This window comes from Sminthopsis crassicaudata, chromosome 2 (assembly GCF_048593235.1).
Source record: "Sminthopsis crassicaudata isolate SCR6 chromosome 2, ASM4859323v1, whole genome shotgun sequence".
In the NCBI taxonomy this organism is placed as follows: Eukaryota; Metazoa; Chordata; class Mammalia; order Dasyuromorphia; family Dasyuridae; genus Sminthopsis; species Sminthopsis crassicaudata.
In genome coordinates, this window is record NC_133618.1 from 151,159,549 (window position 1) to 151,220,496 (window position 60,948).

General features: G+C 34.2%; 1 protein-coding gene across 2 annotated transcripts; it reads left to right on the forward strand.

Annotated features, from left to right (window-relative positions):
• The first annotated feature begins 16,780 nt into the window (after positions 1-16,780).
• TMEM87B (transmembrane protein 87B) lies at positions 16,781-60,693 on the forward strand. 2 transcript variants are annotated; one of them, XM_074287690.1, is made up of 19 exons: positions 16,781-17,021; positions 21,461-21,521; positions 22,239-22,330; positions 26,056-26,190; positions 27,888-27,944; positions 28,767-28,860; positions 32,521-32,582; positions 32,881-33,064; positions 33,770-33,869; positions 36,405-36,498; positions 41,540-41,610; positions 45,481-45,590; positions 45,685-45,743; positions 48,430-48,533; positions 51,465-51,538; positions 53,473-53,546; positions 58,598-58,650; positions 60,068-60,098; positions 60,532-60,693. In XM_074287690.1, the coding sequence occupies exons 1-19, from the start codon at positions 16,806-16,808 to the stop codon at positions 60,592-60,594; spliced, it is 1,734 nt and encodes a 577-aa protein (XP_074143791.1). In that variant the 5' UTR covers positions 16,781-16,805; the 3' UTR covers positions 60,595-60,693. The 2 variants fall into 2 exon arrangements, with proteins under 2 accessions (XP_074143791.1, XP_074143789.1); XM_074287688.1 differs by lacking the exon at positions 41,540-41,610 and adding an exon at positions 44,459-44,530 and having other exon boundaries at positions 45,482-45,590.
• Positions 60,694-60,948: the final 255 nt, after the last annotated feature.

The window sequence follows — 60,948 nt, forward strand, 5'->3', positions numbered from 1 at the left end:
TAAATCAATTTGCATTAATGTACAACATATTTTAAAGTAACATCTAAATGGGTTTTGCTTTGTTGATATAGTGTTCTTTGTTAATATATTTCCATGAAGTAAATATGTACACATTTACATTTATATATCATGATAAAGTTTACAAAGTATTTTCTTGGAAACAGCCCTATGAAGCAATTACTACAAATATGGCCACTCCCATTTTACAGACAAGAAAAGTAAGGCTTGGAAAAGTGAGAGTATGGCCATGGTCATCCTGCTAATAAATGCTGGAAGTGGGATAAGAACTTAGGTTTTCTAACTGCATGTTATTAAATGAAAGAATAACATATTTGAAGCTGGAAGATATTCTCCTTTCATTGAGACTTAGCCCAGTGCTAGGCTAGTTAGATGTAGCTGACAAAAGCAACTCCATTGTTTGACCACTGATTTACCTGCCTTGTACTGGGAAGCTTCTATGTACCCAATATTACGTTATTCAGCTATGTTTAGGCTATGAATGCAAGGCTCTACTGCTAGTTAAGCCAACTTCCAAAGTGCACAAAATTTGCAAGCTTTCCTCAGAATGCATTGGTTGATAAGGGGAGGGATTGAAGTCCAGACAACCAGGGGATTCACTGCCCCAACGTCCCCTTCCCACTCAGTCTTTATGAATCTTCCCAGCAACAACAATCAGATTAAAACAACAACAACAACAACAACAACAACAACAACAACAACAACAACAACAACAACAACAACAACAACAACAACAATAACAACAACAACAACAACAACAACAACAACAACAGACACATAAAGGTCTGGATTCTTGATGGAATACTTATCCCATCATATTTGCAAACCTATCTGTTTTAACACTGGGATTAGGTCTTGAGGGAGTCAGACTTGCAAGCTTGGGGGTAATAAACTATTTTGAGTGCTCCTATTCTTTCTCAGTGTCTCATTTACAATTTTTTAATATTTACAGATTCTAAAAACATCTGAAGGCAGAGAATTTAAATGATTGATTCAATTCAAGTAGGAAAGAAATGAGCATTTATTACACAATGTCAAGCATTTTATGCATATTATCTCATTTGATCATCCCAACTTGTGAGGTAGGTGTTATAATCCCTATTTTATAATTAAGGTAAGTGAGACAGACAGAAGGGAAATGCCCAGGGTCATATAGCTGATAATTGTCTGAGTTCAAATTTAAACTCCCATCTCCTTGCCTCCAGGCCCAGCATTCAGTCTACTGTTCCACCTTGCTGCATCTAATCTCATACACAGTAAGATAGGGCTGCAGAGTCAATATTATACTTGGATTAGCTTGCTTCACCAAGTTTTAATTGTCTTCAGGTATTCTGGAGGATAATTTATCATTTATGATTCCAAGGTAATTGATAGCTCTAAAGCTTTGCTTTGGGATTTTTGCTCCATTATCACCAGCTAGAACAAAGACTTCATCAATAGGGTAATGAGAACTTTATGGCTACCTCAGTGTCTCAGTAGGGAGATACCATCAGTGTTGGAGCAATGGGCCACATCATCTCCTTAACAAGGCTTAAAACTGCCTCGACAAAAACCTCTCTTTGACTGTTTTATCTCTTTGATGCTTAATGAGGATTCTGGCTAGTTCAGCCCCTGACCTGTGCTTTGGTACTTCATCTTTAAAAGAAGATGAAAAAGACAGAAAGCTGGAGACTGGAGAATAACTTTGTTTTTCAAGACCCTGAGAAGCAGCTAAGCAAGCTACCTTCTTATTTCTCTGGGGAGAAAAAAAACCTTCTCTTTCTATGAGGTGTTAGTACCATCAAATCACATGGCTCTTATGCAAAAGAACCTCAGACTTACATCACAGAACCATAAAATGGTTGTTTTGGTATTGTGTGTCAACTTGGTTCCTCAAATGTCTTCTTAATTTAGCAATATTTTGTTTTCAAAACCTTGTTTAGATCTGCAGACACTACTTAAACATTATAGGTACTACCACTCTTGTGGACTTCTACCCATAGTTCATTGTAAGGGGCCTTTAAATGGGTGCCACAGCAAATCGGGAGATTGAGGCCCGGAAGTAATTTCTGTGGATATTAGGACTGCCCTTGGGCGGGATCCTCGCCATATTGAGATAGCTTCGTAATGGGTGACTCTCTCGCTGATTGGCTGTGTGTGTGACCTCACAGGCCCTATGTAAGCCCACTGCAGGCAGCAGGTGCTCTCTTTAACCTGGCATTCTTCACCCTGGCTTCCCAGCCTGGGTGGCCAAGCCAAGATGGATAGCCAAAAGAGGTAAGGGTTTTGGTAATGAACACGTGGGTCTTCTGACCAGGTGTTCACTCGGGAACCAACAAGTCAGGGCATCAGTCAGGGCATTATGTGAGTAGGTATAATAAAGGCTTCTAAGATTACACTTGTGCTACCGGTTATTAAGCTATAGATTCAAGAGATTGTGGCCAGAGACCTTAGAAGGCCTCAGAGGAGGCGAGCCGGGTAGAGTTCACACTGCAAAGGACAGTGGTCAAAGGTACTCTGGTGGATCTAGGACAGCCACGTGTAATCTTAAAAGCCTTTATTATACCTACTCACATAATGCCCTAACTGATGCCCGGACTTGTTGGTTTCCGAGTGAACACCTGGTCAGAAGACCCACGTGTTCACTACCAAAACCCTTACCTCTTTTGGCTATCCATCTTGGCTTGGCCACCCAGGCTGGGAAGCCAGGGTGAAGAATGCCAGATTAAAGAGAGCACCTGCTGCCTGCAGTGGGCTTACATAGGGCCTGTGAGGTCACACACACAGCCAATCAGCGAGAGAGTCACCCATTACGAAGCTATCTCAATATGGCCAGGATCCCGCCCAAGGGCAGTCCTAATATCCACAGAAATTACTTCCGGACCTCAATCTCCCGATTTGCTGTGGCACCCATTTAAAGGCCCCTTACAGTTCATTATCTATAATCATATAGTATATCACCGATGGCTAAGGGTTAGGCTTATTACATGGCAGCTTAAATTATTAACATTTTGTCTTGGTAACTTTTATGTGTCTATCTACCCAAGAGAAGTAGTGGGTCCACTTGTATTAAATATCTTCCTTTAGGCAATGGTTGGATGAGCACTTGTTCTGGATATGATAGAGGATTCTTATTCAGTTAGGGGTTAGACATGATGATGTCTGGGGTTCTGTTAGGTCGCCAGTTCTGAAGTTCTCACTTAGGATTGTTTCCTGGAAGGGGGGGGGGGGACAGAAAGATATATGGTCCCATTTCAGCTTCATAGAAACTTGCAGTGTTTTCATTCCATTAGCACAGCCTGCAATTGAGAAGGCATGCCATGGAAGAACACAGTACAGATTTTTAAAGCTTAAAGTGCTAAATACATGGGAATAATTATAATTAAGAAGATATTGAATACATATAAAGAGACTTCCACTTTTTAAAAATCCTCATCAGAATTACAGAGCTGAAATTTACTTCTTACTGTTTATGACATTGGCCAAAGAAGCCAATCTCTTTGAGACTCAGTTTCTCTGGAAAGATTTGATTAGAAGATGTCAAAGGTTCCTTTTCATTTTATTTTTTAAGATTATTGTAGAGCACTTAGTCAATGTATCTTTGTTTTTGTAATTCATTGTTCATTATTAGATTTATTTGCATTCTTAATCAGGATTTCTAACTATTGCTTTGTGCCAAAGGGAAACATTATCTGCTTTCTAATGATTGAGTTTCTAATGAACTAAAACATGATCTACTTTATAACCCAGTGTAACAGAATGAACTATGGAGAAATACAGGGATAATCTATTCATTCCATTTAAATTCTCTATATTTGTTCTAATGGAATTGTATTTGTAAAAGAAGAAAGCAGAACTCTTAATAACTGTTTTCACTTCCCCCTTTGAAGAGGTATGCTCATGAAAAAAGTGGTAATTTAAAATTTTATATATGAATAAATTGTTTTATTAGTAACAGAAAAAAAAAAACTCTAGAAATACCCTATATGTCAAATAAGTGGGAAATGGTTAAATAAATTGGGGTATATAAATATATTATGGCATAGTAAAAATTACAAATATTAAGACTACAAAGACACATGGAAATGAGCTCATAGAGAGGAAATAAAACAAGAAAAAATATATATTTCTCATCAACTACTAAATAACTCATTAACTGTATTCAACAACAAAACTATGCAATGTGATGCAAAAGAAGTCAGGAGAACAATTTATATTAAAAATTAATAAATGACAACAAAAACCTTCTCAAGTCCCATTTGGAAAAAAGAAAAGAAGGGGATGTAGAAAATAATGCTGTCATTATTACAGACACTTCTCAAAGACTGTACATTTCAAAGAAGATGTTGACTTGTATTGGTAGAGGAAGTTACCTCACCCCAAAGTTTTCTATATTAATGAAATCACAGGTCCAGTCCTTTTATCTATCCTTATCTACTTATCTACTTTTATATAGTCAGGTAGGGCATTGGCTGGCTAATGTACACAGTATGGTTACCTGAATAAACACACATTTACCTCTTACTGCTATTGTCTCATTTCCTGAGATAATATCATAACATTATGACCAAAACTAAAGTCAACTGAGGAACAAAGTTCCAAACAAAATCAATTAATTTACAAAGTACAAATCTGCTAACAAACAGGATCTAAGCCCTCTCAGAAAGGTATGTAGTGGGTGAAAGATGAAATGACTGAAATAAAAATGGTTTGAGCTTCCAACTATAACAATTTATTTTTTTTTCCTTTTTTTAAATTAATTTTTATAATTATAACATTTTCTTTGACAGTACATATGCATAGGTAATTTTTTTTTTATAACATTATCCCTTGTACTCCCTTCTGTTCCGAATTTTTCCCCTCCTTCCTTCCACCCCCTCCCCGGATGGTGGGCATTCCCATACATATTAAATATCTTATAGTATATCTTAAGTACAATATATTTGTGCAGAACCGAATTTTGTTGTTGTTGTTGTTGCAAAGGAAGGATTGTATTCACAAGGTAAATATAATCTGGGAGGAGAAACAAAACAAAACAAAACAAAACAAACAAACAAACAAACAAAACAAACCCAATGTTCACAGTTCACATTCATTTCCCAGTGTTTCTTTTCTGGATGTAGCTGATTCTGTCCATCATTGATCAATTGGAATTGGATTAGCTCTTCTCTATGTTGAAGATTTCCACTTACATCAGAATACATCCTCATACAGTATCGTTGTTGAAGTGTATAATGATCCCCTAGTTCTGCTCGTTTCACTCAGCACAAGTATAACAATTTATTAAGCAAAGGATGCCAATTGCCCAACAAATAGGGCTGGACCTTCAATATAGGAAGAGATATACTTTTGAACATTAAAAATAATTAAATGATGTAAATAAAAGGTAACAATATAACATTAGGCAATCTGATTAGGCAATTCTAGGCAATTGGAGGAAAGATTAGGAACTTTCTAAGTTGGGAGGGGGAGAATGAACAAGTGCAATTTCCTGTACTTAGGGGAAAAAAGATGTCTTTCCTCCCTTCCTCCCCCCAAATATCTATAAACAATCAAAGGAACATGGAACAAAAACTGATTGATCACCATGAAGCCAGTTTTCAAATAAGATATAGGGATTACTTGAGATGTAGAATAATGGGAAAATTCTTTGCATCAATCTTTGGATCTGATTGGATTTCTGGTGAACATAATCATAACAGGCAGAGGTAGTTCATATTCCAGACACACAGGGCTGGGTTCAAATGATGTAAAAGAGTCCTTTCACAATCCCCACAATAGAACAAAGTTACAGGACAAAAATTGGACTAGACCCATAACTGAATAAAAAAGGAAATAAGAAAGGAAAGGAAAAGGAAATAAGAAAGAAAAGTCACAAAATGGAATCAGTGTGATTCATTCAATTCTTATCCCCAAACTCTGTTCCAAACCCCTCAATTCCCTTAGCTAAGATACCAAATGAGGGGGACAACTCTCTATTATAGACAAAAGGAGAAGCATACAGAATAGAAGGCAGCATCATAGATGGGAAAAATGGTATGACTGGGAACAAAGCTTGTAGCATCATAGGCAGATGTCCTTCGTACTTGGACATCTTGGAGGATGGTCATCTACCTGAGAGCCAGTGGTTTCAAAAGGGTCTGAGGAACAATCAATGTGGTGTTCACTCCATGACAGCTTCAGGAGCAATGCCAGGAGCAGGACAGGAGTCTATATACAACATTTGTAGATCTGACCAAGGCCTCTGACACTGTTAATTGCAAGGGCTTATGGGAAATATGCCAAAATTTGTTGCCTAGAGAAGTTCATCAGTATAGTGGTCCATTTCAAGAGGCACACTTGCTGGGGTTCTGGGCAATGGACAATGCTCCCGAGCTTTCCCAGTCACCAAAGGAGTAAAAACATGGCTGGGTGCTTGCTCCCATGATGTCAAACACCTCCAATGAGGATGAACATAGCATCGAAGTCAGCTACTCCTTTAACGATAAATTCTTCAACTTGAAAAGGCCACAAGCTAAAATAAAAGTGGAGGGAGAGTGGTGTGTGATTTCTTGTTTGCACATGATTATGCACTCAGTGAAGCCTCCAAAACTGAGATGAAAATATACGGGTGAATTCTCTGCACTACTGTTAATTTTGGCCTAACAATTAACACAAAACATAGGTGAACCAACCATCAGCCAGCACCACACTATCCATGCATGGAACCATTGGTTACAGCAAATGGGGAAGTTTTGAGTGTTGTGCATAAGTTCATTTACCTTGGCAGTATACTTTCCAGAAATGTACACATTGATACGAGGTTGATACATGCATTGCCAGAACTAGCTTAGTGTTTTGGAGGCTCGGAAGGAAAGTGCGGGAGAGGAAAGGTATTAAACTACTGTCACCCAGATTCACAATCTCTGCATCGTTCTTGACTCCTTAATCTCATTCTATAAATCCAATTCTTTTTAAAAAATTTTTTATCTTATTAAAACTTTTTATTTACAAATAATACATGGGTCATTTTTCAACACTGATCCTTGCAAAGCCTTCCATTCCAAATTATCCCCTCCTTCCCCCCAGCCCCTCCCCTAGATGGCAGGTAGTCCAATACATGTTAAGTATGTTAAAATATATGTTAAATCCAATATATGTATACATATTTATACAGTTATCTTGCTGCACAAGAAAAATCAGAATAAAAAGGAAAAAAAAAACAGAGAAAGAAAGCAAAATGCAAGCACACAACAACAGAAAGAATAAAAATGCTGTTGTGGTTCACACTTATTTCCCACAGTCCTCTCTCTGGATATATATGGCTTTCTTCATCACTGAACAATTGGAACTGATTTGGATACTTTCATTGCCAAAGATGGCCACTTCCATCAGAATTGATCATCATATAATCTTGTTGTTGACGTGTACAATGATCTGGTTCTGCTCATTTCATTTCAGCATCAGTTCATCTAAGTCTCTTCAGGCCTTTCTGAAATCATCCTGCTGGTTATTTCTTATAGAACAATAATATTCCATAACTTTCATATATCATAACTTATTCAGCCATTCTCCAGCTGATGGGCATCCACTCATTTTCCAGTTTCTTGTCACTACAAAAAGGGCTGCCACAAACATTTTTGTACATGTGGGTCCTTTTCCCCCATTTAAGATCTCTTTGGGATATAAGCCCAATAGAAACACTGCTGGATCAAAGGCTATGCACAGTATTATAACTTTGTGAGTATAGTTCCAAATTGCTCTCCAGAATGCCTGGATTCTTTCACAACTCCACCGACAATGCATCAGTATCCCAGTTTTCCCACAGCCCCTCCAACATTCATCATTATTTGTTCCTGTCATCTTAGCCAATCTGACAGGTGTATAGTGGTATCTCAGAGTTGTCTTAATTTTCATTTCTCTGATAAATAGCGTAAATCCAATTCTTAATTGCCAGAACTTATGATTTCCCTCTTCACAACAACTCTCATATGTATTTTCTTATCTCATAACTATCATCTGGGTATAGGTCTTTACCTTTTAGCTAAACTATTTCAGTAGCCTCCTAATTGATCTCCTTACCTTACCCCCCTTTTTTTTCTAATTCATCCTCAATGCAGTTGCCAAATTGACATTTCCAAAGTTCATATTTAACTATATAACTCAATAAATTCCACTGGCTCCCTATTATGCTTAGGATCAAATATAAACCCTTCTCATATTTAAAGTCCTTTATAAACCTGCCTCAAATATACTTTTCAAGCCTTCCTACAGATTACTCCCTTTTATATACTCTACCATCAGGTAAAACTGGCCTATTTCTCACACACATTATCACATCTTTTCTAATTTCTTGTTTCTTTGTTTCTTGGAAATATATTCCTTTCTCACTTTCAACTCTTAGAATTCCAAAATTATTTTTAGGCTTACGTAAAATACAATTTGCCTTCTCTCACAACTACTTTCTCACCCACTATTAATGTCTTTTGCTCTAAGGTAACTTTATATTTAATTTTTTTATGTTCTATAAATGCCTATATTCATACATTTGTCTCTTTCAAGAAAATGTAACCTTCTTGAGGGCATAGACTGTTTAATTTTAGGGTTTTTTTTGTAACTTTAGGGCTTAGCATAAAGTTTGGCACAAAAATAAGCACATAATCAATGATTGTTGCTTGATTGAAATTGTAGAGAAGATTTAGGTTTGCCAAAAAGAAAATTTTCCTAACAGTAAGGGTTACAGAAAATTTAGGTTAATTAGTACTGCAAGAGCAGGTTCTCTAACACTAGAGAAAAAACGTTGGCTAATCATTTGTCAGGTATGTTATCAAAGGATTCTTATTCAGATAGGGGTTGTCCCTTCCAATTGTGAGATTCTGTAATTTTACATGGTTATTCAGGGCATATATAAAATGCATTTGTCTAGTGCCACCTTCTGGTGAAGTTTTATAAAATTTTAGAAATAGTTTGAATTGACCATGTCAGTTTTTAAAGACTTTTTTTCCCCATCACCTGAGAAGTTATTAGTATGGAGAATAAACAATTGCTTTCAAGGTTAAAGTAATAATTGAAAATATGCTATCTATAGCAAACTATGAAATTTGAGATTTTTTTTGCAAGTCTAAAAAATACCATCATGGACTTACAGAATACTAACAATGGAAAGAATCTTTAAGATAATCAGCTTATAGACATCTAGAATTCAATGATGGGTTCTGAAGAAAGAATTTTAATAAAACTATAATTACATTGATAGTTTTTATCCTAACTAAATGAAAAAAAAAAGTGTCTTCTGTAAGCTATATGTTCCCTTCCCTAGGTAATGTGGCTTGAGGCTTCCACCCTTAAGCTTACAAAAAGACAACTTATAATTATATCAATTATTCAGGAAGGGTATGGAATATGTGTGTTGCCTACCAGAGAGTTACTCTGATATTTATATGGAATAATTTTCCTTAAAGCTGTAGGATCTCCCACTGGTCACTAGAGGGTGTTCCACCTGAAATTGCCTCAACTAGATTCTCAAACTTTTGTTCTCAGTATCTTTATACAATTAAAAATTAATAATGATTTGTTCAAAGAGTTTTTTTGTTTATGTGGATTATATTTATAGATATTTACTATATTTGTAATAAAAACTAATTTTGAATTTGTAGACCTTTTGAAAGTGTTTCAGAGAATGCCAGGATTCTCTGAATTACATTTTTGAGAACCACTGGGAAATTAGGAAAAAAATGAAAGTTATCAAAGAGAGAGTCAACAGCTTGGAAAAGGAAGGAGAAAAATTGACTAAAAAAACCCAATTCATTAAAAAATACAAATGCTCAAAAACAAAACAAAATTTACCCAAGAAAACAATTTCTACAAAAGTAGAATTAGTCAAACAGAAAAGGAAATACAAAAGCTAACTCATACCTTAAAAATGAGAATTGGGCAAATAGAAGCTAATGATTCTATGAGACATCAAGAATCAATCAAACAAAATCAAAACAATGAAAAAATAGAAGAAAATGGAAAACATTTCACTGGAAAAACAACCAACCTGAAAAATAGATCTGGTAGAAATAATTTAAGAATTATTGGATTATTGGACTACCTGAAAGCTATAATTTAAAAAAAAAGAAAAAGAAAAAAAAGATCAGCCTGGACAGCATCTTTCAAGAAAACATAAAAGTAAACTGCCTTGATAACCTAGAACCAGAGGATAAAATAGTTATTGAAAGAATCACCTTCTGAAAGAAATTCCAAAATAAGAGCCACAAGGAATATTGTAGCCAAATTCCAGAATTATCAGCTCAGAAAGGAAATATTGCAGGCAGTTAGAAAGAAACATTTTAAATACAGAGGAGCCACAGTCAAGATTACTCAGGACTTAGCAGCTTCTACATCAAAGAATCAGAGGGCCTAGAATATGATTTTCCAGAAAGCAAAGGAAAAGATATATATGTGTGTGTGTGTGTGTGTGTGTGTGTGTATTTAATGAAATAAAGGACTTTTAAACACTCTTATGAAAAGACTGGAACTAAACAGAAAATTTGATCTTTGAATACAAAACTCATGAAAAGCATCAAAAGGTAAATAGGACATTTAAAAAGAATGTTGTTTAAAGGTTAAACTGCCTATATTCCTACACAGGAAGGTGATACTTATAACTTTTGAGAACTGTATCTTTATTAGGGCAGTTAGAAGAGGTATACATAGACTGAGGGTGTGGACATAAATTGACTTGGATGTGATGATATATAAAAAAAAAAAAAAGAAATAAAGATATGGTAAAAGTATTATACTGGGAGAAGAGGAAAGGAGAGGCAAAATGGAGTAAATTACATCACATGAAGAGACATAAAAGACTTACAGCAGAGGGAAAAAAGGAGGTGAACCTTAATCTCATTGATTTTGTTTCCAAGGGAGCAACATTGAGTTGGGTACCGAAAGTTGTCTTACCCTATAGGGAAGTAGGAGGAGATAGGAAAACGAAAATGGAGAGGGTGGATAGATGGTAGAGCAGAAATAATAGGGGGAAGAAGAAAGAGAAGGGAGGAGGGAGTGATAGAAAGGAGGGCAGATTGAGGGAGGCAGCGGTCAAAAGCAAAACACTGGTGAAGAGGGACAGGGAGAAAAAAGTATAAATAAGGGAGAAAATAGAATGGAAGGAATAATACAGCTGGTAATCATAAACGTGAATGTAAGTGGCAGAATTCAGACATAAAACAGAAGCAGGAAGTAGAATGAATTAAAAACCAGAATCCTACAATATGTTCTTTACAAGAAAAACATTTGAAACACAGAGATATACACAAAATAAAAGTAAAAGACTGGGGTAATGCTTCAGTTGAAGCAAAAAAAAAAAAAAAATAAGAATAGTAATTCTGATATCAAACAAAGGAAAGCAAAACTAGATCTAATTAAAAGAGATAAGAAAGGAAGCTACAACTTGTTGAAAGATACCATAGACTAAATTAAATAATATTAGTGCGAAACATATGTGCACAAGTGGTACAGCACCCAGATTCTTAGAGGAGAAGTTACAGAAATAGACAGCAAAACTATACTAGTAGGGGATTTCAACTTCCTCCTCTCAGAATTAGATAAATCTAACCACAAAATAAATAAGAAAAAAATTAAGGAGGTGAATAGAATCTTAGAAAACTTAGGATATGATATGAAAGACCTCTGGAGAAAACTGAATGAGGCTAGAAAGGAATATACTTTTGTCTCAGGGATACATGGCACCTACACAAAAATTAAACACATATCAGGACATAAAAACCTCACCATCAAATACAAAAAGACAGAAATAGTAAATGCATCTTTTTTTTTCAGATCATGATGAAATAAAAATTACATGTAATAAAAGGCCATGGAAAAAGAGACTAAAAACTAATTGGAAAGTAAACAATATAATCCTAAAGAACAAGTGTGTCAAACAACAAATCATAGAAACAATAATTCCATCTAAAAGAATGACAATAATGAAACATACCAAAAATTATGGGATGCATCCAAAACAGTTTAGGGAAATTTTATATCTCTAAATGCTTTTACAAATAAATTAGAGAAAGAGAAGATCAATGAAATGGGCTACCACTAAAAAAGCAAGAAAAAGAACAAATTAAAAATCCTTAATTAAATACCAAATTAGAAATTCTGAAAAACAAAGAAGAAATTAATAAACTTGACAGTAGGAAAACTGTTGAACTAATAAATAAAACTAAGAGCTGGTTTTATGAAAAACTACAATAAAATAGATAAACCTTTGGTTAATTTGATTAAAAAAAATAAAGAAGAAAACAAAATCACCAGTATCAAAAATGAAAATGTTGAATGAATTTACCACCAATGAAGAGGAAATTAAAACAATGGGAACCATTTTGCCCAAATCTGTGCCAGTAAAACTGACAATCTAAGTAAAATTTTTGGATACATATTTACAAAAATATATATTGCTCAAATTAATAGAAAAGGAAATAAAATACTTAACCCTATTTTAGTTTTTTTTTTTTAAATTAAAGATTTTTATTTTCAAAACATATTCATGGATAATTTTTCACCATTGACCCTTGCGAAATCTTGTGTTCCAAATTTTCCCTTCTTTCCTCCCATCCCCTCTCCTACATGGCAAGTAATTCAATATATGTTAAACATATTAAAATAGGTTAAGTCCAATATATGTATACATATTTATACAATTATGTTGTGGCACAAGAAAAATCAGACCAAGAAAAAAAAAAAAAAAAAAACCTGAGAAAGAGAACAAAATGCAAGCAAACAACAAAAAAGAGTTAAAATGTTAAAATGCACACTCAGTTCCCACGGGTGTGGGTGTATGGCTCTGTTCATCACAAGATCATTGGAATTGGTCAGAATCATCTCATTGTTGGAAAAAGTCACATCCATCAGAATTGATAATTGTATAATTATTTTTTTCCTGAGACAATTGGGTTTAAGTGACTTGCCCAGGGTCACACAGCTAGGAAGTGTTAAGTGTCTGAGACCAGATTTGAATTCAGGTCCTCCTGACTTCAAGGCTGGTGCTCTATCCACTGTACCACCTAGCTGTCCTGATCATTGTATAATCTTAATAATCCCATGTTAGAAAAAGAAATTGAACAATACATCAATGTACTCCCTAAGAAAAAAATCTCCCAAGCCAGATGGATTTACAAGTGAAGTCTACTAAGCATTTAAAGAACAATTAATTGCAATTGCTGTCTTGGGAAGGAGGAGAGGGAGAAACATTTGTACTACAAAGTTTAAAGGTGAATGTTGAAAACTATCTTTGTATGTATTCAGAAAAATAAAATACTATTTTTTAAAAAAGAGAAATATCTAATGTTTAAAAAAGGTGCGGTCCTACCAAATTCTTTTAAAATGTCAATAGTATTTTATTTTTTTCAACTACCTGTAGAGATAGTTTTTAACATTTATTTTTCTAAGATTTTGAGTTCCAAATTTGTTTCTTCCTCCATTACCTCTCCTCTCCCCAAGATAGCAAGCAATATAGGTTATACATGTACAATCATTTTAATACATTTTCATATTAGTTATGTTGTAAAAGAACAAAGGACAAGAAAAAAAAAAAGCAATCCAAAAAAAAAAAAAAAGGTGAAAATGGTTTGCTTCCATCTGCATTCAGTCTCCAAAGTTCTCTCTCTTTCTCTATGAAGATGGCATTTTCCATCCCAAGTCTATTGAAATTGCCTTGGATCACGGTACTACTGAAAAGAACTAAGTCTATCATAATTGATCATTACATAATTTTGCTGTTACTGTGTTTTCCAAGTTCTGCTCACTTCACTTAGCATTAGTTCATGTCTTTCCAGCCTTTTTAAAAATCAGCCTACTCATACTTTCTTATAGAACAATAATATTCTGTTACATTAATATACCATATTTATTCAGTCATTCCTAAATTGATGGACATCCTTACAATTTCCAATTCCTTGCCACAACAAAAAGAACTCCTACAAACATTTTTGTACATGTGGGTCCTTACCCCTATTTTAAGATCTCTTTGGGTTACAGCCAATAGTGACAATGCTGGATCAAAGGATATGCAGTTTGATAGTACTTTGGTCATAGTTCTGGACTCAGTTATACACAAGTTGCAAATGCAACTAGAATGCAAGTGACAGAGAGACAGAGACAGAGACAGAGACAGACAAAGAGAGAGAGAGAGAGAGAGAGAGAGAGAGAGAGACAGAGAGACAGAGAGACAGAGAGAGGAGAGAGAGAGAGAGAGAGACAGAGAGAGACAGAGAGACAGAGAGAGAGAGAGAGAGAGAGAGAGAGAGAGAGAGAGAGAGAGAGAGAGAGAGAGAGAGGAGACAGAGAGAGACAGAGAGAGAGACAGACAGAGAGAGAGAGAGAGAGAGAGAGAGAGAGAGAGAGAGAGAGAGAGAGACAGAGAGACAGAGAGAGAGACAGAGAGAGAGACAGAGAGAGAGAGAGAGAGAGAGAGAGAGAGAGAGAGAGAGAGGAGAGAGAGAGAGAGAGAGAGAGAGAGAGAGAGAGAGAGAGAGAGAGAGAGAGGAGAAAGAGAGAGAGAGAGGAGACAGAGAGAGAGAGAGAGAGAGAGAGAGAGAGAGAGAGAGAGAGAGGAGAGAGAGAGAGGAGAGAGAGAGGAGAGAGACAGAGAGAGAGAGAGAGAGAGAGAGAGAGAGAGAGAGAGAGAGAGAGAGAGAGAGAGGATTTTTCATCGTAAGTCCTTGAGAGTAGTTGTGAATCATTGTATTACTGAGGATAGCAGAATAAAGTCATTTTTAGTTGGTCATGTCAGAACATAGCTATTATTCCGTATACATTTTCTTTTGCTTTACTGAGTTCATGGGGGAATTCTCAGATTTTTTTTTCCCCAAAAAGCATTCTGCTCATCACTTCCCATAGAACAACAATATTTTATGAAAATCTTATACAATTTATTCAGCCATTCCCCAGCTGATGGGCAGCCCCAAGAAGAGGGCTGCCACAAATATTTTTGTATATATGGGTCCTTTTCCTTTTTTTCTCCTTTAAAATTTTTTCTCTTGGTGTTCATGCCTAATAGTGGTATTATTAGGTCAAAGGATGTACATGAATTTATAGCCTTTTGGGCATAGATAGATCTTATCTTTTGATCATTTATCAATTGAGACATGGCTCCTATTTTTTATAAATTTGACTCCATTCCCTTTGTGTGTTGAGAAATAAGGCCTTCAAAAAAAAAAAAAAAATGCAATTGAAAAATAGGGGCAGCTAGGTGGTGCAGTGGATAGAGCACCAGCCCTGAATTCAGGAGGACCTAAGTTCAAATCTGATCTCAGATACTTTATTTACACTTCCTAGCTGTGTGACCCTGGGCAAGTCACTTAACCCCAGCCTCAAAAAAAAAAAAAAAAATGCAATTGAGAAATAAGGCCTTATCAGCTCATTGTACAAATGAATCTTCCTCATTCCAGTGCTGGCATTCTATCCATTGTGCTACTTGGATGCCCTCTTTTGCTTGCTTTTCAAAGTTGGCTGAGGAGTGAGAGAGAGGAAGGGAATTTTAAACTCAAAACTAAAAAAAAATCATAACTTTTTTTGCATGTAATTGGGAAATAATTAAACATTTTTTTTTTTATAAAGAAAATGCATCTATCCGTAGTTGCAAAAGCCTCTTTTTCCTAATGGTATCGGTGACTTATATGCTAAAAAAGATTTTTATTGGGGGAAGCTGGGAAAATGTCATGTTGTGAAGAATTAATAACAGCATTGTAAAGGAAAACAATTTTGAGAAAATTAAGACCCACAGAGACATGTTATTCCCCTCGTTATAGAGAAGAAATGAATTCAGGCAAGTTCAGTCACAGCCAATGAGGGAATATGTCTTTCTTGAGGATACATATTTATGACATGAGTTTAGTTTTTATTCAGTTGTAGGGGGTGAACGTGGGAATGAAAGGGGATGCTAAAACAAAAAAGAACAAGGTCATTGAAGAATTTTAAAAATTCACGTCAGAGAAAAAAGGCCAGAAGGAAGCACAGAGAAACGCTAGTTTTAAAAGTCGTGTGCTGACTTTATTAAATGCTTACAGGACAATGCAGCTTACGCCAGCAGCGTGCCCAGAATTGAGGATACAAACTATAAACAAAACTACACATTGTCTTGCGTGATCCTCTTTTTCTCTTCTACTTTATATGTGAAAATGGTCGTGTTATTTGGTGTTAAATTCATAATATAAAAATAAAAAGATGCTGTTGCCAAATGTGTCCTGCACAGTTGATATAACATTTGACGAACTTTATTGATCTTATTTTAAGATATAATTTTCATCAATGTGCAGGCAGGGAAACATAACTCTGCCTTGGTTGTCCCAAAAGTCCGAGTTCGACGTTAGGCTTGAGTAGTTGAGTACCGAGCTTTTAAAGCCAAGCTTTAGTCGCTTAAGGCTTTGGGACACGCCGGCCTCGTTGCGCCAGCCGTGCAGCTACGCAGTAGGAGTCGCTCCCCCGCTGGGCTCCAGCAGCAGCTATTCAGGAGTGTCAGTTTCCTCTGCTCTCTCACATTTTGACAGTTACCTAGTGGCGGGTTTTGAAATCTTGTAGAGGATCCGAGTGCCTGGGCCGGGGCCTAGTGAAAGCCCGGCCCTCAAAAGCCGCAACTTCCTCCCTCCCAGGCCTGCAGACTATGCGGCCGCGCAACCGCCGCCCCGCCTGCCACCTTGTGCCTACCCCAGACTCCGGCGTCCGAAGGAGGCGGGCGGGTCAAGGGGAGGGGCCGCCGCGTGGCAGGTAAAGGGCCGGAGGGGGGCGGGGATAGGGGGAGGAGCGGGCGTCACGCGGGCAGCAGGTGAGGCCTGTGCATCAACATGGCCGCCGCCTGCCCACTCGGGGGCCAGCGGCTCGCCGCTTCGGACCCGGCCAGCCGCGGCCCCCGCGCTCTCTCCCGCCGCCGCCGCTCGCCCCAGCGGCCCCGACCCGGTCTCCGCCGCGCACCGCCGCTGCTGCCCTTCATCCTGTGCTGGCTGTGTGGGAGCGCGGAGGCTGTCCCAGAGCCGGGACGCTGGGCAGTGACCGTCAGCAATGTAAGTGGCGTCTTCGTGAGGCGAGGCCGGGATCGGACGCGGCGCCGCTCGGGCCTCCCCGAGCCGCTGCCGCTCAGCCCCTCCCCCGCCCTTCCAACGCCAAGGCCAAGGCCTCCTCCTCGCTCTCGGACCCAACGGGCAGGGATAGACCGGGGCCGCCCCCCGGAGCCCCGGCTCGGGTATAGTGCGGGTGGGTGTGGTGTTTGAGAGGGGCGACGGCCCCGGACTCCTTATCTCGGGCCTGCAGCAGGGCTCCTCCCGTCGTGGCGGTCCTGCACACCGAGGACGACACCCCCCTGGCGGGGCTTTAAAGCCTACTGCAGCTTCGGAGAGGGTGGGCGCTGGGTGGGGTCTGGGCTTTGTTCCCCCCACCCCCCTCCCGAGAGTTCTGGGCTTGGGCTGAGCAAGACGCATTCAAACCCAGCTTCTGGCAGCCGTTCCAAGCATTTATTTATCTAGAGCGTATTTTTCGACAATACTGGGGACGCCCGGAAAGGGGAAAACCGACGTGCAAGTAGCCAAGTACTTATAGTAGCCACGTACGTAGTGGAAGCGTTCTGGGTAGATGCAAGGTCATGTTCAAGGGAAGACCCTGGAATTTCTTCGGGGAGGCTGAGTGTTGCAAGCACGGGGAGTAGCTGGGACAAAGGCACGGAGATGGAGTGTCCAGCCTTACAGGCTGCGGGGACCAGCTTGCTGCATTTAGCTGCAGGGGGAGAAATCAAGTGGAAGAATCAGGAGCTAGGTGGCTCAGTGGCTAGAGCTCCGGGCTTGCAGGCAGGAAAAGCTGAGTTCAGACTTGGTCGCAGATACTCACCAGCTTGGTGATTCGGGCAAGACACTTAACCCCTAACCCCGTTTGCTTTAATGCACGTGAGAGGGAAATGGCAAACTACAATATCTGCCAGAAAAGACCCATGCATGGGTCACAGAGGGCCGCTTTGACAACCAAAAAATGATTTTAAAGAGTAAGAGCATTAGAAGGACGAGTAGATGCAATTATGAAGAGCTTTAAATGACAGGGGGTCTTGTATTTGATTCTGCAGGCATTAGGAAGCCCCTGCAGCTGAGGAGACTTGGGCAGAGTTTGGATAAATGACTTTTGAAACTGAAGGTGACTTGATAACTCCAGTTAGAAGGCTGAGCACGTCAGGATGACATTTTGTGACCCAAAACACGATTGCGTGGTAGATCTGGAATTGAGAGGGACTTTAAAGGCCTTCTAATGGAGTTCCTTATTTACAGGTGAGGCACTGAGACAGTCAGACAGACGGCCGAACTGGAATTGGAACTTAGATCCTAGTCACAAATCCAGCGCTGTACTACAGTGCTTACTGGAAATCTCTTTACTACTTTGAGCAATTCCTTAGGAATTAATCTTCTAGATTGGTGGGCAGCATTCCCATACTGGGAGGCATAGAATCATAGATTTAGAGCTGGGAGCCTTCTGGGAAGACATTCTGCCCAGCCTCTTCATTTTATAGATGAGGAAGTTGAGGTCAGGTCAGATGACTTGCTGAAGCTCCTACAAGGATGTCTGAGGGATCTGAACTGAAAGGACTGCTGATTAATTTATTTGTGTATTTTGTACAGTGTCTGGCACTTAGTAAATGTGATTGTTGAATGTTAGTGAATATATAATTTACTTCTAGATTGTGACCATATCTTGTTTCAGAATATGCAAAGGTGTTGGGGGAAGGTTTTGAGGAAGTGTTTGAAAGGGTTAAATTTTAGGCTGAGTAGGTGAAGATATTTTTTTTAAACAAGGGAACACCTTGAAAAAACATAGGGAATTAACAGAGGTGGATTGGAAATGTGTAGGCGGTAGTGATTATAAAATAAGAGAAAGGAAAAGGCATAGTTATGGGAAATTCTTGCAAGCGAGATGCAGACAGGGTAGGAAGAAAAGATGGTTGTCTTTTGCTTTTCTTGGATCAAATGACTGATCTGGTAGTTTGATGAGAGTAGTATTTTCTCCATGAGAGATGCATTAGTGTAATGTTTTGACATGATCTCACCACAGGTCTGAAAATGATAGCAATATCCTCAGCTAGACTGTGAATGTAGTTCTTATTGCATTTAAGCTATAAGAGAAAAATAATTATCATTGCATTATAGAGGAGGAAAGAAAACAGCTCTAGTATTCTATTTTGTATTTTTCATCTGCCCCTGCAGTGTTTCTACAGAATCATAAACTGTAAGTGCAAAGCACTACTAACTTCCTAGTTAATTACTTCCTATAAACTTGAGTAAGGAATTCTTTTTTTTTCTGAGTAAGGAATTATTAAAAGTAGGGGTATTAATTTACCATTGAACTTTGGAGCAAAAATAAATTCTTGTTCTTAATTGTATTAAGTTTTGCCATTTATATTACAAGTTAGAAATTGGGGTCAGAAGTAATTTAATATAAAGAAGGGGAAGAACAATTACTGAAGGAACTAAAAGATCACTTGAACATTAGACATAGGATGCCTCCTGAATAGGGAGGGCGAACTATGTCTTTTAAGGTTAAAATAACTTTGATCCCCAAGGAATAATGCTGTAGATTCAAAGAAGAAATTAGATGAGAGATCATTCAATCTGGGAGGAAAACAATTTGTAGCAATGATTAGTAATATCTTGATGGGAGATACTGAGACAGCCACTTTAGAGCAATAAAGAAACCCTTGGTTCTTTCCACTAATTCCCCTAATTTGCTAATGCCACACTTATTAGCTACATTATAGGAACAATAAGCTGTAATCATGCCTAGGAGTTCACAAGAAGCTAAATCCATAAAAAAGCAACAACAAACCCATTCATAATAGTTATCAAAGGTATTACTGAGATATGGATAGAACCAGAGTGTCACTATTTCCTACTCAGTGCTAATAGGATGGGTGGGAGAGTTAGGTACAACACATACTAGAGGACACACTTAAGTAAATCTGTGAACTAGAAGACTTCTGTAAGACATTTTGATTTTGATGTCTGTAAATCATACCATCTGAAACGTCCATAACACTTGGACGGATGGTATAAGACATTTGGTGAAAATCAGTGGAGGCAGAAACAAAAGGATGTCATCATGGGATATAGATTAGATTGGAAAGTAGATTGGTTGTTGAAATGACACCACTGTGTTAGAGCTTGATATGCTCTGCTACATGTCGGGCAAAATAATCCCTGTGAATAGTTGGGGTAGATTCTCTAAATTTGCACATCCCTCATTTTTTCTGAGCTACTTCAATTCCGCTTTGCTCGTAGAGTACAGCACCTTCTCTGAGAGGGCACGCCATGCTGGGCGGTCTTGTGTCAGTGTCTCTCATGTCTTACAGTCGATTCCAAAGTTCTTCAGAGAGCTTGAGATGTCCTTGTATCCTTGCATCACTGCTTTTGACCACTCTGTGAGTGCTTGTGTTGTGAGTTCTTTGTAAAATAGTCTATTCCACTTGGTGATTTCTACATCCTTGGAAGCTTAAAATTGCCATTGAGTTACCAAGAAATCCTTAACTGCTTGTTTTTATTCAGCTAATGGCAAAGTGGGTTCGAGTGCTAGATCTGGACTCAGGAAGGCCTATGTAGTCTCAGATACTTATTAGTTGTGTGACCTTGGGCAAGGCACAACTTTTATTTGCCTTATTTTCCCTCTGTAATATGGAAATAAATATCAGCATCTATCTCTCAAGGTTGTGAAGATCAAATGAGATAATAATAGTAAAGCTCAAGCATATAGTAAGTGTTCTATAAATATTAGCTATTTAATTATTAGCTATTATTATTTTGGGCAAAGATACACCTCCAAACATATGTCTACACAGTTAAAGTCTCTTATCTATATCTATTTGATGGCTTCATGCCACATGTACACCTTGCCTAAAAGCTTTGTACAGTACAGGTTCCTATGGCTAAGAAGCATGGGAAGAATGATTCAAACTCAGGTCATTTCAGGTTCATTATTGTATCCACTGTGCTGCACTTGTCTATCAAAAAAGAAGGAAGTTTGATTTGTTATCAGCATTTATTAAGACTTGGATTACATAGCCTTATCTGAGGGAGGTGAACTTTTACTCCAGGAAGTTTTTAGAAAATGCCCTGAGGGTTGGAGAATAGGATTGATGATTTGGGCTTCTTCACAAATGGATATTTCTCATTTGTATTTGAGGCTATGACACTTTTAACTGATAAACAAATACATTTTCTGTATTTTTGCACTATATCTGTCATTGAGTGGGTGCTTAATGTTTATTGATTGAGTTTTGTTTTTGAAAAACCACCTAGGTAGCTATCTTTTCTGTATTTATTTCTTGATGGCTTATTTTTATTTACCTGTTTACTGATTATGGTTTTGTATATGTTCTATAGTAAAGTAGATGTTTTATTTTTAAGCAGGGAAGGAATAGTTTAAATAATAAACTCTTTAAACATCTTTAGGATAATATGTTTGTTTTTCTTTGTAGGGATCAAGACCATTAATATTTAGGAAAACTATGTTTAATTCTACTGAGATCAAACTTAAAAGTAAGTATAACATTAATGAGGGGAATTATATATTTCTTAAAGACATTTTTTTTCAGTAACCTTGTAAGGTTTTAATTTTGTGTGAAATCTTTAAACTTGTATTCTCCTTTCAATTATATAGTTAGGAGAGGAAGCAAGGCAAAGTCCCAGTCTGTTAAATGTTCAGATTGAGAATTAAGAAACCTGGATTCTGGTCTCAGTCTTGCCATTATCTAGCTGGGGGATTTTGAACAAGTCATTTATCTTTTTTTTTTTTTTCCCCACCTGTAAAATGAAGAACTAGATGATCACTAAGGTTCTTTTTAACCAGGGTCTCTTGATTACAATCCTTTATTTTATATTGATTAAGGAGTTACTGATTTTTTTCCCCCAGTGGAAAAGAAATAATGAATGAAGGAGCTCTGTGTTTTCTACTACACTTCTTATGTCTATACAGATGAAAACATAGAAAATAATTGTAGGATGATATAAAACTTGGTGGATGAAGTTGATTATTCTTCTAACAACTTATACTTATCACATTGGACTTAACAGTATGCATTAGGAATATTTAAGTTTTTGTTATATTTTAATGAAACTATTTCCTTTGTTTGGATTGAATAAATTGATTTTATTAAGTTAAAACAAACTCTTCAGAATGTGTTACTTAAAAAATACTAAGTTTGAGTTTGTAATTTATATTTTTAATGTAAAATGAGATTCTTTCTTTCTAAACAGTTAAGTCATTCAGCTGTCCTGAGCCTGTGAATTTTACCATACAATGGCATTTGAAATATCATGCATGTCACAATGAATATACTAAATTGGAAGTAAGTAAAACACAAATGTCTTAAGGACTGTATTGCTAATTAGGTTTGGTGGGGACTAGGAGTATAATGAATTATTAGAATATCAGGTTGGGAGCTAAGGCCTTTACATTTAATTTAATAAGGTAAGCCCTTGTCACTAAAATGTTCCCTCTTCATCTATGCCTTTCTTCATCTTTATTGTTCTTCATGGCTGAATTTACCTGATATAATTTCCTTGAAGTTTTCCTAATTTCTCTGAGAAACCACTTTCCCTGTTGTTAATTCTCTTTCCTCCCTCAAATTATCTTAGGTATAGTTATCTATGTATATGTTGAATCCTACAGTAGAATATAAGCTCCTTGAGGAGAAAGGATTTTTTTTTTTTTTTTGGTCTGTTTCTTTGGCACCTAGCATAGAGCCTTCTATATAGTATTTAATAAGAGTTGAATTCTTACTGTTTTCTTAATTTTGCCACTGATTCAATTTAGGATTTCTTATAAGTCAATTAAGCTATCCTTTATGAATACTAGTTCCCTAACATTCTCAGTAGTATAGATAAATTAAATTAATACAAGTTTAAGAGAACCACTTTTTCTCCAAACTTTAAAAATTAAGGATGGAGATCATAAAACTTTAGTAGAAAGAAGAAAATATACATTTAAGTAAAAAGAGGGGGAAAGGGAGAAAGCTAGCAGAAAAATGAAAAGGGTATTGGAAGGGAGAAATTAGCATTTTCTAACCTGCCTCACCATTAATCTCAAGTTTTTATCAAATCCCACTCCTGGCAAAGAATGCTATTATTTTTCCATATTTGATTGTATATTTTCTATCATGTCCTTTGGTGCTTCTCTTGATTCTTTAGCTACTTTTTAAATTGGTATATTGATGTTTTAAAATAATTTCTTTTGACTGGTTTTGGAGTATCTAGTACGTTTCTCTTCTATTCCTTTTAAAAACATTATTTTCATTGATGTTTTTTGTTTTTAGCATTACTTTCTTTTACAAATTTATATCGGTCCCTCCTTGGCTTCTGCTGTGGTATTGATATTTTAAAATTCAGTTAATTTTTTCCCATGGAGCTCCTGTATTTTGCTCCATTTTTTCTAAAATTAAATAATTGCATGATGGGGTTAATTTGTAAAATTTGAACAAATGTATTGAATTTAATTGTATTATGACCACTTCAGCATAGTGTCTCACAGAGAGGAAGGGTCCCTTTTCTGTATTTTTGCATTTTTCTATTATGTAGCTTTTAGGGATGGAATTACTAATAACTTAAAAAACATGTTGCATTTTCACAACTAAAATTATTTTTGGGAGAGAAAAGTGATCCAGTAGATATATGACTGAAACTTTTTTTAAAACCTGCATTCCATTCAACCATTTATGAAGTGCCTTTGTGTGGGGAGAATAGTTCTAACATCAAGGGGAATAAATTAAACTGAAAGCATATCCATAGTCTGAGGAGTCTCCAATTTGAATAGATACTAATTGTAGTTAAGCATCATATTTATTAGTGATTTTTGTATTTCATACTTACATGGCATGTGACAGTATCTGTCTTTCCTTATGCACTCTGGCATTTTAATATTTACATTTAATGTGCATGATAATGTAGAGAGTGATGGTCTTAATGATGTGGACTTAAATCCTCCCCTGACACTGGTGGTGATCTTAGGAAAATTAGCCTCCCTAAGCCTGATTCCTTTTCTATGTGTGGAGATGGTGTCTACTATATTTATCTCATAGGCTAGGCCAGAGGACCAGCATTTATAAAGCAGGGACTATTGCCAAGCATTGTGCTAAGTGTCAGGGATACAAATGCAGATTTAAAAAAAAAGTCCTTCCCTTTATGTAATCTATATCTTAGTGTGGGAAGAAACCATATAACTAGCGATCTGAAGTGGGGAAGGGGTATGATGGAAGCTAAGTGAGGGCATGATGGCAAAGTCTGAGTCAGAATCATTTGTAGCTGTCATGGACAGCCCGACCTGTTCTTGGGAGGAGGGCCGGTGTAGTGGAAGGAGAGAGCCCCAGGTGCTGAGAGAAATTCTTGGATGAGAAGGCAAGGGAATGATTATAACAATGAAACCTTAGCAGGGGAAGATTAAAAAATAAATTAAAGATTAAATTAAAAAATAAGTGGCATTTTGCAAAATATCAACTAATTTTTAAAAATAGAGTTAAAGAGTTGGATATGATTCCTACCCAGTGCATTTCCCCCTGAAATATCTCATTTAGAATTTACAGAGAACAAAGCATTCCTCATATAATTCCTCAGTAAAATTTCTAGATGACTGTAGCTTGGCTTTCTAAAAAAAATTATTGATATTTTTTGTTTTTCTAACAGCTCAGTTTCTGAATTTATTTTCTTCTTTACTTCCCAAACATCCGTTTAACAGAGAACAAAAAAAAGAGAGAAACAAAAGCAATTCAGACAACCTAAAACCTATATGTCAGCCAGGTCTAACAATATATCTAGAAATCCATACCCATTGCCCCTCTCCTTTGCAAAAAAAGGAGAAGGAGATGCATTTTCTCATCCCTCTCTTTGTGGCCTGTCTTCATCATTGTCATTATACTTCATTCACTTTCGGCTTTTTGTTCTTTTCATTGGGGTTTTTGTATTTTTTGTTTTCTCTGCTTCTTTCACTTTCTATGAAATTATCAGTTTTTCCCTGCTTTTCTGTATTCTTCATATCCATTGTTTCTTCTGCTGCAATACTCTCCCTATACATTCATAGATTAAAATTTGTTTAGCCATTCTCAAGTCATTGGACATTGATTTTGTTTCTAGTTATTTGGTATCACAAAATATGCTATTTTGAATTATTTTGTTTTATGTACCTTTCTGTCTAAATGGGGTATTTGCTCAGCAGTGGGATCTCTGGGTCAATGTAGATGAATATTTTTGTTACCTTCTTCACAGTTACACATTGCTTTCCAAAATGGTTGGACCAATTCTTAGTTCCATCAATGACATATTAGTGGGCAGAGCATGTTTCAGCAGTCCTTACAACATTTATTGTTTTATCTTAGGTTATCTTTACCAATTTTCTGGGTGTAAGATGAAATCTTGGTTTGTTTTGATTTATACCTCTTTTTAAAGTATTTTAGAAAAGTCTTTCATATTGTTGTTAATAGTTGGCAGTTCTTTTGAGAACTATTCATTTAATATCCTGTAATAATGTATCTCCTGGGGGATGGCTTTTGGTCTTATATATCATGGCCAGCAGACCATTATTTCATAATTTTATTTTTCCTACTCAGAAATTTCCTTTGTTATTATTGCTGGGTTCACTTTTGTTTCTGTAAAAACTTTTCAATTTCATTTAATTAAAAATTATGTCTTTATCTTTTGTTATCTTCTTTGTCCCTTGTTTGATAATAATTCTTTCTCTAGCCATAGTTGCAAAAGGTAGTGGTTAGATGGGGAAATTCAAGGAAAGGGAGAGAATTTGGAACTGAAAATAAAGTAAAATTGAATTTAAAAACTGTTGGGTTGGGAAGACCAAGAGAATTTGGAGTTGAAAATAAAATAAAATTGATTTTTTTTAAAAAAAGAAAATACTTGTTCTCTTTTCCTTCTTTTTAATGTGAACTTTAAACAGTGCATATATATGTAAGTAAAAATTGTGTTACATTTTTTTTTGTTTTGTTAAATTTAGGTGCAGGATTATTTTAAACTATTTAAAAACTTATTTCAATAAGCAAGTTTTGAAACAATCCTAAACTTTATTTGATAGGAACTGTTAGACAAGCACATACTTAGTGGTGATGAAGACTTCTGTGAAAATTATTTCCAAGGAAAACAATGTCGCAAGCAAAAAAGTGAACATTTAAATTGTGACAGTGATTTACAGATGTTTTCTATGTTAAATGTGAGTATATTGTGAATTTCCTGAATATTGTATCATTGACAGTTTTCTTTCTAGTTAATATAATGTAATGTAACCTAATCACTAAAGAAAAGGTTTTAATTTTCATTAGCTCTTTGGTTGAGTGTTTATTTTATTTTATTTTATTTTTTTTAATTACTACATCCTTATTTATCACAACCTCCTTTGTCACTCCCCTACCTCCTGAATTTTCTACTTCAGAGTCATATCTCTTTGTGACCCACTTGACATTTTCTTGACAAAGATACTGGAGTGGTTCACATTTACTTCTCCAGCTCTTTTTACAAATAAGGCAGTCAGGATTAAACGACTTACCCATACAACTAGTTATACAACTAGTAAGTGTATGAATTCAGATTTGAACTCAGGTCTTCCTGATGCCAGATCTAGTGCTGTATCCACTATGCCACCTAGTTGCCCTAGAAGACCCTTAACTATTAGCAAAATAAGCCTGATTTTCATACAGTCATACTTTAGATAGCAGACTGTTGATTTTTGAAAATATCCCTTCACAAAAAATGTGTTCAGAAAAGATTCGTGCATCAAGGTGTATCAGTCAGCAAAACTGCAACAGGTTCTTCCTAGAAGGTCATGGCATTACAGATCGAGAGAATTATGTCATCAGTCAGTCGAAAGGGGGGGACATAGATCAAAACCTATCATCTTCATTGCAATAGCCAATCACAGAATTTGTTTTCAACATAACACTTTCTTCTGCTTTAGCTGTTGGCCCCAAAGATTAGTTGTAGCCTAATGCTTATCTAGTAACCTATTACAGCAGCTTTGCAGGACCCTTTGAGAAAATTCTTTGCTCCCTATCTGCCTCTTTTCTCAATTCACTACAATTCTTGCAGGTCCCCCTCCCCTACTCCCCAATCAAATAGAGAGCCACAGGGGAGGCCATGATCCTCTCTTTGTCTTCCTAAAAGGGAGATCCATCATCAATTTATAACAGCTTTTTTTTTTTTTTTTTTAAATCTGTGTGTATGTATATGTGTGGGCATGCATATGTGCTATTCTGAAGTTACAAGTGCAGAATTTTATTACAAAATGAGTCATTTCCACACACCCTCCCCATGTTCAGAACTTTATTCTAACATGTTTTTGGTATACAAAATGTGTGTATGTTATTGGGTTTTAAGCAGCTGAGTCTATATTCCCAATCATTGTATATTGTCTATTCTAAATAGTCAATAAATCATAAAAATTACAAAAGAACTTGCAAGAGAATATATGGTCCCTGTCATCTTATTCCAAAGTAATTGTCAAATCTAATGGCACACTAAATCTAGTCTTTTCTTAAATCCCTGTCTTTTAAAATTTCCTCATAATTCAGATTTCTAAATTATTTTAAGTATCATATTATTCTTTTGCCCTATTAAAACATGAGGTCTCTATAAAGCAACTAACTTGTGCCACCTGTTATTAGGGAAAACATATCAGTTAACACTTTTCATTATAATTTTAAGATAACTATAGCAGGATTTCCTTTTGTCCTCTTATTTAATTTATCCTTTAATAGTCTTAGATATTTTATATAGAAAGAGATTCCCCATTTGGTATATAATATCTACATCTACTGTTGCTTCCCCCCTCCCCCCTTTCAGAAAGTACTGTAAAAATAGTTTTTAATTTCAAGTTGAACTTTTTGGTCTCAATAATTTGTTTTCTTTTTTTAGAGTAAAGAACAAACAGTGGTAAATGTGAAAAAACTTCCAAACTTGCAAGGATCAATGGTAAATTTAACTTTTTATTTGTTCATAAACCAAACATAGTACAATAGGAATTTTTAGAAAAATCTACTACTAAGGGATAGTCAGTTTCATTATGCTAAACTGCAGTTGGTGTGTTTAGGGAAAGGAGGCAGATTAATGATTTGCAAATAGTTATTAGAATTGAGATTATTTAAATGGAGATATGTATTATATCTACATCAATCCCTCATTCATTTGCATATTGTTTGAAAACCATTTTGAGGTTTCATTTAATAATCTCAATAAAACATTTCTTTCTTCTTTCTGTACTGTTATTACTCTATCTTTTACTTTTTGCCCATGAGGAAGGGAGGAAAAAACATAAATTAGATGATGGAAATTAAGCTCATAGGAATGGCTCAGGCAAGGCATTTAAGAGAGCAAAGGCAACAGAATTGAAGAGTCCAGAGAGAAGGGGGCTTTTGTTAGAGTAAAATGTATTTTGTCCTTTGTCTTTAATCTAGATATGTTCTTTTGAAATTCTCTGATCTAATTTTTGAAAAGACATGTTTTAGAAAAAAAATATGTTGGCAATAGCTACCAAAAAAAGAGGGATATATAGAAAGATAGCTTTGGAGAGAAATTTGAGAGAAACTCCTCCCTTTTTTACTCAGTATGGTAGTAAAGAGTTGGAGTAAAGATTTATTTGGATAAAACAAAGATATTTTCATCATCAAACCCTTTATGTTTGCTACAAATTGAAAGCAAATTCAACTCATTTGTTTTAAAAGTTAAGGAACAAACAGTTGCTATTTTAAATGTTCATTTTCCTTTGCTATGAAAAGACTTTTTTCTCTTTTATAGGATGATGTTGTAGCTACAACATGGAGGGATGGACCGCACCTCTTTATTATTTCTTTTAAAACAGAAAAGGAAGATACAAATTGGAATTTGAATGGTAAATTACTTATCTAAAAGCATGGTTTTTGTGTGTCCAAAATACTTTGTCTCTTATTCTAAGGGTAACAACTATGTCAGTAATACACCATTTACAACTTAATTATTACGAATTAGGCTTTAGAAAGTGATTTTTTTTAGGGGGGGATGGTCTTAAATGTCTTAAGATGAGAGTTATAGTCTTTTCCTAAGACTTACATTATATTTCAGAGAAGTCTTTTTAATTTCCTTTTGAATTAGTTTTCAGTAATAAATTGTTTAAAATGTAAAACCTTATAATTAGTTTATAATTATTTTTGTAATTAGTTATTAGTTTATAATTAGTTTACTCCACACTTGCAAATTTAAACATTTTAAATTAAAATAGGTATTTTTTAGAAGATTGTCAGGTATTATGACTTCTTCAGAATGAATGAATATTGAATGTTTCTAGGAGGCCTCATTGGGCCTTTGAGTGGTTTTGATTTTTTAGAAATTTATTTGTTAAATACATTGACTTCTTCATAAGATACAATTTCTTTTCAGTAAACATTTACTAGAGTCAATTAAGCTCTCAGTAGATAGAGTATGGGGTTTAGAGCCAAAGAAGACCTGAGTTTAAATATGACCTCAGACACTTATCAGCTATGAGACCCTGGGCTAGATGGTTAATCCTATTTGCCTTAATCTACTGGAGAAGGAAATGGCAGATCACTCCAGTATCTTTGCCAAAATAAATAAACAAAACCAAAATGAACCCCACATGGGATCACTGAGTTAGACACCAGTAATAACTAAACAAAAACTATGACAGAACATTTACAAGAACCTATCATTTGTAAATATGGTTATTTGCATGTGACAGATACTTTATAAATGTGAACATCAATGAGAATGCCTTTAGGAGATTTCTAGGCAAGTTGCAGAGATCTGTAATGGTTCTGCAAATAACTATATTGGATCTCTTATAAGAGTTGGTGCTACTTCTAGCACAGCTAGCATACCTTTCACCTTTTTATCCCTTTGTGATTTTTGTCTGTATCTTTCTAGAAACCTTGCATATTAGATATACCTGATTGTCTCAGGGCCTTCATCTGGTCCTCTTAGTGTTTTGTGAATACTAATAGAACATTTGAGCTATCCATATGTTATCTTTCATACTATTTTATAAATTTATGTCCTGTTTAACAGTGTTTGCCATAGCTTATATCCCATTGGTATAGACTTTCAGGAATCAGTAATATGTCTATGGAAAGAGTTATACAAATTAGAACAGAAATGCCTAATTGGGGAAGTAGAAACTGAATGCACATAGCTACTTCTTACTTCAGGTAATGCATGTAGACCATACAATAATGTCATTAGGAATCAGAAAGAATTGTTAAGGATTGTGAATCTTTGCCAAAAAACTGAGACCTTAAAATCATAGGTGGGATTTTTGCAATTCTGCTAATCTAAAACTTTAAGAAAGTTGCAGATTTGGGATCTGGTTAAAAATAGGGATTTGGGATTGGATTTCTGGTCAATGGTTCAAAATACAAGAATGACTGATTCTTGGCTAGGGATGGATTGTACCTAATAAAGTCTGTTAAAAATAGATTGAAATGGAGTAAGAAAAAACTGCTTTCATAACAGCCAGCCTTATGGTTATGTCTACAATGTGAAAAAAAAGTAGAGTAGAGATAATCAAAATTTCATAAAAAGACAACCCACAAAAGGATACAGAAATAAAACCCATGAAATTATAAATTATAAAGTGAGAAGGGAAATACAACATTGTGGATATTTCTGAGATTTGGTGAGATGGGACTCATGGACAGGAAATGATTATGAAATATATATGCCTTGAAATATATGGAATTGTAAAAAAAATGGAGTAGGAGACAGGGAACACAGAGTAGTATTTTATAATAGGTACATTAAAATTAGAGAAATCTAATGACCAGAGAGAGGGGAAAGGACAAAGCAAAAATGTCTGAGAGAGAATTGGAACCCAAGGTAAATAGAAAGCTAGTAAGAGAGCATCTTTTTGGGCTTGATGAATCTGTTGATAGGCTTAAATGAATACACGTGTATTAAAGAACTGACAAATAGATGAGAGAGTTATTGTCATCAATTTTTGAAAAAATGAAAGAATGAGAGTTTTTGTGGGACTGGAGAACAACAAATGCCTTAATTAAAAAACAAAAAAAGAGAGAGAGAATGAATGATAAGCAAACTATAGGCCTTTGAGCTTGCTTCTGATTCATATGCAAATTTTAAATGTAAAAATTGATTTTAATTTGTTCATTTTGGCTCCAGAGTTGAAACATGAAAAATGTAGAAGCCACAGAGAGGTAGATTTTGGTACAATATAAAGAATATAAAGAAAATCTTTTTAACAATTAGAATTGCTGAAAAGTGGAATGTACTACCCGTGGAAACAATGGGTTTTTCCTTGCAGATGTCTTCAAACCTAGGCTGAATGTTACAAATGAATTCTTTTTCAGGTATAGATAAGACTAATAGGGTTCTGAGGTCTTTTCCCAACTCTTGATCCTATAATTCTGAGAGAAATGAAGAAGAGATCCCATCTAATTTGGAGCAACAATGAAGATTTAAATGGATGAATTGACATTTAATTTAGTCTGGGCTTTCAAGTATGAGAAGACTTTTAGTGGGTGACTATTGAGGTATGTAGAGAGGAGCAGAAGATAGAAGCATGATGGCTGCTAATTATTGGAATATGGAGTCAAAAATATGTTTAGTTCTTTTGCTTCTAGAATTAAGCATGAGAAGGAAAACAGTGGAAGTAAGGTCAGAAAGGCTTTTTGTTCAGCTGAGGAGTTGGGACCTTATTGGTAGGCAAGGTGGGTAATGCCATTGAAAATCATTAAGCACTACTGAGATATGATTAAAGTTATCCCCTAAGAAGAGTACTATGAGGATTAGGTAGATTAGATTTGCCCAGGAAGAGGTTGCAGTCCTGAAATGAGTTCAAAGCCAAATGCAGGATTCTAGGTGAGATTGAACGGATTAATTTAGTGACTGTGAGAATGGAAAGGAAGAAATAGATGAGAGGGTTCTAGTAGATAGAACCAATACAACTTGGTGAGTACAGCTTTATTCTAATAATAGGACAGCATTAGCAATATTATATTAGCTGTTGTAAGAGATCCAGAAGGCTAAAAGCTTCATCTTGTCATTTGAAGACAAGGCATAGATTTGAAATAGGTAGCTCTAAAACCAGCTTTTCTTTGGTTTAGACATCTAAAAGGCTAGATTATGCTCCCTGTTATAAATGATATAGATATGTTTATAAATAAATTAGGCTTAAATCATTTAACATAGGATGAGACAGATTATTGAATTAATTAATCTGTCAAATAAGTAACTGTTGAAAACTATTCTGCACCTCACTTTGTATTAAATGAAATGTGGTATAAGTTTTTGTTCATTTGAACAAATGAAAGAGTACTAAGTATTTATATTGTGCTAAATAATGTGCTGGTTATAAAGTTAGAAAGACAAAATAGCCCCTTGTCTCAAGGATCGGTCTTTCTCTTTGGCAGGGACTATACACATAGGAGGGTAGAGTTACAGGGAGGAAGAGATAGAGGGATCTATGTCATCAGGGAAATGAGTGTGTTTTAAATAGCTTAACAAAAGAAATTGATAGAAAACCTGTTTTTTTCTCCACCAGTTTCTCTTTCGATGGTGGGTCTTCATGGATATATCTCTGCCTCAGAATGGCCTTTAATGATTGTAAGTAGAGTAAATGGAAACCAATAAGTGGTGGAATATTAATGTTAAATTAATGTTAATAGTGATAAAGACGTAATCTCCTCTAATCTTATTTTAAAGATGAGTTAGTTGAGGCCTTGAGAATTAAAATGGCTTTTCTAGAATCTCTCAAGTGTCTTTATTATGTCAGTTGTCATCCATTTTTGGTTCCAAGTACCAAAAATGTATTAAGTAACTGAGAATGATATTTGGACAGAGGAAAGTTAGCCTTAAGAGAATTGGCTTACATAATTTAAAACTCCTTCTTTTCTTTCTACAGTTTTACATGGTGATGTGCATTATTTACATTTTGTATGGCGTACTCTGGCTGATGTGGTCTGCCTGTTATTGGAAGGATTTATTAAGGATTCAGTTCTGGATTGCTGCTGTTATTTTCCTGGGAATGCTGGAAAAAGCAGTATTTTATGCAGAATATCAAAATGTCAATACAACAGGATTGTCTTGTAAGTTGCTGATATATAAGGCATTTGATTGGTTGGGTTCTAGAGACCTGACTTGTACAAGTTATAATAAATATGGGAAAGGAAGGTGTTGAAGGGGAACCTGGCAATTGGATTTATGTTGGCATATATTCCTTATCATGTAGTTTTTCAAGCATAGCCTGGTTAACTACTTGTTGGCTATGTTGTGGAGGAAATTCTTCAGGTAAGAGGTTGGATTAGCTGGCAATTAAGCTCTTTCTAATTCTAAAATTCTGGAATTCTATGATAATTTTTTTTTTATTATTTCCATCCTTCAAATGAAATTCTAGTTCACTTTGTGGGTACCAGATGACTTAATCTTCCATGTTTATTTGTATTCACAAAAAATAGTTTATTAAGTAAAAAAATTTTGTTAGTGAAAATTAGATTTTTTTTGTTACTGATCTTTTTAAAAATTTTTTTTACTTGCTTATATTCTCTTTCCTTTTAAAAAGGAAAAATATAACAAGGAATTCACCTTATTTTAGTAGTATTGCAACGATATGCTATTCATATGCATTCATTTTTCACCTTTACAAGAGTTTTTGTACCCAAGAAGGCTTTTAGATGACAAAACTGAGAAAGGGTTTGCCACATGTAATTTTGAAGAAATGAGGAATCTTGAATGTGGAGATTTTCTTCTAGTTCACGATTTTTTTTATCAGAAGTGATTTGTTTTCTTTTCAGCCCAAGGTTTATTAATGTTTGCTGAGCTGATTTCTGCAATTAAGAGGACACTAGCACGCCTTCTGGTTATTATTGTGAGCTTGGGCTATGGCATTGTGAAGTAAGTATCAGGTGTTATACTACAACCATTATGCCTATGAATTTTCCATTTAATAGTGCCAGTACTTGCCCAATCAAGCTTAAAATCCTTAGAATCATTTTTAACTCTAATTTATTCCCTATCTTAATGTATTTGATCTTCTTTCATATATACCCTTTCTTTTCATTCTCATTACTGCTTATCTAGTTTAGGATTTCTTTATTTTTAGCTTGGTCTATTGCAATAGTTTCTTAACCAGTCTTCTTGCTTCCATGTCACTAACGTAATCTTAATAGATAAAGTTGTGCTGGAATAACTTCTTCAAAAGTCTGCCATTTATTTTAGTGCCTTTATTTCATAAGTTTATTCATTGTGCGTGCTCTCTCTCTCTCCCCCTTCCCCCAGAAACACACATATGTATTCGCATTCACATTTTATTATATATTAGTTCCCATGATAGAACAAGGATAGTTTTTCTTACTTTTTTTTTTTTTTTTTGCATTAACTTCAGGATTTAAGTAGTGCAGTTCCAACAACATACACTTGGGAAAGGGAGTTCTACCTCTTTTCTCAGAGAAACAAGTGTTTGAATTTTATTGATTTTAATAAAGATATTAGATACTAGAAGATACTTTTTTTTTTTTTTTTTTTTTTAATCTTTTCTGTCAGTTTGCTTTTTCCTGTTTTGAAGTTGGGTAGTGGTTGGATTTTGTTGTTGTTGTTTGATTGGCTCTATGGTTTTATTGGTGCAGGGAGCTCCTAGTAAGAAATCTCCATCTATAGGAGCAGTCTATAGTTGAGAGTGTTAAGTGACTTGCCCAGGGTCACAGCCAGTAGGTGCGAGAGTAGGATTTGAACAGAATGTAAGCTCTTTAGGATTCCATTTATTGTCTATATATTCTCAAGACCTTATACAGTACCTGGCATATAGTAGACTCTTACCCATTGCTTATTGATTGATTTTTGACTGAGTCTGGCTTTATCCATTCTACTCCTTTTAAAAAGTCAGCAGGAAAGGAATTTTAGTTATTTAGGGTTCCACATTAATTTGGTTCCAGGTTATCAAAATCTCTATCGAAATTATGTCTTCTGAGTTCTAAGTGTGAGTACTGTACTATTTTGGATTTCATTATTACCTATTTTTTTTTCTTAAAATGAATTTGGATAGTTTGCAAAACAGAAATTTACTTTATTAATTTATTAATTAATTTCATAGTTCTGATGGATAGATGTCGAGTATCCTGAAAATATCAGTACCATTAAATTTGTTGGCTCAGGGTAATTGAATTTAATTCTGCTTTTACAATTTGTTTGAATTTTCTCAAAATGCCATTGTTCTAGTGAAGGACTTAATGTTTTAAATTTACTCTGCTCCCAATTCTTGTGTCTTGCTTGGGGTATACTAAAAATCAATCCCCCCCTTTTTTTTCCCCCACAATTTCTGCAGTTTGCTGAGATAAATTTCTATAGCTAAATGTAACCATATAGTTATAACAAGATAACTTTCTGTGTATATTTTTAAACTATGGCACTTCAACATTTCCTAGGTTTTCTCCCTGCCTCTTCCTTTCTGATGAGTACTATATCCTTATGAGGGCAGTGAAGTTCTCCAGATTGCTCGGTGGGAAGCATGTCTGCCATAGGAATGTGGAACTGTGGCCTTTAGATGTTGTCTTAGATGTGAATGTGAAAAATGAATTGATCTTATAAAAATGTTTTTTCCCTCTTTCCTTTTTGCTTTTGATTCTCCTAAAAAGAGGAGGCAAAAGAATAGAAAGAGGACTGGATTAGGGGTTCAAAACTTGCCTCTGCCGCTTTACTACCCGTGCAAGTCAATTCAAAAGCATTAAGTACTTACTGTGAGCCAGGAACTGGAGCGTTCTCATAGGGACAGACTATGTTTCCTTGTTTTTAAAATGAAGGCATTGAACCTGGCTGATCTCTGAGGTTATTTCTGGCCTAGAAGTGAGAAAAGAGTCTGATACAGAGGAAAGAAAGCTGGATGTGAAATCAAAAGGCATTTGATTTGAATTCACACTCTACCACTTACCAACCTGTGTAACCATGGGCTTCATCTTAACCTTAAGTTTCTCATCTATAAAGTTACCTCAGGCCCAGTTTACATCATGAATCCTACTGATGGTCTTCAAAAAAAAATTACCAGGCCTACTTCTACTTAACACTAGAATCGTAGCCCCTCATCTGCAGATAGCCATGCATTCTTTTAATTTTCATTGATGTATTCTGAACAGTACTTTTTAAAAAGCACAGATACTTTGTTGCAGTCAGTCTATTTTTTGGTCAGTTTTAGGTACTGCTTCCTCAGTCTCTAGATCTAATCTGCATAAATGATTTCCTTTTGCTTCTTTAATTCCCTGGGTCTCAATTTCAAAGACCTGATTGCTGTCTGTTGCTGAAAAAGATAACTAACTGCAGGAAGAAAAAAGGAAGAAAAAAAAATGTGAACTGCTTCTGTATGATTATTGTAACCAGAATGTTTTCTTTGGTTGTATTTTACCTTACTCATGCTTTGTTTTTCTCTTTTCATTGATTCAGACCCCGTTTAGGAACAGTTATGCATCGAGTGATCGGACTGGGTGCTCTTTACTTCATTTTTGCAGCTGTTGAAGGCATTATGAGAATTATTGGGGTAAAAAATGGCTATTTTTTAAAAAATTATTTTTAAGACCTGTTTTATTTTGTCAAACCTTTTGGTGAGTTTCTCTAGAAATGAATTTACATAGTCTAGTATTCTTTTTATGTATTTTTAATTGCATACATTTACAAAAAGTTTCCTTTGGATTACCTTGACCTTTCTGTTTATGTGATATTTTCATTTTAAGTAATTATTATTATTTTTCCTGAGCATATGAGGAGCAGGATAAAGTACTTATTAATGTAGAACATAATTTACTCTGAAAGTTTTTGTATGCACAAATTCTCTACACATTTGATGTATATCTGAAACATCCCATATCCTTTTGTTCTACTTTTCTTTGCTGTGAAACTTTTACCGTGCTTTTTGACCAAAAGCAATTGGAAAGCTTATCTGACTTATTACTTTAAAAAATTGCATATGAATTGAAAGTAGTACAACAATTTTCAATTGATTTTTATTATCGTTTCAAAATTAAGTAGGAATATTGAATATTGAAGAAGGAATATTGAATTTTTGCTTTTTAAAAGAAAATTTAAGAATTAGGGTATTCTCTTCAGAATGGACATTGTGCAGTCTGGGTACTTGGTTTTCTCATGCAGCCTTGCAAATTATTAACCAAATGGACAATCTGAATATTCTTTTGTATGCATTTGATTAGTTTTGAACATTAAAATATACTTTTTTTTTAAGCAGTTTTAACTGATGGCGTATGAGCTGTGCTAGATCTTTTGTAGATGAATTATACATTTATACTTGTTAAATTTCATCTTTTTAGATATAACCCAGGGTTCAAGCCTATCAAAATCTTTGTGTATTCTTTACATTTAATAAACATGTTATTAATTTCTTTATTAAAGATCATTGATAAGAATGTTGAATAGTACAGGGACAACTACTTCACTAGCTATCTCTTTCCAAGTTGACATTGAACTGGAACCCCCAATAAGTATATTTAGATATAACTGTTTAACTAGTCTTGTGTCTGCTTCATTGTTACCACCATGCCCACATTTATTTATAAGAATGTGATAGACTTTGCTAGAGGCTTTGCAAAAAATCAGTAAATTATGTCTCTAGCATTCCCTGATATGCCAACATAGTAATTCTTCTGCAAAAGGAATAACATGGGGGCAGCTAGGTGGTGCAGTGGATAGAGCATTAGCCCTGAAGTCAGCAGGACCTGAGTTCAAATGTGGTCTCAGACACTTAACACTTCCTAACTGTGACCCTGGGCAAGTCACTTAATCCCAGTTGCCTCAGGGGAAAAAAAAAAGAATAACATGGCATATTCTTCTTGATGAAGCCTTCTTGGGTGCAAATCTTTTTTGGGTGCATTACTTTGTTTTCTACATGTTCAGTAGCCATATCTTTGATATAGTCTAGAATTTGGCTAGGAATAGCAGTCATCTCTGAGACTTGTAATTTTAATGCGCAGGTTTCTTAAAAAAAAAAAAAAAAAAGACAGTATTGTACTTCATCAGTCCTGTGGCAACTCTGCCTTTTCAGCAAAGATAACTAAAAAGCAAATAGTCCTTTAATCACATTTGCTGATTACTGAGTACCTCCCATGCAACGAGGGCCCTAGGACCTTTCAATATAATCAGGACACAAGTAGCTCTTCTGTGCAGGTGCCTGGCACATGTTACTTGCTTAATCAGTTCCTTATCATTCATTCGGTCATCCATCCATCCATCTATCCATTTAAGATAAAGTGACCACAATCTCCCCAATAATTCCCAATCAGAAACGAGTTCTTCCTTATTGGTGAGAATGAGGAGAAAAAGACTTATTTTCTTTAGGGTCTTTAGGACCACAGAGATAACTTGAGCTTAAGGAGCTTTTCTTCTCCTGAGAATACAACATCTACATATGGAAGTACATAAGTGGTCGTTTTAGGAGGAAAGAGTGTGTCAGGAAATGCCTCCTGTTTTCTTTCTGAAACAGCATTCTTCTTGATAGAGGAAAGATAGGCATTTTAGTTGTTCAGTTTATCTGAATTCTAATTTTCCTGACATTCTCACTGTGCCATACTTTTTGTGTTTATCTTCAATTGTCTGCCCTGATTTCCATCATCTATATAGTTTTTTTTTTTTATTATGTTATTTGGTGGTTAGTTCCTTTTGCATCTACTGTGGGTGCTATATAATTACCCCTCTTTCCTCCTGATCAGAATTGCTTTTTTCCCCTTTATTTCTTTAGTGTTTTATTCTTGAGTTTCTTTACCTTATTAGTAGAATGTGAATTCCTGAATATAGGAATTATTTTCCTTTTGTGTTTGTTTCCATAGTACCTACTATAAATAAATTCTTTAATGACTAGTTCTTCTTAGACTGATTCTTAACAGATACTCTCTATCTTTTCTCTATCACAAGTTTTAAGATGAAGTGACCACATTCTCCCCAATAATTCCCAGTCAGAAATGAGTTCTTCCTTATTGATGAGAATCAGCAAAAGACTTATTTTCTTTGCTGACTCTTTCCAATTTTGAATGAAATTATCATTAAGAGAGCTCATAGAACTGCTCATCATTTCTTGTAGACTTATACATTCATTACATTCATATTCCATAATTTACTCAGCCATTTCTCAATTGACTAAATACATCTTTAAATCTATAGTGCTACTCTGCACCTCCCTGGTTTCCCCTTTAACTTTCTTCTTCCTTTGAATATGGTCCATACTTTCAGAGCCATATTCTCATGTATTTATTTTAACTGTGAGTGAGGGATATCTATGGTGTCAAATTGTCTTCTTTGTGCTAAGCCCTAAAGATACCCACAAATTGAATACAAAATAACATTAATAGCTAGTATTTATATTGTACTTTAAAGTTTGTAAAGTGTTTTACAAATATTATTTCATTTAAGCTTCACAATAACCCTGAGAAGTAGGTATTACTATTATCTCCATTTTATAGATAAGGAAACCAGAGTTGATAGAATGTAAGTAATCTGTCCAGCATCACATGGGTGGTAAGTGTCTTAGGCTGGACTCGGGTCTTCCTGACTCTAGGTCCAATACATTGTCCACTGTACCACCTACCCACCTCACCTGCATAAGCATATGAAGTCATTGGTTTTATTGTGGGCTTTTTTTTTTTTTTTTTTTTTGACTCTGTCTCCTGTGAACTTCTAGGCATCTTTATTGTTTCTTCTTATCTTTTACTTTTATGATATCTGTTTCAGTAGATATACATAAACATTTTTTCTTCATCTCTGCTTCCTTGTTTATATAGACTACTTTTAGTTAGCCATGTAAGAGTCTAAGTGCTTACCCTTTTAAATTTCAGTATATTCATTTACATTTTTTATGGTTAGGGAAAATTCAGGGGTGTATGTGTTTATGTGTATATGTCCACATATTAATAATGACATATATAGAATTTAGGACAGCTAGATGGTTTAGTGCACAAAGTTGCAGGCCTGGAGTCAGGAAGAGTCATCTTCCTGAGTTCAACATTGGCCTCATATACTTACTAGCTATGTGACCTTAAGTAAATCCTTTAATGCTGTTTGTTGCAATTTCCTCATCTGTAAAAATAAGCTAGAAAAGGAAATAATAAAATAGTCCAATATCTTTACCAAGAAAATCTGAAATGAGATTTGAAGAATTGGACATGTCCGAAACTACTGAACAAATTGCATAGTTTTAAGATTGGCAAATGTCTTATCTATTTTCTTCTTTGATTCTCATGGTAATTCTGAGATTAGTCTTTGAGATATTATCCCCATTGTATAGATGAAGAAACTAAGGTCCAGAGAAGTTATGATTGGCCGATAGTCACGTAATAGTAAATTTGGAGGGCAAAGTTTGAATTCAGGTCCTTTATAGCAGGGTAATAAAAATTTTTAGGCAGGCCACAGAACTCCCAAGCCCCACTTTAAATGTAATTTGGGAATATTTAATAAAATAAATAAAATAGAATACAACACAGATAATATTAATTTGTGGGTTTCTAAGTCAGTATATTTGGAAGAGATTAGTTTTTACTTGCTGCTTTATAGTTATGATTTGCAAGGAAAAATGGCATAAAAGATTGTTCATGAAGTTCATCGTAGGAAAAGGATGTGATCAAGTTATGAGGTAGAATTGGGAATAGTGATCAAGTCTGTAGAAGTAGTACTTAGTGGGTTTTTTTGGTTTTTGTTTTTTTTTTAAACACCTTATTGGAGAGATCCTCAATGGGACATTTATAAGAAGCCATAGAAAAGAATTTCAGGGAATGAGATTACAGTGATGAAATAATTGCCCTCTGCACATTAGGATATTAATGTATTATATTTCTGATGAAATTTTAATTAAAAAATATAGTCCATTCAAGGAATAATCATTCAGTTTATATAGTATTTATGTATTTCTCATATTTTCATTTCAAAATTTTCATTTTGAATATTTCTTTTAGATGTAAACTTCCAAAAATTGCTAAGCAAGAATATGTAATAAGCTGTTTTTTGTTTTTTGTTTTTTTTTAATTTGTCAGTTTTCTATCCAAAGGTGTGTTCTGGGGTAGAAATTAAAATTTTGGTTGAAATGAGAAATTGGGATTACATAAAAATTTTAATTTATAATATAAATACTTAGGACAAAGAACTGACTAATATAATTACAATCACAATGATTACAAAATTAGAGATTATTTGCTACTGAGAATGAACAGATTGTGTAGTAGAGGGCACTCTAGATTTGGGATCAGAAGACCTGAGCTCAAATTCTGCCTCTGCTGCTAACTTTAACCTCAGGTAAATCACCTTGTCTTTATTTAGGGATCTCAGTTTCCTCTTCTGGAGGAGAGAGTGTGATCTTTTCCACATGTCAAGAAGACTCCTGATACTCATTCTGTATGCTTCCTTGCCGTTGCTGCTAGGGACTAAAATGAGAATCTCTTAAATGTATCCCTTGTTCTGTGAAAGTCAGATGTGAGATTGGTTTTACTCCTTTTCATTTCCCCTCTCACCCTCCAGGTTAGAATGGTAATTTATATTGTTCTGTGTTACATGTGACTTTTCCATTTTTTTTTAAATTTTTTTTTTAGGGTTCTAGCCATGTAGCTGTTCTCATTTGTGACATTATTTTAGCAATCATTGACTCCATTTTTGCGTGGTTCATATCCTTTACTGTGTTATCTTTTTGTGAAAATTAATGAGGGGAGAATATGACAACTAATGATCATAAAAATGAATCTAAATTGGCAAATTTAGAACTTGGAAGGAATTTCAATAGTGATAGGATGTTTTTCCAGCTGAATATAGTAGAAAGAATAAAGCTGTTTAGCTCTGAGAGGGGAGTCAGTGGGTAGAAAGATTTAATTTTAAGGGTATGAAGAGGTTTCTGACAAAGAGATTAATAAGGAAAAGTATAAATTCCTTACCTGAAAAATTTTAAATGTAAAATTATCAAACAGATGTGGAGACAGAAGATTATACTATAGTAGGTTATCCTGAGTCTCCTTCTTGAGTGAAATCAGTGACTGTGAATAGTGAAAACAGTTTTTGTGAAAAGGAGATTTGGCTTCTATGGTCCCTCTGTCACAAATTGTGTGATCTTGACCAAGCTAATGAGCCTGTATGCTTTCTAAAATTAGAGAGCTGGGTTAAAAGAATTGTAAAGGTCTTTCTATTTCAAAAAAATTCTGGGATATAACAGAATTCCCAGAATAAATAATTTCCTGAACATGTATTTATTTCTTTTCATTTGATTTTCTTTAATGTTTCTTGCCAATATGAAATTTACATTTAGTCATAATCTGTTTCCAAGTACCAGATAGGGAGTCACACGTGTGTATTAACTATCTTTTTATATCAAGTTATCCCTGTATTTTCTGGCTTTTTTAGAAAATAATTTAAATTTTTGAATCATTAATGTTACATTTCTGTATTTCATAAATGGTTCTTGAGTTTTAAGGAATTAGAATTTTTAAGAGTTTTTTGGCTGAAGATTTTGTTTGCAAATCTCTCCCAAGTCCCTCCTCTTTGTCTCAGAAAAAATTTAAGACTTTTCACTGAGCTTTTAGAGCTTTACAAATTAAAAAAATTATGATAAATATGGGCTATTATTTTCTTTTATCTAAATTCTTTCTATGATGTCTCATTATGTCATGGAAATGATCTGAGGTATTAAAGTCTGTGCCAGCAGACATCAACAGTTAGCAGGGTCTAACACACAGAAAAGACTTTGAATATGGGTTCCATGATCTTCTATGTGTCATCCAAGGATTACTCAGGCATAGTGCAGAAAAATTCATGACCAAGTTGTCTGAAGGATGATGAATTTTTGAGCCATAACTCTGCTAAATCTTAGCAAGCTATTGGTAAAAGATATACTTTCATCAGTGGAGTTATATGTGCTTCAGTGATTGAAGCAAAGATATGGATAGGCCTACTCATGTAGAATCCAAAGCTTCTTTATAAAGAGGAAGCTGGAGTGAAACTTTCATAAGTGAGAGATAGTAAATATATTGATTTTTTTTATTAATACTGTTATTAGATCTTTTTTTCATATCAAAAGGAAATCTTTTCAGCTGTCAGTGTGATTGATTAACTTACTTTAATTTTATTATTTCTTTTATCTAAAAATATTAGATGTATTTATAGCATTTCACTTCAGTAGAAATTTTTTCAGACAGGTCCTTTGATCCCTGGATACTATGGAATCATAAGCTGGCATAACGTCATTAACTAGAAGTTAGTCAGCTTTATATAGAAAGGAGAAAAAATGTGAGCATTTGTAGAATCTTTGAAAACAAAAATCTTTTTCAAATAAATCTTGCTGCTTTGGCTTTATTTAACAAATCTTTAAGCTTTTCATTTCTTCTTAACATACTTTTGTTCTAAAACTTCTTATTTTTTTTCTGGAATCTGCCAAGTCTTTATGTAATACATATATACAATCCTCAGGGCTCTAAAAGTTGAACTAGGTCTTTAGGGAAAAACTAAGCAATAGACCTACAAAGGATATTTATATATGGTCTTTTTCTTACGAAAAATTTTACAGGTATAAATTATAGAAACTTAAAAAAAAAAACTTCCTTTAAGGTAGTTCTAATAGGGAAACTAATTTTAATGTATTTTGTGAGAAAACTTGGAGCAAAAATTCTGATAACTGTAATTGTAACTGTTACTAAAGTTACTACAGTTATTAAAACATATTTTAGACAGGATTACGTACTACTATCATACAAAACATAAATATCCCCCCATTTCTGAAAGCAAGGTGTTAAACTTACTGGCTCAAATATCTAGTTCGCTCAGATTATTTCTTCTAATGATTATCAAAGGAAAAAAAAACAACCTAATGTGTACATTTATATCACACAGATGGTTATAAAAATGAAAAGAATGGTTATAAGATGTAAATGTTTCAAATTATTAAATAAATGGCAGCAAAATCCATATTATGAGCCTGGATTTCTAAAATTGTCAAATATTAAGGTTATACTTTCCCTTAATGGAAAAGAATATTTTCTTGTACCATTGTAGAGAACTAATGAATCTTCTACATGATTATGGACTACAAGGTATACTAGTGAGTAGTTCCAGATGTGGCCGATAGGTGGTGCCATAGTGCCCAGAATACCAGGCCTGAAGTTAAAAAAAGGAAGACATCTTTCTTAGCTCAAATCCAGCCTCAGATGTTTAGGAATTGTGTGACCCTGGGCAAGTCACTTAACTCTGTTTGTCTTAGTTCCCTCATTTGCAAAATGGGCTGGTGAAGGAAATGGCAACTCCAGTTATCTTTGCCAAACAAACTTCAAATGGGGCCATGACAACAACAACAAAGAGTTAAAACTATTTGGGGGGGGAAACATAATTCAGTGTACCTGAGTCTGAGTTAATTTGCATAGTAACTAGGCAGGAAGACAAGTCAGTCTAGTCTGAAAAAAGTCAAATTAATGATTTTAGCATCTATATCTATATATATTTGTGACTCCGCATTTTTGACTTTTTTGATGCAGGCAAAAGAATCTGATCTTGTTCCTCTGGCCAGCATTCCTTTGGCTTTGCTTGATTCTGGCTTATGCTGGTGGATATCCTTTTCTAACTACAGCTAGCATGTTAATAGCATCATTATTATTTTGTTTCTGTTTGTTGCACCAGCTTATTTTTTTCCTTTCACTTGATTTTTGAATAGTCTTAAATTTTGCCTATATACCACAACTGCTTAATGAAAAATACTTTTTCTAATTTGAATTAAATTACTTCTCTTCTTATATTCTTTGGCCCGTCATATGCCCTTTTAATTCGTAGACTATTTTGAGATGTTTGGTCAGTACTTCTACTATATGTGTTTAGAAAGTCTAAGATATGCTGGGAGATGTTATATTGGATGGCTTATATACTTAATATATATTTGATTGGCACGTACAAGCAAAGCTTAATTGATATTCATTCTTGCCTTGGAAATATGTTGGATCTTTAAAATTTTAAACATTAGTTTTAAGAGTAGAATAGAATATGGGAGAGGCAATATTTTGATTTTTCTTCTGCAGCATAATAAATATGGAAATATATCTAGAAAAACTGAACATGTTTAATCTATGTCAGATTGATTGCTGTCTGGGGGAGGGGAAGAGGAGAGGGAGAAAAAAAATGGAACTCAAAATCTTTCAAAAATGAATTTAAAAGCTATCTTTACATGTATTTGGAAAAATAAAATACTACAAAAAAAGAAAAATGAAGTAAAAATAGACAAAGTACAAAACATTTAAGAATGTGGTTTTAAACTTTATTCATTTCATATCTTTAAGAATGTTCATTTATAAAGACAGAACTGAGTTGTACATTAACATGTGAGAAAAGGAGAGTTGAGAGAGCATTAATAGCTTTAATGACATTTCCTACTTTTTTTTTAGTGTTTGATATTGTTACTTTAATTTGGAATTATATTAGAATGGACTACAAGTAGAATTTGAATTGTGGCTTATATATCTTCTTTCCCCTATATCAAGAAAATTACTTTCCTTAATATGTATGTGTACATATTTGTAAGTTTGGCACAAACAATGAAAACCCTAAAACTAAGAAAGAACACAGTGAAATTTTCACTCTACAGACATTTCACAAATACTCTGATTTTTGCTATATTGGGTAAGTTATTTAATTATGTTATTTTGCTGATTTTTTTTTTTTTTTTTTTTTTAGTATTGATCATTCTTTTAAAAATAACTTTTCTTTGTTTCAGCTTCTATAGTATTTATGATATGGACAACTAAAAAGTTTAGATTAGCAGAATGTCAGTCTGTAAGTATAATTCTATTTAAGCACAATATTACAAAATTATAAATTAATTTTTAAGAATCACATTTATTTAAATGCATGTAGTAATTTCTTTGTAGAATGGCATTTTAATTTAAGCAGTTTGATCCAAAAGAACTAGTAATTTTTGCTTTGAAGTGAGCCATAGAAAAGACGTTTTTCACTCTTCTTATCCTTATATCTTTTCATTTTTCTTTAATGATTGTGATTTCCTTCTTTAATATAGAGTAATATGAAATCTTTTCCCCCCTTCTTCTACATTAAAATTTTTTTAAGAAGTCAGACCTAATTTTAATTGTCTAGCATGCATTTAGTAGAGTTTTCATGCACCTTATAGACATTCACTAAATATCAATGCCTAATTATATTATTCAAAGGAGCATGTATATTTTTGACTGGAGCTTTAAAAAACATGATTTTACTGATTGTGGCTTAATGAATCCTTAACCTTGCAGTTTAAATGTTTTCAGGTTATTCAGTTCAACAAATATTTAATAAACACTGTGCCTGGGGCTATGAAGATAGTCAAAATTGTTCCTGTAGAAGCTAGGTAGCCTAGAATATTACACACTGGGCTTGGAGTTGGGGAAATCAGATTTCCTTACCTTTATTAGACAAATGCTTACTAGCTTTGTGATCCTAAACAAATCACTTAAATTCTGCCTGCCTCAATCTCCTCAACTGTTAAATGGAGATTATAATAGCTTCTGATAGTGAGATCAGTTTTTAAAGTACCTAGCATAATTTTTGGCATGAAGTAGGCACGTTATAAATCCTTCCTCAATTCCTTCTTCTCTCCTTCCCTCTTCCTCCTTCCTTTCTCTTCCTTCTACAAAGAGAATGCACATTTATACAGACAATGCAACTTGTTGGAATTAAGAAAGAAAGTCACTTAATAAGAATTTTTATATACTCTGAATAAAGTTGGGAAGTTCAGATTTTCTCATTCCTCTCTTTTAACCATAGCTCATTAGCAGAGCTAATCTTTTTGAAATTATTTACCTCTTCTCTATACTCTAGGTTTGTGTATTTTCATTTAAAATTTTGTGGAATTTTAAGATTGTTCCAAGGATTATTCCTATTATTACTTCTGATAATGATAGCCAGCATTTACATAGTCCTTTAAAGTTTCTAAAACACTATACAAATATTATCTATTTGAGACTGATAAAGTAAGCAACCTGCCATAGGTGATGCAGTAAATGTATGAGGTTAAATTTGAACTCAGATCTTCCTGACTTCATGTCCAGAATTCTACTCACTTCTCCCAAACCCAAGGCTTATAGTGATTATTACAACTATAGAAATAATGCCTTATGTACATTTTTTCTTTTCATCCTGACAAGAAACCTGTGCAGTTGGTATTGGTAGTTTTATCATTTTCAATATATAGATGAGAAAACTGAGAATTAAGTGACTTTTTTAGAGTCGCACAACTACCAGCAAATTGCAGACCTGTTATTCCAGTTACTCTTCAATCTTCCCCCACATCCCTTCTTGCTTAATTCTCAAACATTGAAGCTAGACTATCTGGGGGGAAAAAAAAAGGTTTGCATTAGAAATTTTGTCTTAAGGATCGAATCTTGATAAATGATAAGGCTACCTTAGATATAAATTAAATGTATTTTTAGGTCATGTCCCTATAATTTAGATCCTTCAGAGTTCTGTCCTGGGTCCTCTTTTCTTTCCCTTCTGTACTATTCTGAGACTTGGTGATCTCATCAACTTCTATAGATTTAATTATCATTTTTGTGCTAATAATTCTCAGATCTACCTATCCTACCTCAGTCTCTCTGCTGACCTCCAATCTTCTATCTTCTGTTGTCTTTCAAACATCTTGAATTGAATATTCACCAGACGTCTTAAACTTAGTATGTCCAAATCAGAATTATCTTCCCTCTCGGTCCTCCCTCCCCCAACGCTTCCCTCTTATTACATTATTATTATTACCCTCAGGCTCACAATGTAGGAGCCGGCTTTGACTCCAAGCTGTTACTTACCTCCTGTATCCAGTCTTTTGCTACTGGCACTCTTCTCCCTTTTCACTCTTCTTATATCTTACTCTTTATCACATTTGGTGACTAGCCTCCTAGTGTTCCATGAAGAAGACATTTATTCTGGTTCTCTCTCAAGCCTGAATGTTTTCTGTTCTCAGCTCTATTCATTGACTTCCTATGGCTTCCAAGTAAAGCCCCATCTTTTAATAGAAAGCCTTTCCCAGTTCCTCTTAATTCCAGTACTTTCCTTCTGTTAATTATTTTCTATTGATATGTAGGCTTTTTGTATATATTTGTTTGTATGTTGCCTTCCTTATTGGCTTGTGAGCTCTTTGAGAGTAGAGACTGCCTTTTGCCTCTCTCTTTTTTTTTTTTTTTTTTTTTTTTTTTTTTTTTTTTTTAAATCCCCAGCACTTAGCACAGTGTCTGGCAGATAATGAATGTTTAATAAAATATTTGTTGTTTGATATAAACCCAGTTTATAAATTGACATTCTCTATTTCATCTTGAGCAAATCATTCTGGACTAACCTACACTATAATAGATAAGCCTCTAGTTTTTTGTTTGTATGGCATACACTGATAACAGAAAAATATTAACCAATTTCTTTTATAAGTAAATTTAATTTCCTAATGAATTAAGTTGCTTGTGTTTTTGAACCTTCCTTGGTATAGGATTGGATGGAACTCTGGGTTGATGATGCATTTTGGAGATTCCTTTTTTCTCTGATTCTTCTAGTAATAATGTTTTTATGGAGACCATCAGCAAATAATCAAAGGTATTTGAAGTGTGCAAAAGTGGTGTAAATGTTTTATAAGACCATATTCTTTATATAGTAGGGGAAAATTATGTATTTGCCTTCAGAAAAATAACTTTCACTGTCACTTCATTATTTTCATTTTTAGCAGAGACTGCTACCAAAAGGGGTTTATTCATCTCCCCAAAACTTAAAGCTTAGAAAGATTTACATGAACTGATACTGAGTGAAGAGAGTAGAACCAAGAGAACACTGTACACAGTAACAGCAAGATTATATAATGATCAACTATGATTGTTTTAGCTCTAACAGCAATACATTGATCCCAGACAATTCCAATAATTGGGTTGGAAATGCCATCTGCATTCAGAGAAAGAATAATGAAGACTGAATGTGATTGAAGCATACTATATGTACCTTTTTTTTGTTTCCTTTTTTCCCGTGGCTTTTCCCTTATGTTACAATTTTTCTTTCAAAACATGATTAATATGGAAATATGTTTAAAATGATTGTATAATAATGATTAATAAAAGATTACTTGCTATCCTATGTGGGGAGAGGGAGGAAGAAAGGGGGAGAGAAAGAAAAAAAATGGAACTCACAATCTTACAAAAGTGAATATGGAAAATTATCTTTATATATAGTTGGAAAAATAAAATAGTATTGAATGAAAAACAATAGCAAAAACACAAGACTACAATATGCTACTGGAAGTAGTCTGATTAAGCTAGCTGTGTATTAACATTGAAGAGCATCTGAGAAAAGCATACTTTTTTTTAAATGAGGAAAAATAATTAACAATACAAAACAGTAGAAAATCTTTTGTTGACTTTAACATTTTTATCTTAATTGCGTTGATATTTGTTGTTACATCACTTTTTTAAAATTTGATTTTTCATTTAACAAGTATTTATTTTTTCCCTTCCATTAAGCTGTAATTAAAAAACAAAAAACAAATCTTTTTAACCAATATGCATAATCCAACAAAACATACTGTGCCATAATGCTCATATTTAAAACTTTGTCTCATTTTTCCTTCTGCTCTTCTACTTTTTAAATTAAATTTTATTTTTTTAAATTAATAATCTTATTTTTTCTCTTTCATACTACCCCCCTACCTCATTGGAAAAAAATGAAAGAAAAAAATGAAACCCTTGAAAGAAATATACATAGTCAAGCAAAAACAAATTTGTAAATTGGCCCTGTCCAAAAATACATGCATCGTTCAGCATTTGAATCAATTTACCATTTTGTCAGGAAATGGGTGCCATTTTTTATTATCTGGATAGCCTCTGGAATAGAGATTAGTCATTGTGTTTGTTGTTAAGGATTTCAAAGTTTGTTTGCTTTCAGAATATTATTTTATTTTATATGTTATACTGCTTCTGTTTACTTCATTCTGCTTCAGTTAATACAGGTTTTCCCAATTTTCTCTAAAGTCACCTCTTCATGTTTTTTTTACACTATACAATAATATTCATATATCACAATTTCTTTAGCCATTCTCCAATTTATAGTCATTCTTTAGCACAATGAAAATTGCTGCTATAAATATTTTTGTACATATGGTGCTTTGATTTTTTAGGGGGCATAGATCTAGTAGCTGGGCCAAAAGGTTATCACCTTAAGTGATTTAAGAGCATAGTTACAAATTGCTTTCCAGAATGGTTAGACCAATTCACAGCTTCATTGATAATGCATTCCTCAGGCCTTCCCCCCAAAGTTTGTCATTTTCCTTTTTTTGTCACCTTTGCTAATCTTATGAGTAAGAAGTAGTGCATTTGCATTTAGTGATTTGAAGCATTTTTTTTCACATGTCTTTAGGTAGCTGGATTTCTTCCCTTGCAAACCGCTTGTTCATATGGAAAGACCATTTATCAATTAGGGAATATCTCTACAAATTGGAATTGGTTTAAAAGAATTTTTTAAAGGAACAAATACCTAAGATAACATTTTAGTATCTTTCTACCAGTCTTTTAACTTTTTATTAACTCCATTTTTCTTTGTGCTTGTTATCTTGATTTTATAATATTGACATTTAGAAATGTTGATTTACCTGAGTCATGGTTAGCTTTGTCCTTTACTTCTAGCTTTGATTCAGTTCAGTGTTTCCTATGTGAAAGATACTTTGAGTCATTATTGAAGCATCCCTGAGTTGCTTAGCTCTTAACTATAACTGTTGTTTTGTCCATAGAGGATTTAGTTATCATTCCTAGACTACTCGGGATAATTAAGTGTAGATAGTATAGGAAAAAGACCACTAGATGTTGAGTTCTAAGAGGCCTCAGTTCTAGTCTTTGCCCTGTAACTAATTTACTGAATTTTAGTTTTCTAATTTATAAAGTAAGGCAGTTAGATTGGGTGATCTTTGATGTCTGTAAATAGCTTTTTTTTTTTTTTTCTTTCCATGGAATGTTTTAGTTTGCTTTTTTGGTATTTCTAATTATCTAAAAAAGTTAATACTGTTAACTCTAGCACCAGAGTTCACAAATTTTCTGCTTCTCTTATGTGACAGAAGCAAGTTGAAGAAGTTTGTGTTATTATGGCAGCTAAATATGAAAAAGCTCATAAACCCTTTTTCCCCCCAATTGAAAAGTAATGGTTTTAAACTATTGTTTCCTAGGCATTCTCAATCCAAAATACCAAAAACCTAATAGTCCAGGACCTGATTTCTTAAATCAACAAATTAATTTTTAATTCCTTTTTAGTTATCTGTGCTTTTTTAGAGCAGATTTTTGGATAAATCTGAACAAGACAATACTTTCTAGTAGCTTGTAAGGTCATTCTAATGTTTTATATTAGTGATTAAAAAAAAAAAAGAAGCTTTTCTTAAAGTCTTAGGGTCTTTTAGGCTAAGAACAGTTTAAAGAAAATATTTTGAATAGATTTAAACTAATAAAATCACAGTTCTCAAATTGCATTTTGGTGTTTTGTTTGTTTGTTTTGGCATAGATATGCCTTTACACCCTTAATAGATGATTCAGATGATGAAATTGAAGAATTTACAGTGGTATCTGAAAATTTAGGTAAGTATTAATTTTGTGATTTTTTAAGACACTTATTGAATTAAATTAATTGGTATATTATTTAAAATTTGTCCAGAATATTTTTCTAGATAGAATTTTTTTCAGAGGTTACCAGCAGCATTTATTAACCTCTGGATTAGCCATTGTTTTATACAAATTACTCAGTGATGTAAGTCATTTTTCTTTCTAGGTCTTATTCCTTAAAACTTTACATTGTGATTTTTTGGGCATTTTCCTTCTCAGTGCTACTTATATCCTAGTAACCATCAAAATAAAGTTACTTTCTACTTTCTATTTATGGATTTTGTTGCTTTTGCCAGTCATTTGCTGTAAAGTTTATATTGTCAATAATATCTATTAATATTTACTCTTTAGCTTTTTCTGTTCTTGCTCTTATTAAAATACTGATTTAAGTAGTTTTTTAAAAAGTACCATGAGAAAAGCTATATAATTTATTCTTTTTTTGTCCTATTATCCTTAATTTGATTTTTAAATTTTAATAATGCTTTTTTTCCTGGTAGATATTCTTATTCGTTTCTCTGTATGTTTTTCTGTCTTCATTTTGCCCTATAGATGACTAAAAATATTAGGAAAAATATAGTTTAGCCAATCTAAAATGGTAGTTCTCAAGATCTTGTAGTTGTGTCTAATAGTGAAGTAGAATGTGGGCAGTATTGAAAGTAAGAAAAAAGTTTTTCTGTGTGTGGGTCAGGAATGAAATTGATTGTATTAAATAATTTACACTAAGCTTTAAAGTCTTAAACTTAAGGTTTTAACACCCTGCTGGGGACTGTTTGTGTTGTTTTGTTGTTTTATTGATGCTTAGCTTTGCAGTATCAACCTCCCTCCCACTCCGCCACTCTCAAGCACCTCACCCTCTAGCTAAGAAAAAAGAATAACCAACAATCGTATTTAATAGCTTCTATTACAACTTCCACTATCTCTCTACCAAGAAGTGTAGGTCATCTTCTGTTGTTGCTTTTTAGGTACATGTATTTTTAAGAGTATACTTGGAAATAAAATTGTTTTACTAAGTCAAATGAAACCCTGAGTAGTAGGGTTTCAGGAATCAGTAGACTGAAATATAGTATAGCTCAACTTTAACTATGTGTAAAGCCAATTCCATGTATAATATATTAGTTGAATCTCTGTTTAGATCAGTGACTGTTCAGAAATAATAAGATTTTTGTTCAAGTCATTTCAGTTCAACATACATTTATTATGTGTAACTTGGTGTCCCTATTAGGTACAAGGTCTTGTGCTAGATTCAGGTGATAGGAAGATCAACAACAATGATGTTCTGAACAAATTGTTAATAATTCATGCTAGCTTTCTACCTCCCACATATAACAAATATCTACATTTTATCTAACAAAAATGTTGAAGAATGCACCTATGAAGATTTGCTTTGATTCTTGAACATCATGCTCAGAATACTTTGGGCATTGTTGATTCTTTTTAAAATTAAAAATATATAGTTATGTTTAAACTTTAGATTACTGGAGATTGACTGGTAGAAGGAATCATGAAAAGGGCATTTAAATTTTTTGAAACTGGCAACTTAGAAAGCATGAGTTTACTAAAAGATGCAAAGAATGTTACTAAATGAAACTAATCATGTTACTCTGCTAGTGACATAGTATTAGAGAAGCATCTAAAACTAGTTCACACATGGTCAACTGAACCCTTGTGTTACTTTATGTCATATTTAGACCTGTACTGGAGAGTTAAGACCTCAGGGATTTTATAGTATAACCACAGGCTAAATTAAATAGTTTAGAGAGATAAAATGTCCTTCTTTGAAACAGTATGTATGTGTGTATGTGTGTGTGTGTGTAACTCTTTTAGTTCTTTTTTGAGTTAATACATATGTAGCTTTTAAAAAGGCTATCTCTTTTTATAGAATTTTATATATAGTTTTTCTTCTATTACAGCTGAAGGCATAAAGTTAAGAGCTTCAAAAACTGTTTCCAATGGAACAGCTGTACCTACTTCTTCTAATAGTATTGTAAGTATAATAGTTTTTGTAAAAACAAGTGGGAGAAGTATACTATTTGTTAGGATGCAAATGCATGTCCCTTTAACTCTGTAACAATTATTTTACATTTTGTAGGGATGGAGGCAGGATGTTGGGTGTGTATAGGTATGTGTTAAAAGAAAAAAAAAAAAGAAAATAAATAAGATATTTTGGGTTAAGATATAGAACATATTTCACATAATATGTAATTATTTGAGATTTTTAAGCAAGATTGAAAAATTCTGATTATTTAAAAAATGTTTACCTAAGATTTTTGAAGTCAGCTAAGATGTAGTTGAGGCAAGATGTTATCAGCCTTGTATCATTATCATTATTGCAATATAAGTGTCTTTAAGGAGCAGCTGAGTAGCTTGATAGATAGAGTACTGAGTCAGGGAGACCAGAGTTCAAATTCAACCTCAAATACTTACTGGCAGAGTAACTTTGGACAAGTCATATAGCCATTGTTTGTCTCAACTTCCTCAATTATAAAATGGAGATAATAGTAGCCTCTCAAGGATTGTTGTGAGGATCAAATGAGATCAAAATTATAAAGCTCTAAACATAGTATCTGGCACATAATAGGTACTGTGTAAATGCTAGCTATTTATAAGGTTTATTGTTACTATTATTCTTCTAAAATTTTACTTCAACATTTACTTTCAATTTAGATTGGAAATTAGATGGATGATTACATTTTTATATTAATAATTTTGTAGTAATCGTAATCTACCAATTATAATTACCTGGCAAGAGCTCATTAGAGAATGTTGGGTCATGAATTTTGTTGGTTAGGGGCACAACACTTAGGTAAAAAGCTTATTAAAGAGTTATCATCTGCTCAGTTTGAGGAAGTATTCATACAAAATTACAGATCTTTTGAAGCATAAGACTAATCTGTTTTTAGATAACTTATTTTCTTGATATTTCTATGCTTATTTCAAAGCAGTTGGTATTTTTACAAGGGTCATAAGGAAGTATCTTTTTGTATTTGTAACAATGAAAGAGGATCTAAACCAGATCAATATTATATTATGTCTTTTGGTGCCATATCATACTTTGGGTTCATTAAATTAGAAGTCTTCTAAACATCCAAGTATTCCTCTCCCCCCTCCCTAAATTTGCTACTTTCAAGTATAGTTTCTCTATTTTAAAGTAAGACAGGAACCTATTACCTGTTGAGGCGGCACATACTGTTTTTGAATAATTCTAGTTGTTAGGAAGGTTTTCCTTGCACCACACTTAGGTCTACCTCATTGCCATTTCTACCCCTTCCTCCTAGTTCTGCCTTCTAGGGAAAAAAAAATTCTAATATCTCTTAAACATGATACTTGTTGGCAGCTATCTAGTTCCCCCTAAATCTTCTCTTGAGGCTAACCACCTCTAAATCTCTTCCTTGTGTGGTATGACCTCAAGTTCCTTACCCATCCTCTGGATATTTTCTGGTAGGTAAATATCCTTCCTAAAATATGACATCTGGAACTGAACATAGTATTTAAGGTATGGTGTGAACATGTCCATCCAGGATTTTAGATAGTTTAATGTAGCATGATGTTCATTGGCATTTTTGGTACTTTTAGCTTAAATTTCTCTTAAAATCTACTAAGCCTCTAGTTAAAAAAAAAAAAAAAAAAAAAAAAAAAAAAAAAAAAAAGATTTTTGCCTTCTTCTTTTGAAAAATTAAAAAAAAGTAAAACCACTATTAAAATATGTATGAAAAAAACCAAAAGTCTCCTTCATCACTTACAATCATGTTCCAGCATTCTATACTATAATTTGATCATCTATTCCCCAGTTTATGCAAACCTAGCTCCTTAATTTCCAGTTCTTTGCTACCAGTATAAGTGCTGCTTTAATTATTTTTATAACAATGGGCCATTTTTTTCAATCAAGCTAGTTCTGCAGGTTTTTTTTTTTAATTTACAAAATTAAACTGCAAATTAAAGTCTAAAACTTCATACTTATATTAATTAAATATTCCTAAATTTGGTTATTATTTCAGCTTGTGAGATTTTTGGGAGGGTCTAGTTCTTGCATCCAGTATATACTGGATATACTTTATATCCAGTAAACAAAAAACAAAAAAAACCTTCACACTTATAGTAAGTCCATCCAGCATAACTGTGTTGTTGATGCAAATGTTAAATGGAACAGAACCAAAGATAAAAATGGACTGTAGCCCTCACTAGAAAAATCCCTCCCACTTGATATGAGTCCTAATTAATTATCATTCTTTGGATCTTCCTGTTGATTCCAGCTTCGTCTAACTGTACTGTCATCTAGTTCACAGATCCTCGGTCTTATTTTTTTTTTATCATTTATTTAAAACTACACAATAAGAAAAACAAAATAGAAAAGAAATATAGAAAAAGGAAAGAAAACTAAAACATTGCCATGTGGCCAGCAGAACATCAGGGAGGATTCAGAATATGTAACATGTGAAGAAAGCATACTTAATTGTAGAAGACATTATATTTATGACTGTCCATCTTTTCTTTGGTTCCTAGTAAGGTTATTCATTTGTTCTCTGCTGTGCAGTTTTTACTTTATTCTTTTTCTCCTCTTCCATTTTCCCTCTCCTTCCAAGCAGGCTATAACTAAGCACAAGATATATATATATATTCCCACTCCCAAACATGTGTGTATACATGTGTATGTGTGTGTGTGTATATACACATACATGTATGTGTATACACACATATCTGTATACATACACACACCTATATGCAGATATACACATATCCACAGACACACATACATGTATTTGCATATACATACATATATGTATGTATGTGTGTGTGTATGTATATATATATATAAAACTGATGACAATCTTAATTAGTAATTCCTTATTCCCATAGTTAGTTTCTGTAGTTGGGTTTTTTCTCCTTTGCATGTTCTTTTTTTTTTTTTTCTTTTTTTTTTTTTTTTGAGAATTTAATTCTGGGGTGGGAAGTATGGTAACTCTGGCTGCACTTTAGCTCTCCCCTCTGATCTGGAACCCCAAACCAAAAACTTCCCTCTTGTAAGTGCCCACAGCCAGCGGGGTTCCTCTCCCATTGCTTCTGCTCTTATCCCAGATGTGCTGGTTCCTTCTCACCCAGGACTGTCACTACAGCACACTCTGTCAGGAAAGTTCCTGTGGTCCAAGCTGTAGCTTCCTCCAATCCAGCTAGCCCTAGAGCTGTTTCTGTGACTCTAGACTGGAGATGTTTTCACTTCATACACCTGTTAATTCTCAGTCCTGGAGCCTTTCTTCAGGTCTTCTTGAGCTGTCCCAGAAAGACCCCTGTTCTGCCCCAAGTCTTACTTGTTTTTCACTGGTCTTCTGTGTTTGTGCTATTTGATTTGTGGGAGAAATCTGTAAAGCTTGAAATTTTCTGATCTATTCTGCCATCTTCCCAGAATCCTTCCTCTCAGTCTTGATATTGTCTTAAGAGATGCTGTTGAATCCTTTATTAAAATCCAACTAAATGGTATATAGTTTATACCACTTATGACCAGTATGTCAAATAAAGAAATGAGTTCATTTTGGCTTGACTCTTTTCTATGAAACCATATGCCTCAGTTATTATCACATCCTTAGTTAAAGGACTATAGACTTTGGAAGTTATCTAGACTAAACACCTCATTTTAGACAGATAGGAAAACAGCTACAGTGAGCTTCAGTGACTTGACTTGGATCACACAGGTACTAAATGAAGAGCCAGGATTATTCTGACTAATAATCCTCTTCTAATCATGGCTGGGGGATGAGGAGAGAAGAGTCCTGAATATGTCATGTCAGAATATCATCTGTTTTATTTTCTGGAATTGATCAGAGCTGATAAGTTAGTGGCTCATCAATAAAGCCCACTGGTTTGTCAGTCTCCTAGAATGGAATTCATCCTGGCTAGGTGCTTGAGCTCATATAGGGCAAATGGGTGCTATCTTATCATTCTTTTACTTATCTTGGTTTCAGTACCCTGTTAATCACTTGTCTTCCTGAATCTGAAAATCATTTTTCTTAATAAAGAAAGTGGATGCAAAGAAGTTAAGTAGTTCATTCTTCATTGTCCATTACAGTTATCTTAAGCAGTAGATATATCCTGTCCAAGCAAATCCAAAATGACCTTTTTTGTAGTTTTGCTACTTATTATCAGCCACAGCTCATACTAAACCTTAAATGTTGTTGATATTATTCTTATAAGACTGTGTTGCTCTTATCTTGGTCTTCAATTACCTGCTATTGCTTTCATCTCTTATTCATGTTGTTTTTAAATCTGAGTTTGTCATTGTGGTCTCTCTGTAGGTTTTGGCCTCTTTTTAGTTTAAAAACTTTATTCTTTGTTCCCCAAAAGAAAAATATATGAATGTGAAATCAAAATGAATTCTTCAAAGACACATTTCTTTTGAACCCATTTCTTTTCTAGAGATTTAGTCCATGAGATCCCAGTGAATCTGTCTTTGAAATCTAGATTTTAAAATCTAAGACCCTGTGAGACTATGGGCAACATTCCTTTGCTAATACCTTTTGATCATTGGCACAAGTCTTTTCTCTTAAAAGTTCCTATTGTTTCATTTCTCCATTAAGTAATTCCATATTGCCCTCTTGGTTTATTCCTCTACTTTCTGAATGATGAAATTGCCATTAAGGCAAGTCAAGAATTTATCAGATGCTCTACATTTAACAAAGACATTTTTAGTAATTAATTATTATTAACACAACCATATTAATATTATTTATAATAGATAATTAACAAAATTACTAATGTTATTTATAATATATAATTAGCAAACATGTTACTAACATAATTAAAACCTCTCATTATTACATATCTTGCCTTTGTGCTGGCTTTGCCATGTATGTTAAGTATCATAATTGAATTTTTTTTAAGTCAAATAATTTCTGAATATAATACAATATTAAATTATAAAGTTTAAAAGAAGATTTTACCAAAAGGGTCTAGTCAAAGATATTGTGTATGATAAACTCTGTGAAGATAAAAATGTTTGACCTGCTACTGATAAATAATATTTGGAAATCTTTCTCCTCTTTTCAGGATGAAGATTTAAAGTGGGTAGAAGAAAACATTCCTTCTTCATTCGCAGATGTGTAAATATCTTCTGTTATTGTTCTTGGGATGGTTTAAAAGACTGGTTCTCAGATTTTCATCATGTGATTCTTTCCCTGAGATTTGTATGCCTTTATTTACTTATATGCCTTGTTTATAGAAGAATAGTCCCTTCTTCAGTGACAGTAATGGATTTTTTGGACTGAGACCAAGGCTGGTCCCGAGACTTCCAGAAAGCTAACTCATTACATTACAAGTGACAAAACTCAATTTTTTTTTAGTAGGATCTCCCATCAATGAATTGAATTGATTAGAAGAAATCATCTGTTTCCTTTAAGACCCTCTAGACTGCAAAAGTCTTTTGAGTCCAGTCCTTCCTAGCCATTCAATGATTTTTATGAAAACTTAAAAATAAAGTAGGATCTCAATAACTTCTGCTATTTCTAGGTTAAATGAATTTATTTTTGAGGTCAAAAGGAAAGGAATGTGGAAGCCGCAATGATTCTTGAGATAGTGGGGTCTTGTTTCACCCAGTTGTAAGAGTCTTAGGAGAATGGTGGAGAATTGTAATGATGCTGTTGAAATGTGAACAGCATTGTTTTTTGTAATAGAATGAAGCAGGGCAGCAAAAGTAATATCTATGGATACTCTCCAATGTCCCATTAAACCCAGATCCAAGCAATTCATGACATCTTTTTATAATACTAGTACAATGCTTTTATATTGTGCTAGTTTCTGTGATGGTGCTATGGCAAAAAGGAGCCTGGTCATTTTTCTCCCCTATAAAAGGCTTTTTATCATTTTGTATGTCACTATTCAAATTCTCTTCTGACGTACAGATATAGTCATATCAGCACTTTTATACAGATTTTTCTTGGAAAAACTCGTCATTTAAAATCAAGAGTGGTGATATACCACTATTGAGATCTTCTTCCATTCTCCTAAAGACAACTTCCTGCATACACTATTTATTATTGAGTCTATTATGATCAGATGAGCTATTACTTGAAGCATGATAGAAATATGTGAATACTATTATTTATTTTCCACTTTCTAGAATAAAAACCTCATAATAGAGTAGTATGGTGATGTAATAGTTTCAGGATGAACTAAATGGTCATGTAGGCTAATTTTTGCTTTATTCATCTTAAGAGATTGATCTCAAGTTAAGCCGTAGGCTTCAGATAAACCAGCATGTACCTGGCACATGAATTCTCTCTCTGACATCCCCATATCCTCTGTTTGAAGACTTCGAGTACCTAGGAAATCATTACCTCAAAACACAGATATTTCACTTTTAGAAAACTCTAAGGCTAGGAAGTTAATCCTTTGGTTAACTGAAATAAACCTTTCTCTTAGGCCTTTGGGATAAAGCAAAAGTCTCATCTCTCTTCTCTAGTTAGGCTGTAGGAAAGTTTTTATAATCATTTTGTGATTCTGATCTTTTTCTCTTTTCAGAGCTCTTCCAGTATTAGTGGACTCAGATGAGGTAAACCATATTTTTATATATAGTTGAATCTGTTTTTTATATGTAGAGCTGCCATGTGGTACAGAGTCTGAAATGTAGAAAAGAAATTTTGAAAATGATTGCAGATACAATGGCAGCCAAAACCCTTAGAAAATGAATAAAAATTTATCGTACTAGTTTCAAGGATTTGAACATGGTTATATGATTACTATAGTTTCTTAATGGATATATTGTACTCTTAACCTTTTCAGTAGGGGAAAAAATCCCTTATGTTCTTTGAATTTTTCTGATAATGGGTTAAAAATTGTTAGAGTGCAGATGCTATATAGTCTTGTAAAACAGTATATTAATTAGCCAGTTGAATGCTTTGAAATTTCAGAGGTTGACACTAAATTAGCAATTCAGATAGGGTTCTATTAGCAATGTATGTTAACATACACCTTTTTTCATTCAGGAAATAATGATGACCAAATATGAAATGTCTGAAAGAATGTTATCTTCAGAAAAGATAATGTGATTAAAACCTGCATAAATGAAGCCTAGTTAATGGCCATGAATTGCTCTCACCCAAGCTCTAAGAAACCTTCACCAGCTATGCATATAAATGTATTGTTAGCATTCAGCTGTCTGGCCTTTTTGTTTTTCATACGTGATACGCCTATCTCCTGCTTCTGTGCTATGTCATTGAGCTGTCCCCCACACCTGGAATGCATGTCTACCTTCAGTCATCTACACCTCTTAGAGTACCTGGTTTTCTTCAAGACTCAGCTCAAGCACCACCTGCTACAGAAGGCCTTTCTTGGTCATCTCCCCCACCCAGCTACTAGTGCCTTCCCCCTAAATTATCGGGTATCTCTTTTGTGTGTGTATA

Bases quoted from the DNA above. Each gene is read 5' to 3' on its own strand.
- TMEM87B (XM_074287690.1), top strand. From the start codon at position 16,806: ATGGCCGCCGCCTGCCCACTCGGGGGCCAGCGGCTCGCCGCTTCGGAC. The intron at 17,022-21,460 runs GTAAGTGGCGTC...TTTTCTTTGTAG, and splicing joins GGGCAGTGACCGTCAGCAAT to GGATCAAGACCATTAATATT. The intron at 60,099-60,531 runs GTAAACCATATT...TTTTTCATTCAG, and splicing joins TATTAGTGGACTCAGATGAG to GAAATAATGATGACCAAATA.